Raw genomic sequence first — 72089 nt, 5'->3', positions numbered from 1 at the left:
AGGAACCAATCCATGCAACAAACCTCGATGCCAACTCTGCCCACATATCTACACCAGCGACACCATCACAGGACCTAACCAGATCAGCCACACCATCACCGGTTCATTCACCTGCACGTCCACCAATGTAATATACGCCATCATATGCCAGCAATGCCCCTCTGCTATGTACATCGGCCAAACTGGACAGTCTCTATGGAAAAGGATAAATGGACACAAATCAGATATTAGGAATGGCAATATACAAAAACCTGTAGGAGAACACTTCAACCTCCCTGGCCACACAATAGCAGATCTTAAGGTGGCCATCCTGCAGCAAAAAAACTTCAGGACCAGACTTCAAAGAGAAACTGCTAAGCTTCAGTTCATCTGCAAATTTGACACCATCTGCTCAGAATTAAACAAAGACTGTGAATGGCTTGCCAACTACAGAACTAGTTTCTCCTCCCTTGGTTTTCACACCTCAACTGCTAGAAGAGGGCCTCATCCTCCCTGATTGAACTAACCTCGTTATCTCTAGCTTGCTTCTTGCTTGCATATATATACCTGCCCCTGGAAATTTCCACTACTTGCATCCGACGAAGTGGGTATTCACCACAAAAGCTCATGCTCTAAAACGTCTGTTAGTCTATAAGGTGCCACAGGATTCTTTGCTGCTTTTACAGATCCAGACTAACACGGCTACCCCTCTGATACTTGACACCATGCAAGGCACTGCATTTAGCCGTATGGAGTGGAAATCCATCAACCTCATGAAGAAACTTGCACAAATACAGACAGATATCATCTTCCTTTCCAAATGCAAACCGATGGACATCATACCAAATGGACTAAAGGTAAAAAATCCACTGCTATCTACATACTACACAGACCACAGTGAGAGATTATGCCATACTCTATCAAAGAAACTGAGGAACCACCTGATCAGCATCCTATACAGCAAACAGGAAAACATCAAAAAAGAGCTCTCCAACCTGGAGACTCATTAATAACCAAACTTCCATACAAATGAACTTCAGTAAAATAAGACAGGAGATCTACATTACTCACTTCACCTCTCTACAAAGGAAAAAGGACTGTAAGTTGTCTAAACTCCTACCTGCCACATGGGGCCACAACCGTGGTACCCCTAACCCACCCAGCAATATTGTCAATCTATCCAACCACACACTCAGCCCAGAAGAAAAGTCTGTCCTATCTCGGGGACTCTCTTTCTGCCCTGCCACCCCCACCAACATGATACAGTTCTGCGGCGATCTGGAAGCCTACTTTCGCCGTCTCCGATTCATAGAATACTTTCAGGACAACACTGAACAGCGCACTGATACAGTTACCCTCCCACCAACAGCACAAGAAGAAGAACTCCACATGGACTCCTCCTGAGGGTCGAAATGACAGTCTGGACCTATACATTGAATGCTTCCGCCGACGTGCACAGGCAGAAATTGTGGAAAAACAACATCGCTTGCCTCATAATCTAAGTCGTGCAGAACGCAATGCCATCCTCAGCCTCAGAAACCATCCTGACATTATAATCAAAGAGGCTGATAAAGGAGGTGCTGTTGTCATCATGAACAGGTCTGACTACCAAAAGGAGGCCGCCAGACAACTCTCCAATACCAAATTCTACAGGCCACTTCCCTCAGATCCCACTGAGGAATACACTAAGAAACTGCACCATTTACTCAGGACACTCCCTACACTAACACCGGAACAAATCAACATCCCCTTAGAGCCCCGACCAGCGTTATTCTATCTACTACCCAAGATTCAACTCCACCAGAGAGGTCCTTTGGGGCCATCTGCCTGTCCCAAGTCAGGGTAAAGGAGGAGGGTTGGGCGTGGGGCTAGCAACTCCACCCTGTAAAAATCAGCTTGCTACAGAAACGCCAACAATAGAGTTAACAGAGACTTTTAGCCTGGAAAAAGAAGGGTCTTCAACTCGAAGACGCATGACGCTGGGTGGTGAAAGCCACGAGGAAGCCACTAAGCCGATCACCCTTCTTGCAGCCAGGAGGATTACCATCGGCACATGGAACGTGAGGACCATGTACGAGTCAGGAAAGACGGCGCAGGTTGCAGCAGAGATGAGGAGCAACAACCTGACCCTACTAGGCATTAGCGAGACAAGATGGACGCAAGCTGGACAGAGACGACTGTTGACAGGAGAGCTGTTGCTGTATTCAGGACATGAAGAGAGCGACGCACACCACACACAGGGAGTAGGCTTCATGTTGTCCAAGCAGGCACAGAGAGCACTGATTGGTTGGGAGGCACATGGTCCCAGGATCATCACAGCATCCTTCAGAACTAAAATGAAGAGGATTAAGATGAATGTTGTTCAGTGCTACGCTCCAACCAATGACAGTGAAGAGGAGGACAAAGACTACTTTTACAACAGACTCCAGAAAATATTAGAGACTCTCCCAGACAAAGACATTACCATCCTTATGGGAGACTTTAATGCCAAAATTGGACCTGATGACACAGGATACGAACAAGTCATGGGGACCCATGCTCTGGGAGAGATGAGTGAGAATGGAGAGAGATTTGTGGATCTGTGTGCACTTAACAATCTGGTCATAGGAGGCAGCATCTTTCCTCACAAGCGGATCCACAAGAGTACCTGGGTATCGCCAGCAGGCATGACAGAAAACCAGATCGACCATGTCTGCATTAGCAAGAAGTTCAGAAGATCCTTGCAGGACGTTAGAGTTAGAAGAGGAGCAGACGTGGCGTCCGACCATCACTTAGTGGTGGCCAGATTGAAGCTGAAGCTGAAGAAGAACTGGATAGATGCGTCAGACAGAAGAGCGAAGTACAACGTCAACCTTCTGAAGGACCATAAGACCAAGGAAGATTTTGGATTGACGCTGAAGAATAAGTTTTCAGTACTACAGGATCGGTCTGAGGAAGAGGAAGACAGTGTACTCAACAGATGGCAGAAAGTGAGAGACACACTTAGGTCAGCATGCCAGGAAGTGCTTGGAATTAAGAAACACCAGCAGAAAGAGTGGATCACAGCAGAGTCCTTGACAAAGATAGAAGACAGAAAGAAGAAGAAGGCAGCAGTCAACAACAGCAGGACTAGAGCAGCAAAGGCCAAAGCTCAAAAAGCGTATGCTGAAGCCCACAGAGCAGTGAAGAGGAATATTAGGAAGGACAAGAGAGATTATGTGGATGGACTGGCAGCAGAAGCAGAGCAGGCAGCATACAGCGGTAACATGAAAAAGCTGTACGATACTACCAAGCGACTGTCTGGAAAGTTCAGCAAGCCAGAACGTCCCGTTAAAGACAAGCAGGGAAAGTCTATAACAGGAATAGAACTACAGATGAACAGATGGGCGGAGCACTTTGAGGAACTCCTGAACAGACCAGCACCACCAAATCCACCAGACATCGACCCAGCCAACGAGGACCTCCCAATCAATTGCGATAAACCAACCAGAGACGAGATCAGAAAAGCCATCACCATGATGAAGAACAGGAAGGCGGCTGGACCTGACGATATCCCAGCAGAGGCCCTGAAAGCAGACCTGGATGCCTCAGTGGAAATGCTGTACCCCCTCTTTGAGAAAATATGGGAAGAAGAAGTGATTCCGGCTGACTGGAAAGAGGGATATCTCATCAAAATCCCCAAGAAAGGAGACCTCAGCAACTGTGCCAACTATAGAGGAATCACACTCCTGTCAGTGCCAGGGAAGGTCTTCAACCGAGTCCTCTTAGAGAGAATAAAGGATGCCGTCGATCCACAGCTACGAGATGAACAGGCAGGTTTCCGGCAGAACAGATCATGCACGGACCAGATAGCAACGCTCCGCATCATAGTCGAGCAGTCTATGGAGTGGAACTCCTCGTTGTACATCAACTTTGTTGACTATGAGAAAGCATTCGATAGCGTGGATCGAGAGACCCTCTGGAAGCTCCTTCGGCACTATGGCATCCCAGCAAAGGTGGTCAACCTGATCAAGAATTCATACGACGGCATACACTGTAGAGTGATCCATGGAGGGCAGCTCACAAACAGCTTCCAGGTGCGAACCGGAGTCAGACAAGGATGCTTGTTGTCACCACTTCTCTTTCTTCTCGTCATCGATTGGATTATGAAGACATCCACTTACAAGCGTAGGAATGGAATCCAATGGTCATTGTGGACCCAGCTTGATGACCTGGACTTTGCCGACGACCTTGCACTCCTTTCGCACAGTAAACAGCAGATGCAAGAGAAGACCAGCGTAGTGGCAGCCACGTCATCACAGGTTGGCCTCAACATCCACAAGGACAAGACCAAGATCCTTAGGATCAATTCCATCAGCAACGACCCAGTCACACTGAATGGAAGCCCCCTGGAAGAAGTGCAGTCCTTCACCTACCTAGGTAGCATCATCGACCAGCAGGGTGGCACAGACGCAGACATCAAAGTAAGGATTGGTAAGGCAAGAGCAGCCTTCTTACAGCTCAAGAACATCTGGAGCTCCAGAGAGCTGTCTTTGGCAATAAAGATTCGACTGTTCAACTCCAACGTGAAATCAGTCTTACTGTATGGAGCTGAAACCTGGAGGACAACCAAAACAACCACCAGAAAGATCCAGACCTTCATTAATAGCTGCCTCAGAAGGATTCTCCAGATCCGCTGGCCAGACACCATCAGTAACATCCACCTCTTGGAGAGGACCCATCAACTCCCAGCAGAGGAAGAAATTAGAAGGAGAAGGTGGGGCTGGATAGGACATACACTACGCAAGCAGCCAACCAACATCACCAGACAGGCACTGCAGTGGAACCCCCAAGGCAAGCGGAAAAGAGGCCGCCCAAGAAATACCTGGCGACGCGACCTTCAGGTTGATAGCAAAAAAATGGGCTATACCTCCCTGGCCACACAATAGCAGATCTTAAGGTGGCCATCCTGCAGCAAAAAAACTTCAGGACCAGACTTCAAAGAGAAACTGCTGAGCTTCAGTTCATCTGCAAATTTGACACCATTTGCTCAGGATTAAACAAAGACTGTGACTGGCTTGCCAACTACAAAACCAGTTACTCCTCTCTTGGTTTTCACACCTCAGCTGCTAGAACAGGGCCTCATCCTCCCTGATTGAACTAACCTTGTTATCTCTAGCCTGCTTCTTGCTTGCATATATATACCTGCCCCTGGAAATTTCCACTACTTGCATCCGACGAAGTGGGTATTCACCCACGAAAGCTCATGCTCCAAAATGTCTGTTAGTCTATAAGGTGCCACAGGATTCTTTGCTGCTTTTACAGATCCAGACTAACACGGCTACCCCTCTGATACTTGGTTCATTAGCTTTGACATAAATGGGGTTCCTTGGTCTGTTAATATCTCCTTTGGTAACCCCACTAGGGCAAAGATCCCCACCAGCTCTTTGGCTATCGTTTTAGAGGCTGTGTTCCGCAGGGGGACGGCTTCTGGGTAGCGAGTAGCATAGTCCAAAACAACAAGTATATATTGGTTGCCCCGAGCCGTCTTCTCCAGAGGTCCCACTAGGTCCATGACTATTCACTCAAAGGGGACCTCTATGATGGGAAGGGGTACTAAAGGTGCCTTCAGGTTGGGACAGGGACTGTGCAGCTGACACTCTGGGCAGGACGCACTGTACCTCCGCACTTCTTCATGTACTCTGGCCCAGAAGAACCATCGTAGGACTCATGCCAGGGTCTTCTCTTCCCCAAAATGCCCCCCAAACAGATGACTATGAGCAAGACTTAATACAGCGTTCTGGTGTTTCTGAGGTACTAGGATCTGCTGTACCTTCTGCCCCTGTACTGGTGCAACCCGGTATAAGATATTCATCATTATGAAGTAGGGTCCTGGTCCCTGGGTTTTCCCTTCCACGGGGACCCCATCTATTTCAGTCACCTCCTTCCTAATGTTGTTGTACCTTGGGTCTTCGGCCTGGTCCCGTCCAAAATTTCCTCTCCCGGGGCTAATCTGCCCAAGATCTAGGGGGCCAGTCTCTGTTGCCTCTACTGGTTCAGAAGCATTAGGGTGGGGGTCAGACTTGGGTGCTTCTCCCTCCTGGGTGGCCTCCTTTTCAGCTGCTTGGGTCCGCCTACCTACGAGAGCGACCCTCTGGCTTTGAGTCAGTATTCGGGTTCCCAAGGCTTTAGCTGCCCTCCTTTCCCTTTTCAACTTTCTACCCTGTCTGGGAATGGAAAATAAATCTGGGGATATTTCAGAGAAGACTGACAGTCTACTGTGGAATTGACAGTCTACTGTGGAGGCCTCACTAACTTCAGGGTTCCCCTTTTCCTCCAATCCTCCTACTGGGAGTAAGTTTCCAAACCCTGGGAAGTCTCTCCCTATGAGCACCAGGTATGGGAGTTTAGGGACTACACCTGCTGCTACCTCAGTAGTGTTCCCCTGAATCTCGAGTTTTACTGGGATGATGGGGTAATAACCAACTGTCCCATGGACGCATGTTATCCCCGTATGCTTAGCCCACAGCAGCTGACTACACTTCACAAGCTTTCTCGAGACAAGCGTGATGGTACTCCACGAATCAACCAGTGCCGTGGTCTCTACCCCATTTAGCTTTACTGGTCTGGTGTACATATGTGGGGTTAGTGAGACTCCCACAAGGTGGATTAGGGAGCATGGGTCTGCCCAGTTCCCCAGGTTAAACTGCATCGGCTCCTCAGCATTGGGACACTGTGCAGCTATATGTCCCCATTCCCCGCAGGCATAACATCTGTATGGAGCCCTAGGCATTCCCCAGTCTCTTGGTTTGGGCAATCTAACATCATGATCCTCTTCTCCCTCAGTGCTCCGACTCTTTGTGGCTTCTGGTGAGTCTTCAGCCCCTCTCTTTTTCCACATGGGCCCTCCTGGTGGCCCAGTCACCCAAGCTCTAGGGCTTGGTGCTGCTAGTTTAACCCGGGGTGCCTCTTCCTTAACTGGTCAGTTCAGCTCCCTCGCTGTCCTTTTCCTCTCTACCAGTGCAGCAACCTCATCATAGGTGGAGGGTTTGTTCTGGCTTATCCAGGCACGAAGGTCTGGTGGTAGTCCCCTCATGTATCGGTCGATGACCAGAACCTCTAGTATCTCTTCCGGACTCCGGGACTCCGTTCGCAACCACTTTTGTGCGAGATGGATGAGGTCATACAATTGGGACCACGGGGTTTTGTTTTCCTGGTACCTCCACTCGTGATACCGCTGGGCCCGCACTGCGGTCGTTACCCCAGATCTGCTTTCAGCTGGGGGTAGTCTGCTGCAGCCTCTTCAGGCAGATCATAGTAAGCCTTCTGGGCCTCCCCACACAGGAATGGGGCAAGGATGCCAGACCACTGATCTCAAGGCCAGCCTTCCCGTAGGGCTGTCCTCTCAAAGGCCAGAAGGTATGCCTCTACATCATCCTTTCACGTCATTTTCTGCAGCCAATGGCTGGCCCGTATGATCTGCGTCCCATCATGGCCGCGGTTCAGCTCTGTAAGGGTCTTTACCTGGTTTACCAGTTCCCGCAACATAGCTCAGTCTTGAGAAGCCTGGTCCATCAGCAGGCGATTAGTCTCTTGCTGCAGCCGCACTGCCTCCTGCTGGGCAGCTGCCTGGACCCGGGTAGCCTCCTGCTGGGCCGCCGTAGCTTGTATCAATGCCCGTACTAAATCATCCATTGTGGTGAAAAAAAAAAGAAACCCACTACCTTTTTTTTTTAAAAATCATCTTCCTTCTTCTGCCACGCTGTGCACACCAAATCCCACTGCTAACACCAGTTATGACAAACTTCCTCCTCTACCTTGGTGGGTCCTGCGCTTATTGGCAGATTTGCTCACCTCAGTGATCTTCCCCACAGTCTGGATCAACTCCTCCTGTGTCTGATCAGGAGTTGGGAGGTTTGGGGGGAACCCAGGGCCCACCCTCTACTCCGGGTTCCAGCCCCGGGCGTTCTGTGTATTGCAGCTGTCTATAGTGCCTCCTGTAACAGCTGCATGACAGCTACAGCTCCCTGGGTTATTTCCCCATGGCCTCCTCCAAACACCTTCTTTATCCTCACCACAGGATCTTCCTCCTGGTGTCTGATAACGCTTGTACTCCTTAGTCCTCCAGCAGCCCACCCTCTCACTCTCAGCTCCTTGTGCCTCTTGCTCCCAGCTCCTCATACACACTTCCTCTCCTCTGGCTCCCCCTTGCCTGACTGGAGTGAGCTCCTTTTTAAACCCAGGTGCCCTGATTAGCCTGCCTTGATTGGCTGCAGGTGTTCTAACCAGCCTGTCTGCCTTAATTGGTTCTAGCAGGTTCCTGATTACTCTAGTGCAACCCCTGCTCTGGTCACTCAGGGAACAGAAAACTACTCATCCAGTGACCAGTATATTTGCCCTCTACCAGACTCCTGTACCCCACTCGTTTGGGTCTGTCACATGAGTTATAAATTATAGGCAGGTCCCTATCAAATATATAAAAATAGGTTATTCTTTACCTCTCCCCAAACTCTGTGCCAAGAATTGAAGATGCTATTCCTCTATCGCTTCAACAGTAAAAATCCACAGCTGTGGATGAAGGATGACTGAATCTTCAAGCTAAGCACTCATCCTTTTAGTATGTTCACCAGATGAGCCTGAGACTCTGCTTCCACTACAAGCAAAGATTCCTCCTATACCACCCAATTGTCTTTCCTTTTCCCTGGTGTGTTCTGTCTCCTCTTTTGTTTATGGTAGTCATCCACTATATATGGCCTATAATGGAACAATTCAAGGCTATTTGTTCTAGACTTTGCTGATGAGATCGCTCTTATCAATGAAGATGCCAACGGACTACAAAAATGCACAAACCAAGTAAAAGAGGTAATGGAGAAGATAGGTTTGAGATACAATGCAAAGAAATGTAAAGTCATGTTAATGGGGACTACAGGGACAGAAATCAAAATTGAAGAAGAGAAACTGGAGAAGTTGGACAATTTTATGTATCTTGGAAATACCATCATCCAAGATGGTACTAGTTCCAAGGAAATAAGAAGAATCGGGAAGGCAAATGCTGCGTTTGGAAGACTCAAAAACACCTGCATCTCAAAAACATCTCCCTCAAGACAAAACAGAATGCATACAACATATAGTAGTGAGACATGGCAAAGATACGCAAAAGCTGGATGTCTGAGAAGAATATTGGCAATAACATATATAGATAGGAAGATGAATGAAGAAATCAGAAAAATGACTGCACAAGGCACTCTCTCACAAATAATCTACAAAAGAAGACATCAGTGGCTGGGACATGTGCTGAGAATGGAAAAAGAAGATTTACCAAATACTGCCCTTGAATGGAAGCCAGAAAATACAAGAAGAAAGAGAGGAAGACCATGAATAACATGGAAACACACAGTTCTGAATGACATCAAGCGCCTCAACATTAAATGGGAAGATCTAGAGAGAAGGGCAGTTGACAGGCAAGGATGGCAAATGTGGGTAGCACAATGTGCAGCAAAACATGGGATGAACTAAGATCTAAGGTAAAGTCAGGAAAACTTCTAGAATGTGAATCTTGTGGGTTTTCTTGGCAACAAGCATGTGGACAGCATAACATTTTTGACACATTCCTCTAAAACTCATCATAAGCCTTACATATTTTTCTATCACTCAAAACCAAACCAAACCAAAACATAAACACTGGGCACCCAAAGTATGTGAGCATTAGCCATATGTTTATGAGTGGCCCAAAACTGGAACTTCCCTTCAAATTTCAAGTTTGGAGAACAGGAGGAGGGCCAGATGCAGTTCCTCAAATCTGAAATGTCTTTATCATTTTGTTTTTAATTTAGGTCAAAAATTGGCAGAAATCTATTTTGATTCTGGCACATAAGTGTAAGAAATTTTGTGCAACCTGCTTATTCTGTGAGATTTTTTTTATTATTTTCAGCCAAAATCTCATAACTGCTTTCTTGAAATGTGGCTTTTTTCTGGTAGATAATGCAGAAATTTAAAAATGATGTGAAGTCTGAAGAATGTATAAATTATTCTGTAGCAAAGGATGTGTTTATTGATAGGTATTTGTATAACACTCATCACATTGGCATCTGAAATAAATATGAGGAATTCCAAAATGTATTGTATACAGCAGGTATTGGCAACCTTTGACACACGGCCCGTCAGGGAAGCGACGTGGGCTGAGAGATGTGCTGGCCACTGCTTCCCGCAGCCCCCATTGACCAGGAACGGTGAACTGCAGCCAGTGGGAGCTGCCATTGGCCGAACCTGCGGATGCTGCAGGTAAACAAACCGTCCTGGCCCACCAGCGGATTTCCCTGACGGGCCGCATGCCAAAGGTTGCCGATCCCTGGTATACAGCATCATAGTAATAATAGTCCATAATGATGGAAAGAGGAAACATATTTTACACCAGAAGCATAAGGAGGCAGAGTTAAGGATGAGTTTCCAACTTTAATTCTACTTCTGAGCTGTAAATTCCATATGGAAATTAGATTAATCTTATACTTAGTGTTAAATTTCCACACTAAAGTTTGTAATTGACTATGAAATCATTTAAATGATGAAACTGGGTTAGACTATTACATTATATCTAATTAAAATATGACTGCTGCTATTCTAATTTATTTTACTAAATAGTACAAGTTTCAAGATTTATTTCATTGTCTTACATTTATAGTATGCTGGTAATACATGTGATATTTTTAGGAAGCTATCTGCTTTTTGTAAAAATCATCAACTGCCTAGACTACATATAGACCAGTGGTTTAACAGAACAGATGCTCAACGAGATGATAACAGCTTCTTAATTTCATATATTTCCAAGCATACAAAAATGACATAATAGCCTTGCGATCTCCTGTAACTGCAGAAATAATTGAGAAGTACAGTGAGCTGTTCGCCAAAGATTTGGACACTGACAAATAAGCCCTTCATGAGTTTGTGAGTTCATTGCCATTCACCCATTAAGTTGAACCACTGGGAAATTCAAACTGCTCATAAGCACAGGAGGCAGTGGAACTGCGAGGCTTATTTGGTCACGTTCAGAATGAGATCATGCCGCATGATCTCACTCTGAACGTGATTATTTTTGGTTTGGGTGTGACTTAAGGCTTGAATGTCAGGAAGACAGAAAAAAGAAAGGGTTGAGAAGCATGAACTGGGAATTTGAAAGTAGAAACATAACAAGACAAAATGCTCAACCTGACTGGCTGTATATTGGTATCCCCTGAATGCCTTTCTGATCCAGAAGAGAGTCTAACAAGACTTCCAAAGAGTCTTGCACTATAACATCACAATACATGACACTGATAAGAAATGCACCACAGAAAGGTTTGGAATCATGTTGATAATAGGCCCCGCATCTAATGGCTTGTCTATACATGGACTTGTTCCTGTTTAACTCCATGTGTGGACACTCTTATTCTGGTTCATATGGTTTAACAAATACACTTCAAATTCTGGAATACAAGTGCCATGTTCTCATTTAGCTTACCCCATGAGAGCAGACAAAAAGAAGCTAGGGGCTTGCTACATTTTTGGGGGTGGGGTGGGGGTGGGGGGATAATCCTTGCAAAAATGGGATCACCTCAATGTACTGGACACTGTGACTGAGTCTGATCACCACAAAGTGAGCTACCGGTATGTTTGGCTGGCCTGACAGTCGGTAGATAGGCAGGTAGGGGTGGGTGGAGGGCGTGCGAGTGTGTGTGTGTGTGTGTGAGAGAGAGAGAGAGAGAGAGAGAGTGTGCAATTGTCATAGGGCTGAGTAAGATGGAATTTGTTGCTGTTATAATTAAGCCATAATGGATAAACCCATGTGTAACAAGACTAATATTGAACAGATGTAAGCTGATGGTTGAACACTGCACCCCCTGAAGTAATAAGATTTGCTGACTTGCGCTGTCTAGCATTAGGAAATTGTCCTGGCAAGGCCAGCCTGATCAGATACATTAGATTTCATTAAGACTGAACGTGTGGAGATTTTTTGGTATTTTCCCTTCCAAAAAGCACCGTTGAGACCGGGTTCTGATACACAAAGGAAATTACAGCACATTATGGTCTCTGTTATGGCTACCTTGTTTGGGAGTGCTGCTGAGGAAGAATGCCCAAGTGTCCCATTTGTCACATGCCCCATTAGTGGCTGGTTCACAAAAAGGATATTTATCTGTTTAGAAACCTATAAGGCTCCCATCACCATAATATCTGGCATCTCATAACCTTTAACATATTTATGCTCAAAGCACCCCTCCGAGGTAGGAAAGTACTATCATCCCCATTACAGATGGGGAATTGAGGCTCAGAGGCCCAGATCCACAAAGGTCTTTAGGCTCCTAACTTCCCATAAAATCAATGGGAGTTAGAAGTTAAGAGCCTAAAGACCTTTGCGGATCTGGGCTGGAGAGACTGAGTTCCAGAGCCTCAAACATATTTAGGTTTATCCTAGTTCACTTCCAAAGTGAATTAAGATAAACTGAATGAAGGCCACTTTAATTTTGAATAAGTGTGACACAGGGTTTTAATGTGATTTAACTATTCCACTTCAAATTAGCACTGGTAGTTAATTCAAATGAATTTTCCTGCATATCCCCTTATAGACAAGCCCTTGAGGAAGGAAATGGCATTGGCACTAGCTCTGTACACCTCAGAGGATTTGACCATAGTAGGCATGTAACCCCTCCTTTCCCCATGTACCAGTTCTGTGGGCAAAACAGAAATTATATAGGTATAGCTAGTGCCACACCTCAGTGCACTCTCCCCAGTGCTCAGTAAGAATTGTACCTTTCATAGACAAAAAGTCTTCTTCCCTCAACATGGATCAGGTGCTGGAGGGGTTTTCCCTTCTTGCACACCACTTCTTGGCAGAATCCACAATTTGGCCCTGTGTAGTTTTTACCTGCTCTGGTTGTAGTGGAGATGAGCTATGCAATGTTAATGTTTTGTAGCCTTGAGCATTATGGAAACCCTGCACATTTGTGAATAATAAAGAAAAGCAATTCTCCTTTGCTAGTGGCTTTCATAATTGCCTATTGAGACTCCTGTAGGGGAATGAAGGGAACCTAGGGCAAGAGCTACACAGAGCTCTCTGTTCTCTGCTGCGAACCAGACAGAAATCTTTCATTTCAGACATCAGTCACCACAGACTGCTGTGATTCCTCCAAAGCCACATAACCTCATAATGTACGGACATTAACACAGATCAGTTCAATTAATACAGATAGGTTTGCTTCTGTTGGCAAACTACCATCCAAAGAGAGATTTCATTGACTTACTTTGTGATGATGCTTAGCCCTTTTTTCCTGAGAAGTTATAACTTGTCACTTAGGGATGATGTTATGGTTACACCAAACATTAATTAATTTAATTCCATTAGCTTAATAATAGCATGCAACAGGTGTGGCAGCATAGCCTTTTAACTTTCTTCCTTGTTTTTACATTGGTGTTTCAATTGGTTTGGGTTATTTTTAAGTACAGTACAAGTGGGATTTCTTAGTGTCTTGGGCCTCAATCCTGAAAATACCTAAGCTCCTGCATAAATTTGGTCACATGAGTAGTCCCATTTACATCAATGGGACGCCTTCAATGAATAAGTATATGAGGATGGGGGTGGTGTGTTTGTCCCTTTTTGAATGGCTAAGGAGGTGGGCAGTTGACTTCTGCAGGTGCTGGAGTTTTGAGAACCAGAGCAAAATCAGGAGGGAAGGGTTAGGAGTTAACCCACGGTTAGGATCTAGAGCAGTAGGAGAAATACAGGCAGAACAATAATGCTGGCCAAGCAGTGGGATGAATCTATGTTCTGGGATGAACTGAAAGCTAGTGAAATGAGCCTAAGACTTGAAGCCCAGAAGATTTTTCTGCTCCCTAGAAGTAAGACCTCACCAAAGGCTCTTAAGCAAACTAAGCAGTCATGGGATAATAGGGAAGGCCATCTCATTGATCAGCAACTGGTTAAAGACAGGAAACAAAGGGTAGGAATAAATAGTCAGGTTTCAAAATGGAGAAAGGTAAAAAGTGGTGTCCCCCAGGGTCCTGCACTAGGACCAGTGCTGTTCAACATATTCATAAATGATCTGGAAAAGTGGGTAGACAGTGAGGTGACAAAGTTTGCAGATGATACAAAATTACTCAAGCTACTTAAGTCCAAAGTAGATTGCAAAGAGTTACAAAGGGATCTCACAAAAGAGGGTGATTGGGCAAGAAAATCAGACGAAATTCAGTGTTGATAAATGCAAAGTCATGAACATTGGAAAATGTAATTCCAACTACACATACAAAATGATCGAGTCTAAATTCACTGTTACCACTCAAGAAAGAGAGCTTGAAGTAGTTCAAGGATAGTTCTCTGAAAACATCCGCTCAAAGTGTAGTGACAGTCAAAAAAGCTAATGATGTTAGGAATCATTAGGAAAGGGATAGATAATAAGATAGTAAATATCAAAATGCCACTATATAAATCCATGGTACATCCACACATTGAATATTGCATTCAGTTCTGGTGGTCCCATCTCAAAAATATATGTTAGAAATGGAAAAGGTACACAGAAGGGCAACAAAAATTGTTATGGTTATGGAACAACTTCTGTATGAGAAAAGATTAAAAAGACGGGGACATTTCAGCTTGGAAAAGAGACGACTAAAGGGGAATATGATAGAGGTTTATTAAATCATGAATGGTATGGAGAAAGTGAATAAGGAAGTGTTATTTATCCTTTCACATAACACAAGCATGAGGGGCCACTTGACATTAAGAGGCAGCAGGTTTAAAATAAACCAAAGGAAGTACTTCTTCACACAATGCACAGTTAACCTGTGGAACTCACTGCCAGGAAATTTTGTCATTCCCTTTGAAGCATCTGGCATTGGCCACAGTCAGAAGACAGGTTACTGGGCTAGATGGATCTTTGGCTTGACCCAGTATGGCCATTCTTAAGTTCTTACATTGACACTAGGGCTGTCAAGTGATTAAAAAAAAGAATCGTGATTAATCGTACTGTTAAACAATAATAGAATACCATTTCTTTAAATATTTTGGATGTTTTCTACATTTTCAAATATACTGATTTCAATTATAACAGAATATGAAGTGTACAGTGCTCACTTTATATTTATTTTTATTACAAATATTTGCACTGTGAAAAACAAAAGACATAGTATTTTTCACTTCACCTAATAAAAGTACTCTAGTGCAATCTCTTTATCGTGAAAGTTGAACTTTAAGTTGGCCTTAAAGTATTTCTACGAACTGCTTAGCCAGCCCTGATTTGCAATCATTATTTTGTTTCCAGAATTGACATAATGAACCCTCTGGCACTTGCATAATAGCTAATTAAAATAAAAATATAAATGAGAGGGTTTCTTAAATTTTTAATTAAAAAGCTACAAATATAATTATTTTTGCAGCCATGACAAAATATGGCAAAACACTTTGTATTTTACATTTCACAGTCTTGCTGGAATAATTAATTTTGAAAATAAAACTTCCATTAGGGGAAAGGGGATACACTGCATTATTAGTCTTGTAATATAAACAGAGCACTCGGTTGTTATAGCGATGAAATAATGTTTTGGGGGGAGATATTCAGGGAAGTGAATTAATAATTTGATTCTGTCAGGAACTGGACCAGGCAGGATTTAGATTTTTTTTAAAAAAAACACCAGTTCAAATTTACTACTCTTGGCAATGAAAATGTAAAGGTTACTCTGTATCTCCTTTGGGGTACGTCTACTCTGTATTTCCTTTGGGATACCCGGATCGGCGGGTAGTGATCGATCGATCGGGGATCGATTTATCACGTGTAGTGTAGACGTGATAAATCAATCCCCAATCGCTTTCCCGTCGACTGCTGAACTCCAGCTCGGCGAGAGGTGGAAGCAAAGTCGACGGGGGAGCAGCGGCCATCGATCCCTCACCATGAGGACGTGAAGTAAGTGATTCTAAGTCAATCTAAGATACGTCAACTTCAGCTATGCTATTCTTATAGCTGAAGTTGCGTATCTTAGATTGATTCCTTCCCCCTCCCCCCAGTTTAGACCAGGCCTTGCAATTTAAAAGTTGATCAAATTAGAGCTCAAAAGACATTAAAATCACATTGAATTATTTTCTGCTACTTCCTGGTATAGCCAAAATTTTTACACGATGGCCATTTATTTTTAGAAGAAACAGATAATTTTATATCATTCCCATTCTTTATATGGGCCGTGGTTCCAGTTTACAGAGGCACAGAATGGGTTGAAAGTTGTTGATTGTTTCACAGAGTGATTTTTAAAATGCTTGTGTTCTGTTTTGAAAATTTTGGCTGGATTTAGTCAGTTGGCAAATACACATAGTTCCTTGTTGGGAGTGGTGCAGAACCATATACTCACAGGATGGGTAATAATCCTTCAGGCACAATCCCTCATCCAGCCCCCCCATACACAAGGTTGGGTTGTTCATGTTGCGTCATCCATTTTGAGCACCCAGCCAGCTCTGCAGGCCAATGGAAAGGTAAAATCTGGCCTCTTTCCACTCTTTTGGGGTAGGTTGCTCCTCTTGGGAACAAGAAGAGAACCATCTCTGGGCTTCATAAACACAGGGATTACTTTTCTGTGTCTAGTCTTTGTGCAGGAAGAACAATGAGAGCAAGACTATCTGTAACCTCCCCTTTGTCCCCCATACCTGTACTATGTCTGGCCCTATAACATTCTGATTTCCCCTTTTATGTCCTGCTCAGGTGTCTGACTTAATAACTTGTCTGCCAAGACAATAGGCAGAGCAATTAATTCTCCACAGTGGCTTTTTTGTGGCTAATCAACATTCAAAATGACTGGAATTTTATAATCTACTAAAATTAAATTTGTTTATTTAATACCTGCTCCACATTCAAAGTGGAAAGGAATCCCCTTTAGGCTTGATGCAGCTAGCATATTGTTAATTTGTTTTTAAAAGCCATCAAAATGACTAAAGAAGACCTTTCTCAGGGAAGGAAGTCTATGTTGCCCTATTGGGCCCTAAAAGCTCTGTCTTGGTAAACACAAGATGACCATGCAATTAAGGAATAACTTACTTTTACGGTGTGAATGTGTAACAGCAAGTTAAACATTAGATTATATTTAAATTAGAACATAAATATAGCTATGCATAATTCAACAGGAAGTTGCTCTTGTAGTCAGATTAGAAGAGGGTGATTGCCCCTTGATGATAGTCTTTCCAAGTGCTAATATTACGTCGTTGTAATGAAGTCAGTCTTTGCATAGGATTTATTTTGCATCCTGGTGACCAGATGTCCCGATTTTATAGGGACAGTCCCGATTTATGGGTCTCTTTCTTATATAGGCTCCTATTACCCCCCACTCCCATCCTGATTTTTTACATTTGCTGTCTGGTCACCCTAATCCTGGACAGGGAAAAGGTATTTATCATCCTTTTTAGGCACATGTGTAGTGGATAGGGTTTGAATCCCTCCCATGTATTGTTAACCTTATTGGCTCATCACATACATATTCAGAGCCTGCCATCAGCAAGGCAATGACAAAATTATATCACACATTGCTTCCATACCACAACAATCCCATCCCCCCTTCACACACACAAACACCAACAAGGTAGATCTAAATGTCCTTTATCTTAGGTATTTCTAATGTACTTTTTTTAGTGTCAGATCTAGATGCTTTCTTTGCATGAGCGTATCCACCCAATAGGCATTTTTATTGCCTCATTTGCTCTATATAAATAACCTGCCCTAAAGCTGGACACATTTAACTCTATCCGTGGCAGAAGTATATAGCAAAGGTCTGTCTTTTTATGGCTCAGCACTCAAACAGCTGAGAAGCAGATAAAACATACTCCATTTGTTCAGTAATTCATTTCAGTCCTTGCCAGATTGATTTCCATGGGTTTGTTTGCTTCTTTCTACACCCTCCTTCATAATAATTCTAACTAGAATGATTTATTAACTTGATGTCAAATTATTTGTTACCTTAATAGATTAACTTCAGGAGATTTTTTCCCCAGGTGGGGTGTTGCTTTTCAGTAATGAATGAATAGGGTCAGAACTGTTGGGCACTTTTCTGATTCCCTGTGCTAAATTTTTGCTTTCCTAGAGGCATTCTGAGTAGACATAAATAAGCTGGCAAATAACTGTTACACAGAATAGCCCCAGAATACTTTCTCTCCCAGTAGGCACTCTGAACAGGATAACTAGATTTAAAACCTGCCTCATTACACCGACTCTGGGGTTTCTCACTATCTAGAACAGGGGTCGGCAACTTTTCAGAAGCGGTGCGCCGAGTCTTCATTTATTCACTCTCTTTTAAGGTTTCGCGTGCCAGTAATACATTTTAACGCTTTAGAAGGTCTCTTTCTATAAGTCTATAATATATAACTAAACTATTGTTGTATGTAAAGTAAATAAGGTTTTTAAAATGTTTAAGAAGCTTCATTTAAAATTAAATTAAAATTAAATTAAAATCCAGGACCCGGGCAGTGTGAGTGCCACTGAAAATCAGCTCGCGTGCTGCCTTTGGCACCCGTGCCATAAGTTGCCTACCCCTGATCTAAAACAGGATAAAGTGGCCACAGAGCTGAAATTTCCAAGAAATTAGCATCGGCTAGATGTCTGCTGACTACAAGTGGAGAATAACATTGGTAACACTATAATATATGCTACTTTCTGAGAATAATAAACTGTCTTGTACAAGATCCCAGTGGTGCCCGGGCAATAGTGTTGACTCGGCACTTCAGTGCAAATGTCAGTTGTGCACCGTCACCTAAATCAGGATATTAACATGCTGGGCACATATTGAGACAAGTCTTTAGGTGACACGCTTCTGTTACACTGTTAATATGATTTACCCAGATGCCTTTGGCACAATTCCTAGACCCTCTAAGTGGTGGTTTTTGACAGAGAGTGGAGCAAGAGAAACTTAGGGTCACTGCTTAGTGAAGCATGTAAATCAAAATCATTAGACCTACCAAGCCTGTTGGTAACATTTAGCATTGTGGCAGATACTGACACTGTCTGAGCTGCGCTCTTCCTAACAGTGACAGTGAGAAACCAAGGTAGGCAGTCAGATACGACAGTCAGTGAGATGGCATCAAAAATACATAGAGAAACAAAGTGCTTTTGGGTGTGCGATGGAAATAATGTGTTAAGTAAGCCTGGATAGCTCAGTCAGATGAGTATCATATGCTTAATCTGAAAACCTGGAGGTCTAAACCCAAACAAGGGGGTAAACACCAGGGAAAGAGAAAAGCTTTTTAAGCTAAACTTAAAGCACAATGTTAGCACAAGCTCAACAGGGTGTAAACTGTCCATGAATAAATTTCGGCTGGAAATTAGAAAGTTTCCAACTGTCAGAAGTGTGAAGTTCTTCCCATAGGAGTAACGGAGACAAATGAAGGAACTAGTTACAAGATGGAGCTTGTCTGCTAGCAAGGAATTGAAATAGTGTAAGTTGAAATAGTGGTATCTGGTGTAACTGTGTGTTTGTTGGAGCTGGTTTAAGTGTATATCATTCGAATTTTCAGTGACATTTTTCATTTTTTCAACAAAACCTGTCAATACGGACTTTTTCAAAATATATTAAATTGTTTTGAAATATTTAGTTTAAGTGGGGAAATAACTTTATTTTTTCCCTTTTGTACTTTCTCCCCTCTTTTCTCCCCACACACCAAAAAAGGGGTATGGGAGGAGAGAGAGTCAAAAAGGTGGGGGGGGGTCTTTTTTTTTTAACACACACCTTTTTTTACCAATGGTAAAAAAGTTTAAAAGTGAGAGTAGATTCCCTCACCCCAACCACAAAAACAAACACCACCACCTGCTGGAAATTTGTTTTTAAATGTTTTATCAAAATGCAGAAAATTTTGATCAAACTGAATTTTTTCATTAGTGTTTTCCTTTTGTTCCGAATGGAATTCTCCATTAAAAAACAACTTCAACTAGCTCTAGTGTTCAGTAGGAGCTAGAGTGAGACCACAACTTATTTCACTTTAGCCACCAGATGACAATGATTCTGGCTAATATTGACCGGGGCTGTGTTTGAACTGGTGATCTAGAAGTAAAGCCTTTCTCTGACCAATCCAGTCCCCGCACAGGTCTTAAGTGTCTAATTCCCACCAGCAAAGACTGCTGTGTGGAAGTGTTGTGAATCAGTGCTTCCTCCATCAGTTCTGGAAACACGCTGTGAGAAGCACAAGCCATTTTTAGGGGCTGTGCTGGCTGCTTTCCATTCCATTCCGTCACACTCCACACACACAGAGGCACTCACACACACATGCAGAGGGGGAGGTTGTGAGTACTCTGCTCTCCAAAACAACCCAGCATACTTGTCTCCACTGGGGGCTACTGCCCCAGTCTCTGCCAGCTTCTCCAGGTCTAGATCCTAGTATGAATATACTTCTTGGAATAAATGATGTAGAGGACAGATACCTTAGTACCTAAGATGATGAACTCTGATCCGTTCCACTTAATGAAACCCTTGTCCTCTGCTGACAGAACACACTGTGTTTTTGATACCTTGTATTTAGCCAAGCCTTTGAATATGTAAACACCATCTTAGTTCTCAATGGAAAGAAGTCAGTTTATCTCTGGGAGTGGCGGTTTGCAGAGCTTTGGCTCTGACAATATTTTTTTGTAAATATTTGGTTGCTGTGTGCAGGCTCCAAATGGCAGATCTTCTCATCAGCCAGGACTGAACTGCTTCCCCTTTTCTGTGGTTAAATTGGCTACAAAGCCTCTCACTCCAGGTATTAACAATCAGAGCTTGGATGTATTTGGGATGGAGTGAGGGAATGTTATAAATGAATTAGTATGTTCAGATGACCTGATTTATTTATTTTTTTCTAAACTGATTTGGAAAATCAATCCCCACCCTGGCACTGTAAATAGATATAGCTAATAGACATAGCCTCATTAGCAGACCTAGCATAAGTAGTTTGCTTACTGCGTAGTCAGGGTATAATGTTAGTAACTCAGATTTCTTTTGGGTAGGAAAGACGTTGTATGTGCAGAAGTTTCCCTTCCCAATGTTTCTAGCCCTTGCCTGGGTGTGCAGTTGGTGTCAGTGTTTTTTGAGCTGTTTAAATTTAACTATATGCCTGCAGTTAATAAGTAGGATCACACTTGATAAACTGGGGAGTTGATCTCCCTGTGGGCTGGGTGAATAAATGGATGCTAAACCATATATTCTCCATATTTCAGCGGGTCCTTTATTCCATGATCTGCATTGTTCTGAGTATATTTGCGGCCACCATAAACCTTCCACTTGTCTGAAATGGCTCTGGATAGGGAAAGAGGAGGATGGGGTGAGTTTTCTGAACCTTCAGTTGTGCTGTTTGGTTTTGATATTTTGGGAGATATGCTTTCTAAGGATGCAATTTTCAGACGTGACCACTGATTTTGGGTGCCTCATTTTCTGGAGACCCATCTTGAGACTGGTTAGGCCTGATTTTCAGAGGCGCAGAGCACCCAAAGGTTCCGTTGACATCACTTGGTATTTTGGGTGCTCTGTACTTTTTCTGAAAATCCAGCTCAAAGTGTTTCAGGTTGGGCACCCAAAGACTGAGGCATCCGTAATCAATGGTCACTTCTGAAAATTTTCTCCAGAGTAGTTTGAGCTGGGGACTGTAGCACCTCATGCAGTGGCGAGTTTAGAAGCAAGTGTGTATGATTTGCCCCCATTCTGTAGGTTAGGTGTGAGCACACTAATTGAACCCATTCCATAAAATCTTATCAATCTCAGTTAGATTTCCATGTTCAGAGCAGCGACAGAATAGATCCTATGTGTATTTAATTAATTGTTAGTTAGCTTTGTCGGAAAAGTGCCCATCCATTGCTCTGGGTGCTTTCACAGTAATTAATATAACGTACTGGAGCTTTGTGCTCCCCTTTTTCATTCAGTCCTCAGCTATTAATGGCATCCCAGACTTGCTCACTCTGGAGAGAACATAGTGTGGATATAAAACACAAACCTGTCTGAAAGATCTGGTGTGGGGTTTTTATTTCATTATGAAAAAAACAAGGCAGATCTCAGGAACCAGAATAAAAATTGTCTGGGAGTTTTTGTTTTGTTTTTAAAGAGGTTAAAGTTTGGTAGCTTGGATTCCCCCCCGGGTTATTTCATTCACATTTGTTGTTTATAAAAGCGGTATGATCAAATGAGCCTTCAGTCTATTCTTACCCTCATTTTGTCAGTCTAGTTTGTCTTGTGAGTTCATATTTCTGCCCAGGCCAGAATCTCCTGCGCCACATGAAGAGAGGAAAAATAAATGCCACAGGGCTGAAAAGGTCTTGGCAGCATTTTAGTCTGTTGATATATTTTTGTTTTCTTATAGCTGTTTTGACCGTAGTTTGAGGATTTCCTGTTTGCGAGCTATTTTATCTGATCCATGCACCTGATTGAAGCATTCCAGTTCAGTCAGTGCTCTCACATTAAACAAAAATGCTTTGAAGAGTTTCCATGTAAAATCAATGTCAACGGTACGTTGGCCATCCTGAACTGGGATCTTCTTATCTGTATTAGAGGGAGTGTATGTATGTTTTGGCATGAGCCTCTTTAAAAGAACATTCCTTAATGAAGCAGCCAGATTTTCTCTCTCTCTCTCTCTCTTTCTCTTCTCTTCCTTCCTTGTTTAGGTAAACACAGCATTTATGATTTAGGAAGCAAAAGTACTACATACTGAAGCCCTTTATATGTCCACAAGGTGTGAGCAGCTTCACATTAATAAGAAAGCTGCCTTGGAGAAGCTGCTTTGAATTCATTCTGCACTTGTCATTATTCCCAATCCCCACTGAACAGAGATTATTTATTAAATTATGAGTGAGTATAGTGAATCCCCAGATTCACAATTCTGGAGTGTCCAATGCTCTGTGTATCTGTAGAGAAGATGTAATAGTAGTGCAAGTTTCTCTACCACTGTGTTGTCACAGAGGCTCAACAGTGATCTGCAGGGACCACCTTAGAGTTGAGCAGAGGTAGTTCGTTTTCCATGGGCACAGACAATCTTTGGTCTCTACACAGAAACTGCCAACAAGAGTGTCATTGAGTACAAAGTGCGATCCCATATTATACTGATAACATAATGTCTGAGGGCTGTCGGATTATAATGACTTTCAGCCACTTCCATTTGGCTGAATTGAAATTGGTGGCCTGGAGGTGAACATTGGTACTGCACAAAACAGGCCAGTGAATAAATACCCTGTTACCAATCCCATTAGCTATCCAGGGTTTATAAATATTATTTTATATCCCAACTAATAATTTATGCATTAAGGAAAAAGGTGAGTCCCTTTCTCTTTTTCCTAAGCTTGGAGCAGTCCCCAAGTGCCAGAAGGGGAAGAAGAACTCCAGTGCTTAATTATACTTGTATGACATTGATTATATAACTTGGATTGTGTGTGCCGCAACATTTTGTTCTGCAGTCATTAAATGGGTGCTCTATTAAGAATTGCCTGATGTGACAACAGGTTTTCTCTTTAGGTGTGTACATGTTACACGGCGAAATGAGAAAGGACTTTGATTACTTAGCAAGTTTTTCTAACTGGGATCATCCAGCTCTGCTGTAAGAGCATAAGTGTTAAATTTAAAACGGTCCTTTTAAAAGTTTCTAATGGCCATACTTTGGTGCTATAGCTAAGCCTCTGAGGTTTGAAAACAAGGGACTGCCATAAGGGCATCATGTTATCATCAACATGTCAGAAATCATTATGACTGGATTGCAGCAGTGTCTAGAGGCCCCAGCTTGGGAGGAGGGGCAGGGGCGGGGGGCATTGCGCTAGGCGCTATTGCGGTCCTGCCCCAAACAGCTTATGGTCGTATGCCAAGATATAACAGCGAGGATGGAATGAATAGGCAGGAGAGGGTGAAGAGGAAACTGTGAAACAAGCAAGTGGTGTTCAGTAAGTAGTAGTGATTGCTTCCATCAGTCTCACCACAATCAACTGGCAGGGTTCCATAGCCATCAAAATAGAGGGGAACTTTGAGGAGCGATTTGGAGTGACCTTATCACCTGCCATAAGTGTTCTGTGAAAAATTGCTGATAGCTAAAGGAAGGACAACTTCAGCCTAGCTCACAAGTGTCCTGCACGTGCATCCCACAGAGGAACGTAGGCTACTCTTTGACTGGCGATTTGGTACGTACATGACTTATTGCCAGGCTTACAATGTACATTACCACCTCCTCCCGCAAAGGCTGGAACTCTCATAAAAACTCTATGCTTTGCAAACTATCTAGGTAGGCCAATGTGCCAGTCTGCAGAGGGAGAAAGAGGCAGAAAACTCTGTGATTTATAATATTGAAAAATAGTACGTGCTTCAGAAGCTGCTGTTAGTGATCATGGGGAAGGGGGGACAATAATTTTGCAAAGCATGGCAAATGAAGAATGACATGTTTTCCTTTAAAAGAGGAGCTTCCATACACAAAACGCTTCCATACACAATCATGTTTGCAGATGTTTTTACTGTTACCTGTCTCAGGGCAGATTTTGTTCTCTCAGAGAAAATTTTAAGACTTCAAAATCCTAATTACAGGTGAATCACTTAGGACTTGTGCTAACTTATGCCGTATTCCTTCACCATGAAGACCTGCACAGAAATACTTTTGCTCAAAAAGGCACCCAATTAGGGTGACATCCTGTTCCAGAAGAACTCTGACTGGCAAAGGCAACAAAATAATATGTCTGCTGCCAGGCCCTTCGCAGTAACTAACTTTAAGCACTTAAAAGTAAAGTTAAATAATTCATTGTGCATCCATCCAGTCTGTGGCATATTAATTTCTACTGCAGTTCAATAGCGCCTCATCTCACAGGCAATAAGACACTTGTCTGGGTTTTTTATGTTTTCAAATAGAAGGACAAAATACAGCGTTTCATGTTTTTCTTTATTGTTTGCACAGTACAGGGTTCCCTTGTTGGCACAGGCTTTCTTGGGAGATTTCCAATATTTTCTGATTTTGGCCGGGTTGGAAACACCACAAAAATAGCCTCCCTCGTGGTATCTCTGCTGTACAATGAAACCAGGAAATGCAGAAGTTTGCAAAATAATCCTTAAAGAAATTAACTGAGCTTTTAGAAAGCCTATTTTATTTTAAATAAAAATCCTTGTTTTTGACAAAGGTTTAGCATGCTTCTAATTTATTCAAATCAGCTCACCTATTCATAAATTCAATTTATCTTTACATTGGATCATAGGTGCTTGAACAATTTTTATAGTGGGGGTGCTGAGAGCCTTTGAATCAAACTATGCACGCTGTATATAATGGAAACCACTTCAAGCCAGGGGATGGGGCAGTAACCTCAGCTTCAGCACCTATGCCTTGGATTAAAAAATCCACTTCACCTACACTTTCAAGCCAGTGGTATCTGAAACACTGCAGTTATTTCCAATTCTGTGTGTTAACTGTAAGTCAATAATGACTCTTCAATGGCACTCACTGTATTTACAAAAATGGATATAGTAATAATTAATAAAATAGGGAGGAGGCGTGGGGTAAGGGTGCTAAGAAAACAGTCCCTTTATTTTGAAATACAATGTTGGCAACCATAGGTCACATTGGCAAAACCAAATGCTACTCAATGCATGAAGTAAACTAGCAATAAAAGAGAGATTTTGTTTTCATGACTTCCAGTTATAGTGTCAGCCCAGATCCTGCAACACTTACACATATTCTTAACTTTACTGCTAAAAGTAGTCACATTGATTTCATTGGGGTTACTCGCCATGGTAAAGCAGGGTTCAGGTATAAGCATTTACAGGATCAGGGCCTTATCTGTTACATGTAAATATGATCACTACAAAATACCCAGACAGAAATGTAATTTTCAAGATGACTGGTACCTTTAAGGAAATATTAAAGTAAATGATCAGATTAGGTGGAAATTAAAAATGACCCCAGATCCAAAAAGTCTGAATTTTTGGGATTTTGGATTGGATTCAGACCCAAACTTTATAGCATAGGCACAAAGAACCCTGTCCAAACTGCTCTAGTGTTACCATTTATATTTTTCGGAGCTGGGTGAAACCTTGCTATAGGTTGAGTTGAAACCTTGTCAAACTGATGTGTGAACAAGCCCTTCATTTAAGATAGTTGTAAGTGAGGTTAAAGGGGCTGCACCTAAAACAGAGCCTAATAGAGTCTGTCCCAAAACTAGCACCATGTGGGTAGGTGGTTCCACTGGGTATCGTGATCTGGGGGTGAAGGGGAGGGAGAACACACAGAAACTGAGAGACACAGGAAAAAAGCAAGAAAGCCAAGCAGTAGCCAGTGACCACACACTGACCCTGCAAAAAGCTAGAGAGAGCTTTTGGATTGGGGCATTGACTAAAGAGGCTTGGGGCTACAAGCTAAGGAATTGCTTCTTTTGTTCCATTCGGAGGAGCAGGACTCTGTACATTCCTTGTGAATAAACAAGATTACATCAAAGGGAGAATCAGACTCCATCAATTTCTGCTTCCAACTGGAACATTCTCAGACCCTGAAATTTGACTAGCCACTTGGGTCAAAAAGGGGCAACAATATTTACTTATTTATTACATTGATTACATCTGACTCATCAAGCGTGGATATGTTGATGTCAGATTATTTGTATTTTTCCCTTGCTGTGACAGAGCAATGGCATATATCATTTAAAGTAGTACATTCACTAGCAGTGAATCCCCACTCCAGTGGTGAAACTCTTCTGGATTCACTGTATCACTTCCAAGGTGGTGTTGCTTCCAAGGAGTAATGATCTCCATGATGAGGAATAGACATGAAGCAGAGTAGGTACCCTAGTAAATGTCTGTCCTTATTAATGAGCAGGCAGCAAGCCCTTGTGGTACTCAAAATGTCACTCCAAACACAGGAGTAAAATACTACTTTTACTACTTTTACTACTAGTTAATTTTTATGAGGACATGTACACTGTTTCTTTAAACCTATAACAGAAAGTCAAGTAGTAAGGGGCTTGGGAAATATTCTAGGCAGAACCTCTGCAGTGAAACAGGGAGAAAGATGCTTTAGGGATAATGCTGTGTACCTTATTCTAATATGGCGTCTTGTTCTATGTTAGAAGAAATCTCCTCTTTAAGTGATATTTTTATATTTTTACCATGACAATCTAGACTTCCACTTTCTTAGATTAAATACTTTGTTCACTAAAAATAATTTCAAATTAAAATAAAATAAAAATTGGTGTTGTAATTTCTCTGACATTCTGGTTATCCATGCACTTGTATGGAAAAAAGAATATTAGTCATGTGAAAATACTGTTGTCTGGTAGCTAGCAGGGGCGGCTCTTGACATTTCGCCGCCCCAAGCACAGCATCATGCCGCGGGGGGCGCTCTGCCGCTCGCCGATCCCGCGGCTCCGGTGGACCTCCTGCAGGCATGTCTGTGGAGGGTCCGCTGGTCCCGTGGCTCCAGCGAAGCCGCGGGACCAGCGGACCCTCCACAGGCATGCCGCCGAAGGCACCCTGCCTGCTGCCCTCCCGGCGACCGGCAGAGCACCCCCTGCGGCATGCCGCCCCAAGCACACGCTTGGCGTGCTGGGGCCTGGAGCCGCCCCTGGTAGCTAGGAATATTCTCCCAAATAATCTGCCTCTGGCTCAAATTCAAAAGACAATACTTGCACAGTTTATTGTGTAGTCACATTTTTAACTCCAGAGCTTGGTTTTCACTGACCAAGTTGAGATCTTAAACTGACTTTCAGTGAAGATAAGAGGAGAGAAATACAGCCCTTTTAGCTGATCTTTTCTCTGCTGTTTGGGAAAAGGCCAAGGCAAAGGCCTTTAACATAAATTCCAGGAAATGGTTAGGAAGTTTAAGTGCACAATTGTTTAAGGGTACATTAATAATCACAGAATGGTACATATGCCAGGTCTAGGACTGATGAGGCAGAATAAACCTAGAAATACTGTGAGATTGAGTGGCTGTTATTAATGTAGTAAGCTAGGTAGCTATCTACCTAGCTGCTCTGCTAGTTGAGACCTCATATATGGATACAGTAAATTGTGCAACATAGAACATGCACCAAAATGTCTGTTATCTTCACGGTGTCTCATGAAATGGCCATTGGTGGTTTTATGGATTCTAATAACTGTTCCTGAATTTTGGCCAGAGACTATTTAGGACCAAACTCATAAAAGTTCATTAATATTTCAGCTGAGTAGGCACTAGAATATTTGGCAGGTGGGAAGGGGGGCATTTGTGCTTGGACAGGATCTCCATGAGATATTAAATGGGAGGTGTTCTGTGGTTATTTTATTGCAGCCAGTGGCCAGTACGTGTTTTGCTCAGTGTAAAAAAAAAATATTCCATAGTATAGATCATTTTTATTCATTTCAGTCTTGCTCCAGCCAATGGCAGCCGAATGAGTCCAAGCAAAGCTTTCTCACAGCATTGCAATGGCAGCTAGGCTGTCTGCAGATTGAGATACAGTAGGTTAACAGCGATGAGACAGTCTTTCATCCTTCCCTCCATGTGGCTTTCCCCACTTGTATGTTTGTCTCTGTGTATGTTGGCAATCTCCTGGAATAGTGACTCTCCTGACTGGTATGTAAAACCTTAAAGAAAGTCATTGTTTCTTCTGTAATTCTGAATCCCAACTGGGGGTGCTGGAAATTAAACTTGCAGTTTCTAAAATTGTGGTAAGATCTAGGAGCCTAGCAACTGAGACTTTTCAAATGGGTTTACCAGATTTGTATGTTATTTAATAGCTTGTGTCTTGAAAGCCATTACATTTACATCATACTTTATCAAATTACAAACAGTAATGGTCCAAAGTTACTGTTTTGCAAGAGGCCACAGACTTCATTTTGGATACAATTTATCTATACATTCTTTTGTTAGTTTTGATTAAAAATCCTATTCAGAATACTACACTCAGTCTGGTGATTTAGCACTACAACTTTTCTTCTTCTTCAAAAGAGTTATCTCAGCAGCTGAGTAATGCTTTCTTTGTAGGAAGTTCTTTTGCATTATTTTGTTCGTTATACCCCATCTCATTTTCTGCAGTCCTTGGAAACTTATTGAAGCAGCAATATGATATTAGACCCTTAAACAATGTCACCAAGAACATTGTATTTCTAGTAGTGCTGTCCGATGTGCAAAAGCATGACCATGAAAATGATTCATGCTGCCTATTAAAGGCTAATTTAAATACTAGAATAGTGTTTTACCACTCAGTTGCTATAAATTATTGCATCTACTGTAGTTTGGGTCTAAATCTAACCAGTGTTTCCAATGTCCCAACAAAATCCATCCCCAAATAATTTATATAGAGAGAGAGAGAAAAAGAGAAAGAGAGAGTCATAATAGACAGATCTTTTTTTTATTTTACCTATATGAGTAATAATCTTTCATACATTTTAATATAATCCTAATGAAATCTAAAAAGTAAATTTCATAGTTCATCTGCTGTTTTACTGCAGAGACTGTGGAGTAGTATATTAAAATGTATTTCTTTCTCTCGCTGTTACTCCTTTTATCTTCTCAATCAAGTAAATCAAACTTAGACTTCTAATTTATTAACAGAAACTCTCACCCAGACATAATCTGCTTGATGAGCAGACTTCTCTCTCTGTGTGTTATGGGGACATAAATTACACTATCACTAGGGGAAAAAGGCAAATCCTTTACTTAATGCTTTTGACAAAATGTTACAACAGGTTATGATTGTTCAAAAATATCATGTTTCATTTGGAAAACAGAGATATAAAATGATTAGTTTATTAATTATAATCAGCATTATTCATAGTACCCTGCTTAAATGTTTTGTGATACAAAACAATTGAACATTACCTGATGTACTTTTGATTTGTATGCCACAAAAACCTGTTGCTTAGAGGGTTTTTTTAGTTAAAATGCATATATATTTATAATATATGCATATTATATATATATACACACACATATGCACTAATCATATGAATATTGCACATTTTAAATAGATTAGAACCATTTAAGAAACGTTCTTTCCTTTGGGCCCAATCCTGCACTGTGGAAGACAAGGGGATTTTTGCCATTGACTTATTTGTTTGTGCATGGGAATAAACTTTGGCTGATGTTAGACTAGTTTAGGGCCCTATCCTCTAGGTGCTGAACATCTCCTGTAAAGTTTGGAGACCTCTCCACTCCAACTCCAATGACAGCGGATGATACTCAGCATCTTAAGAACAAGGCCTCAAGATATTTTGGTTGATTATCTAACAAGAATGTCACTGAGTATAATTTCTGATAGGGATTCTTGAATTGGCCTTTCCACGGAATTTTCAACATCTCACTTGTAATCCTCAGGAACCTTATCTAAGTATCTGTCAACAGAGAAACTTTATTCCCATGCCCTCCATCCCACTGGATGTCTCCTTTTCTGCAGTTTGACCACAATATCCTAGTTCGTAACATAATATCCTAACAATGTCCTAGTTAGTAACACAAGAACATAAGAACAATGTAAGAACTGATGTGGGGTTGTTGTTGGTTTTTGGGGTTTTTTGTACCTTGTGGTCTCCACACTGGAATGAATATTACCATACAACAAGAATAATGTTGAAATGTACATTTTATTGGTGCAGAAATCCATCCTGTCTTTATCTTATGTCATTTCTCTACTATGCCTGGCATTATTTAACCAATCACATGATACAGTTTTTAACCAGTACTTTAAAACATCAAGGACCCTATTTTCAAGAACTCAGCAGCAACAGTCAAGACCAGATTTCCAAAAGAGCTCAGATGAGCTATGTCCTGATCTCTTGAAAATCTGGCTACACCTTTTACAATGGGAACTGTTCGGTTCTGAGCACTTCTGAAAGATCTCACCTTTATTAAAGTGCCTAAATGGGAGCAGAGCTCTCTTGAAAATCTGGCCCTGACTGTGAGTGCTGACAACTTGAACATTTGGTTCTTGAGGTCTTTTGAAAAATCTGGCCCCACCGGGCCATTTTCTCATCTGTTTGTTACATTAATTTGTAGGCTTGGAAGGATTTGATCTTTATCAGTAAGTGCTGATAAATGTCAATTTCACTGTAGAAACAAACAGATTAAAGTATTTTCATCTGTAATAATCAAAATTTGCAGATAGGCAAAGTAAGAAAAATGCTACTTGAAAACTTATTAGAGTTTGATTTAGGATCTTGACTCTGTATATTTTGACATGGGATGCTGACAGTTTGTGTTTTAACCGTTATACAGCTTTATTTTTTTAATCTCAACATCTATTGTCATCAAACAATTATCTGATTCCCTCCAATGACTAACTCCCCTCTATAATTTCCTGCAACTGTGAAAATTTAAATCGATTAAAAACCAAAACCCCACAATACTTAAAACCCATAATTCTGCACAACTGTGAAAAATTAAAGCAATAAAAATAAAAAATGCTGAAAAATAAACCTATATTATTTGTCAAAATTATTACAAAATGAAATTTGAATTGTGCCAAGCCTAATTATTTGTAACATATAAAATGGGAATGTCACCAATGACTTTGTCAGCAGCGGCATTGGGCCCACGCTATTTGAACAGTTATGTTTTTCAGTGTTTCTATTGTCTTTTCTGTAGCTTTTGAAAAACCACTCTGCCATAATCAGGATAACTGCCGTCTAGTGCTTCATACGGATATGGTAACCTTCACCTGCCTGCAGAATGTAACAGATACCAGTGTATGCCTTTCTTATTCTTGGTGTTGGTGTAAAGTGCTCTTCATGAGCTGTCAAACTGAGATTACACTGCGATGAGAAACTCAAGTGAAAAACATGCTATCTGCTGTCAATACCTCCAAAGGAAGTTTCTGTTCCTCTCTCCCATATATGGAAGAGACTCATACTATATCTCAGATGGTTGTCAGATTGTCAATGACCGTGATAAGGTTTTCAGTTATCCCAGCTGGAGAGGCTTAAAAGTGAGTAGGAATTGCAGTGGGAAGCAGCTGCTCATATTTCTGTGATAAGCAGCCCCATAGGAAGATTTTTGCTCAATTTCTGTGCCTTGCATTATTTAACTTACCACCTGATGTTCCTGTCATGCAGTAAATCCAAAAAATTACTATTTGCTGAGGTTTTCACTGTTCCAATTTATGCAGAGACATAAGACAGTTTCCCACGTCTCTTAAGCATTTAAGATTACATGAGGGAACCTTATTGTGATATTTTTGATGGTTTCTCTTCCATTCAGTGGAGTTCCAGCTGAGTTTTTAACTTTTACTTAAGACTTTGTTGCTACAATCTGGTTAGGATCAAAGGTATATCAGCAAAATATCTCCACAGACAAGTCCCTGCAGGTTGATAATAATCAGGTTCACATGAAACAATAACAATGACAAAATCAGTGTAACAACAAATAATTTACCTAATGGTCACAGGTGGTATTAATTGATTATTAGCATGATACATTTACATCACACTTATAAAAATAACAAGTTAAAAGACAAGGAAGTTTCTCACAAAGAGAAGCCAACTTAGATAAAAACAATTCAGACAAATATCATTTGCAGAATCACTGTGCAGGTGCAGCTAACGAATTTATAGGGTTCACAGCCATATCATTTTACAGTATTACTGCAATTCTACATACCCTAGATTAAAAAGAGAGAAAATACAGTTCTGTGTATTTTATAAGATCAGATTTTAAGTTATGATTTGATCAGTTACATATTTTTCAGGAATAATTAAAATTAACCAATCCAGAATTTCAGTTTGTGAGGCAATGTAAATGAATGAGGATTGGACAGTGTCCCAGTGACTGTTCTGAGTCAAACTGTGATACGTTTACTCCTGCTGAATAGTGACTTACTCCACAAGTAGCCTCATTAATATTCCTGGTGTAAGGTGCTATTCCCAGTGGCTCAGAGTATCACAATCTGACTCTTTGTACCTCAGTTTCCAATCTGTAAAATGGGGATGGTAATGCCTTCCTAACTAATGGGGGGGGGGAGGTTTGAAGATTAATTACTATGAAAGTTCCCTTCCAAACTAAGACCTGTTCTGTGACTCCCCAAGAATCCTGCCCCTAAACATAAGTATGTGAAATGTTGCAGCTGAAACCATAATTAATCATGAAGTTTCAAAAATCAAATGATAATTCTAAATGAAGTATACACATTTTAAAACACCCGCAGTTTAATGTGATGGATGAACCTGTCTTGCTGACAATTGGTTTTCTACACAAGGCTGTATTGGAGATATACATAGTCTAAAGTTCCCTGTAAATGATGTATGATTGCAATGCCTCATTTTATCACCACCACCAGCATCAAAAAGAAACCTGGCTTGCAGAGAAATGAGGACATCTGCAACTCATATTGGATGCTTCTTCTTCAGAGACAACTCAAACCTACTGAGTTCTTGGCTAGCAAAAGTCAGTTGCAGACTCTAGGCACAGGAAAGTTCACCTCTTTTTCTTGCAATGATCCAATAAGTGCTACATAGTCAACAGATCTTGGAGAAAGGAGTTAGTGATCCACCACTTTTCCCTCCTGTGAGTCATCAGGGAAATATGTCCTCCAACTGGGTCTGAAGTTCCCCCTAGACTTGTGAGTTCTTGATGACTCCCAACCACTTCCTTAGTCTTATGAAATTATAGAAATAGCCAGAAACATGCCTGAATGCTGTCCATGTTGACATTGCTGTTGCCAATAGAGCTGGTTGAAAAATACCAAGTGTTTTTCATAGGACATTTTTTTTGTGGGGGAAATGTTTTCATTGACATTAAAATTGTCCCAACAAAAAAAAATTATGAAAAATTATTTTTGGTTTTAAAAAATGAGGTTTTGATTAAAAAAATTAGTTATCAACAATCATATATTTACACTGAAGAGTGTTCAGCTTTCAGTTTACAGTTTTTCAACAAACAAACTTGAAAATGAATTTTTTTGGTGTACATTTTCATTTGTGATAAAAGGCATTTTTTTTTGTTCAGATTACTTTTTGACTTTCCCTCATCCTCAGTTCTAGTAATCAAGTCTTGGTGATTTTTTTCAAGGTTTCAGTTTTCTCCAAAAAAGAACTCCCTCAGCTTCGTCTTTCAATAACCGATGTTTGGTTGGAGTAAGGATGGACTGAGGAGGAGCAGAGATCTATTAGCTAGGGTTTATTACTACAGTCTCAAGAGTTCCCTTCTGCACTGTGCTCCATCAGGAAACCCCAGTGAAGAATCTAGCCACTTAAACTGTGAACTGTGTTGCAGGATTTGGCCCCAAATGTTTATTGCAAGTGCATATGTTACAATACTTAAGCTAATATTAACATCAGAATAGGATGTTGTCATAAATATAAAGGGAAGGGTAATAACCTTTATGTATGCAGTAATATAAAATCCCTCTTGGCCAGAGGTACAGAATCACTTACCTGTAAGGGGTTAATCAGTTCAATTAACCTAGTTGGCACCTGGCCAGAAGGACCAATGGGGAAAGGAGATACTTTGAAATCGGGGGGTGAGGGTGGGAAGAAGGTTTTGTTTGTGCTGTCTTGCGTGTGCCCTCTTGGACAGAGAGGGGAACCAGCACAGGAAAAAAAAATCTCCTAAAAAGATCCTGAAATGATACATCTAAAATTACAGAAATTGTAAGTAATAGCAAGGAAATGCATTAGACTATCTTTTGTTTTAGCTTGTGAATTTTCCCTATGCTAAGAGGTAATTTTATTCCTGTTTTGTAACTGGGAAGCAGAATCAGAGGGGAATCCTCTGGGTTTAAAATCTTTTTATTTACCCTGTAAAGTTATCTTCCATCCTGATTTTGCAGGTGTGATTCTTTTACTTTTTTAAAATAAAATTCTTCTTTTTAAGAACCTGATTGATTTTAAATGCCCTAAAAAGCAGGGATTTGGTCTGTGCTCATTCTGTTAACCTATTGGTTGGTATATTATTCTCAAGCCCCACACCAGAAAAGGGAGTGAAGGGGCTTTGGGGATATTTCGGGAGGATAGGGCTCCAAGTGGCCCCTCCCTGAATGTTTGTTTAAATCACTTGGTGGTGGTGGCAATACCGTCCAAGGACAAGGAAAGGAATTTGTGCCTTGGGGAAAATTTTAACCTAAGATTGTGGAATATAAGCTTAGGGGGTCTTTCATGCGGATCCCCACATCTGTACCCCACAGTTCAGAGTGGGGAGGGAACCCTGACAGATGTGTTTGAAAAATAGTCAGAAGACATGCTCTCCATTAATGCTGCACACCAATCTTTAGCCGGCTGTCTGCTGTGTTCCTAATGCCAGTGCATATCCTAGATCATTCCCTGATTTATCTGAATTTCCTAAGGAAGGTTCTCTTAGTAGACTGATTCTTTGAGAAATGTTGTGACAATAACCTGATTGCTCTGTGTCACTCTTTAAAATAATCTTTGCTTTTGTTATGCAAGAGATTCCTGACTTGAACATAGTTCTTCGCATTGTTTAAATTTAATCCACTGTTGCTCATTGGAGATATAGATAAAAGAAGGTGAAGATTGTTATCTCCTATATTTTAGTAACAGCCTTTCTCTCTGCATATAACAATTCTGTCTTCTTGGTTACAAAACTGTACATTCAGTGTATTAAAGATTGCTGCTGAGTGTTTGCAGTCATGTGGCGTCTGCTATAGTTGTTGTTAGTCTCTTCCTGGGCTTGTTGAATTGGTGACTATACCTGCTGAGTCTTTGCCTGGGCTTGTCATATCCCTTGTCCTTTTTGTCTGGGCTTGTTGCAAGTGCTGTTGTGTGTCTGGATTGGTGTCTTTAATCTTTTGCTGTGTATAAAGTAAAACAAGCGTCAGTGGCCCCAGGAAGAATTCAAGCCATGAACTAGGAAATGCTTTACGATTGCTTTTTAAAACTAAAGATTTATTCTAGTACATTAACATCCAAACTGGTTAGCAAAGGTAACAACCGGAACTGCAGAAATTGAGAAAATTTCCAAATTATGGGGAATAACACTGTTGAAAGGATAAAATGAGAACAGTTTTATTATTCTGTCCAGGAAAACAATATAGAAAATAAGAAGTATCTTGTATCTCTATCTACAACAGCAGTCCATAACATTAAATGGTTGACATCCCAGAAAGAATGGTAATGCAGAGCTAACAATGTAATAGGTTATTAATGTATTAGCATTCTCTCCCTCATTCTCAATGTTTGTGGTTACAGTTCTCGATACTCTACCTTAGGGCTCACATCTCATCAGGGTACTATGTCTCTTGATTAATAATTGTGTTGCCCTGTAACATAGTCTGGGATTTTTCAATGTGAGGTTTTGTACTGTGTTGTGTTAAAATGAGCTTAAGGAGCCCGGCTATTTAGTAATACCATAGTTCTTACAGTGTTCAGTGAAATGATTCCCAGCAACATATTCATTTTTGTGAGTGGTTATATTTTTGTAACCATTCTCTAGCTTGTTTTGGAGCTGTTCAAGGTCAGAGACAATAAGAAGGGAAAGTGGAGAAGAAAAAAAGTAAAGGTGGAGAAATACGAATAGAAAACTTGATACTTCTGTGAAATAGAGATCAGACACACTTTGCATTTTAGGGCTATATTTCCCACTCAGAATTCTGAAACTGACACAAAGCACTCAGTATTGCTCTGGTGGTTTATGATACCATCCAAAATCCTCGATGGAATACAGTCCATTATTCACAGTTACCTTTTATTCTCCATGTATGTCACCTTTCTCCAGTCTCAAGCTATTTTATGTACATTTTATTGCTTGAATTAATTGGCAACATATATCAGCACTACAACACTCCCTGTCCTAGCCAGCCTAAGAAGTTTGGGATCAAAATTCTGAGCTCTGTGAGTCAGCAATTTGCCCCGTCTAAAAATTGACTTTTTAACTTAATTTCTATTTCTACGTAAGCATAAAACAGTCACAAGTTTGTTACAGTACAGAGCCACAAGCTACAATTCAGGCACAACCTAGTGGTATCAAATGAATCAAGCAGTCTGCTGCTCTCTGTGCTCTTCAGAGTGTCATCATTAGGTGATAATAGTAGGGATAAAATCAACAAAATGTATGATTTTATTAGTGCATCCCAACAAAAGATCTACTCTAGGAATTATTTTGGGGAAGTTCTGTGGCTTGTGTGATACAAGAGGTCAGACTAGATGATCACAGTGGTCCCGTCTGGCCTTGGAATCTATGAACAAGGACCAAAGTTCTGTTGGTATCTAATATCAGTACCTGTTAGTGTAATGCCAACAGACCCTGGTCATCAGTGGGTAGGATTGAACCTGGGAACTCTGAAGCTTAGTCTATGAGCCTCTACTGCATGAGCTAAAAGCCACATGGCTCTCAGCCAAGGCTGTAGCAAACTCACCAACCTTCAGATGCCACTAGAGGGGGACAGAGCACCACACCAAGCAGGCATGGGTTACATTAGAACACAGAACTCCAGTTTAGTGGGAATCTCAGCAAAGCACAGTATAATTATTACCACTCAAAATAATAGGTATTGTTATTATGATGGGCTAATATTACTGTAATGGCGTATGAGCAATTCAGTATATATTGTGAGTTTTATTTTTGTATTGTACATTTTAACTACGTTCCATATCAAGAGGCTGGAAGATCAGAGGGAGATATAGTTCAACAGTTTATTATGGTGCAGCAGTAGCTGTGGCATAGTAAAAATTGTGTTACAGAGGTCAGTTTTAAGAGGCACTTTAAACTTTTATTTTGTAAAAATCTCATTGAAATGGCAAATATCAAAACACAGAACTCTGAGCATGATTTTCAAGGTGGTTTGATGAAAAATAAATTGATTCAAGAATAGTAATAAGAGTTCAAATACCATCTATTTTCATGTTCTTTTCACTGGGTTGTCTCTTTTCTTTGTACTTCTTTGCAGGAAATGTAAAATGTTGAGATCTGTCCTTTGGCCAGACAGTTACTCTTCATGTGCTGATTCCTAGAATATCAGTTATACTAATATTTATTATATGTATTACCATAGTGCCTAGCATCCCGACTCATGAACCCAGGCTGCCATTGTGCTATGTGTTGTACAAACACAGAACAAAAAGATAGCCCCGGCAATAAAGAGCTTGCAATCAAGCAAAAGACAAGAGACAACAGACAGGCAAGTACAAAGAAACAATGAGATAATATTGGTCAATACACCACCAGCCTCACCGTTGTCAATTTTTTGTAGGCACCACGGCAAATGAAAGTTTTTAAGGAGGAATTTGAGTCAGAATTGACATCAGCATTTTTTGTCTATATAGAACATTTTAGAACTTTATATCTGTAACAGAAAATATGTGGCCTCAACAGTGTTAGGGCAGAATAACTTCCCAAATACATGTATGCAGTGTTGTTGTAGCCGTGTTGGTCCCAGGATTTTAGAGAGACAAGGTGGATGAGGTAATGTCTTTTATTGCACCAACTTCTGTTGGTGAGAGACACACCAACAGAAGTTGGTCTGATAAAAGATATTACCTCACCCACTATGTCTTCCCAAATACATGGAACATGGGACTGTCAGATGTGCTGATCCATTGGTATAATTGATATTAAAGCATATGAGCTCACTGTTAAGATTTTGCATTAGACTGCAAGTTTGATGAAGTTGAGGTATAGTATTCCTTTCTGGTATCTGTTGGAGATGGAGGTGAAAGCCATATGAAGGGCTGGAGTGTGTTATTAATAGTGTTGTAAGAAATATGAAGATGGAATGGAATGCACAATTATTTCCCTTAAGTTCCTATTTCATTCTCTTAACACTTGAACTGTGCAAGGCACAGCATAGACATAGGAAGATAGTCCCTGCCCTGGAAGAGCTCACAGCCTAAAAGGCAAAAGAAGATGAATTTGCAAATTTGACACCATCAAATTAGGCCTGAATAAAGACTGGGAGTGGCTGGGTCACTACAAAAAATAATTTCCCCTCTGTTGATACTCACACCTTCTTGTCAACTGTTGGGAATGGGCCACATCCACCCTGATTGAATTTGCCTCATTAGCACTGACCCCCACACTTGGTAAGGCAACTCCCATCTTTTCATGTGCTGTATATTTATACCTACCTACTGTATTTTTCACTCCATGCATCTGATGAAGTGGGTTATAGTGCACAAAAGCTCATGCCCAAATAAATGTGTTAGTCTCTAAGGTGCCACAAGGACTCCTCATTGTTTTTTCTGAGCTAAGTGATCAGGGTGGCACATACCATATTAGTCCCACTTTCTGGGTGGCAACTCCCCGCCACCATTTGAAGAATGGCAGCACTGCCTGGTGTGCATTTCCAGAGCTCAGTGGGGGATTCTATGCCCCTGTTGTAGTATGGCCCCCTCACAGATCCCTTAAAGGCAAAAATTAGCCAATAAAGTGTAAGACTTACTTCCTGTATCACACTAACAATGGAACTGCTTGAGCAAGTGAAATGAATGACTTGTTTTTCAGGCATTAACAGATCGTAACATTTATAATAAGATTACTTATGCTTATTGCATACCAGAACCAGTACTGCTTCAGCCATCCTGGCTTCTATTGTTTTTCAAATTGAACACACTCTTTTACTGTGTATGTAAGAAAATATCTGTTCTGGTCAACAGTTCGGTTTATCTTTCATTAAAAGAATAGCTAAGGCAAGGTGCCAGGCACTCCTGTGACAGCCTGAGTGCCTTCAATGCCTGTCGGAGCCAGGGGGAGTCAAGGGCATTCAGCACCTTCCAGGATGGTGTCCCAAGTCACTGAAACAAATGCAAAGGGTAACATTCAGGGTCAGCGTGTGAGTTTGCAACGCTCTGCCTTTAGCACGTTTAGGTCTATAAACCCAGGAATGGATTGCACTCCTCTCTAGAGAGGTTTTTTTCATCTGTGGCAGAGACTGTACTATGTCTAATATTCTGCAGTTTAATATTTAATGATGATCTTCATTTAATAATTAATCCAAGTATAATTGAAGACAAGTTACTTGCAAGTTAAAAAATATTCATCACCATTGGCTTAACTGTTTCACACCACCTCGTGTGAGGGACCCAAAAAAGAAAGGAACAGTTTGTTACCAAATGCTGCCCTTGATTACATATGCACATTCCCAATGACCCCTGTGCAAAGTGAATCTGAAGGTAGAATTTTAGCCCTTAGACCAAGCTCTTCAGGGCAGGGACACTGGAGAAAGGTAAAGTGCCATGCATGTTTGTGGCATGGTAAAAACAAAAATATTGGTGGAACGTGAGGTGGCACTGAATGTTATCCTGATGTTAGTACAAAAACTAAAAAGAGGGTCTCTTCAGTCACTGGATTGTGGGTACTCACAAGCCCATAAGAGCTGCCATACTGGGTGAGACCATGGTGCAGCTTTCCAGTATCCTGTCTCCAGCAGTGGCTTGTCCCAGAGCTTCAAGGGGAATGTAAAGAACACGTCAATTTGGAGTGATCAGCTGCTGTCTTCTACACCCAGCTTCTAATAGTCAGGTTTAATGTTGTCCCAAGCATGGGGTTGTTTCCCTGACCATCTTGGCTAATAGCCATCGATGGACCTATCCTCTGTGAACTCATCCAGTCTTTTTTTGAACTCAGTTCTACTTTTGGCCAATACAGCACAGGTTAATTGTGTGTTCTGTGATAAAGTACTTCCTCTTGTTTGTAGTAAACCTGCTGCCCAGTGACCGCTAGCTTTTGCATTGTGTGAAAGGGAAAATAACACTTTTCTATTCATTCTTACACACCCTTCATGATTTTATAGACCTCTATTATGTCCCTCCTTAGTCATCTCTTTTGTAAACTCTACAGCACTAATTTTTTTAGTCTCTCCTAGCATGGTAGCCATTCTATACCCTTGATCATCTCTGTGGCCACTCTCTGAATTTTTTCCATTTCCATTGGATACTTTTTTTAAAAGAAGTGGTGACCAGAACTAGACACAATATTGAAGATGTGGGTGCACCAGGCATTTATATAGTGGCATTATGATATTTTCTGTCTTATTTTCTGTTGCTTTCCTAATAGTCCTTAACATACTGTTTGCCTTTTTGACTGCTACTGTGTATTGAGAGGAAGTTTTCAGAGAACTATCCGTGGTGACCCCAAGATCTCTTTCTTTAATGGTAACAGCTAATTTAGAACCCATCATTGTATATGTATAGTTTGGTTTATTTTTTTCTATATGAATTTCTTTGCACTTCTTTCATCTGCTATTTTGTTGCCCAGTCAGCCAAGTTTGTGAGTTCTCTAACTCCTCACAGACGGCCTTTGGCTTAACTATCTTGAATAATTTTGTATCATTTGCAAACTTTGCCACTTCACTGTTCACCTCCTTTTCCAGATCATTTATGAATATGAACAGCACAAGTCCTGGTACAGCTCCTTGGGAGACCCTGCTATTCACTTCTCCATTGTGAAAACTGACCACTTATTCTTACTCTTTGTTTTCTATCTTTTTAACTAGTTACAGATCCCTGACAGGGCCTTTCCCCTTATCCCATGGCTACCTAATTTCCTGAAGAGCTTTTGGTGAGGGATCTTGTCAAAGGCTTTCTGAAAATCCAACAATACTGTATCGACTGGATCATCCTTATCCACATGCTGGTTGATTCCCTCAAATAATTCTAATAGATCAGTGAGGCATCACTTCCCTTTATGAAAGCTGTGTTGACTCTTCCCCAACAAATCGTGTCTATTTATTTGTCTGATAATTTTGTTCTTTACTATAGTTTCTATCAATTTGCCCGGTACTGAAGTTAGGCTTACTGGCCTGTAATTGCCAGGATTTCCTCTGGAGCCCTTTTTAAAAACTGGTGTTACATTAGCTACCATCCTGTCACCTGATACAGAGGCTGATTTCATGAATAGGGTACATACCACAGTTAGTTCTCTAATTTCATATCTGAGTGACTTCAGAACTCTTGGGTGAATACCATCTGGTCCTGGTGACTTGTTACTGTACAGTTTATCTTTCTTAGTAGTGGTAAGTCTACCAGGAAAGTGGATGGAGAGATGGAAAGGGTGAGATTCACATGGGGGTGCATAGGTCAGTGTGAGATTCACCAGGGAGGTGTAGGTACATAACTGCTATTTTAGGCACCTAAGTCCAATATTTAGGCACCACTGGTATTTGCAAAAACCATGCTTGGTTGCCTCCTAACCATATATTACTCAAAGTCCCTTGGTGCCTATATTTCCACTGTTAAAGCCCCAAGGCCCATAAATCCATAAAACTATGCTCAGCACCACAGTTCTGACACCACCAAGGAGCTCAGCACCTAATTCACCCTAAGCCCCAGCAGAATTCACACCCTACGTGTTCTCCCACCTATTTTACCTTTTGGGGCCCAATCTGGGAGGTGTTCTCTGAGCATGCCTAAATCCACACAAAAAGGAGGAGGGGGAGAAAGTCATGGTTCTCCCTGTGTTACTTTTAGTCGCACGCTCCCAGGATGTGGGAGACTCTGGTTAACACAAGGCTAGCTTTAGGCATTTTATCACTTAGAGTGGAAAAAAAATTTGGTGCTGCCCCTTCCGTCCCAAATGACCAAGGGAGGAAAAGCAAAACCCTTCCTCCAAAAACCCAATTTGGCACCCCAAAGGGCATTGATTTGTTTCCCCCAGAAGTTGATGCCCAGGTCAGACCCCTGTCTGCCTGCCCCTGAGGCTGGCCCTGCAGACCCAGCTTCAATCTTCCTTCCTGCCTCATGTGGGGAAGGCATTTGAATTGGGCTCTCCCCCTCCCTGTGTATAAATACTTAAATAATCATTGGGCCAAAGAGAGTGAGAGAGATTCTGACTCTGTAGCCCAGTGGTTAGGCTGGGAGGTGGGATGCCCAGGTTCCAGTCCCTGCTCCAGTGACTATTTATACACAGTGGAACAGCTCTAACAGGTGAAAAAGAGAGAGAGAGAGAAACCTCCTGTCAAGTACCCCATAGCCCAGTGCTCTCCTCTGCGTTTCCTATTGGCTAGCTTAGGTGACTCCTTGTTCAGCATGTTTTTGTGAATCCCATTGTTAGATGCCTAACTCTCCCATATATGGTATAGGAAGCCTAATTTGGATTGTGAATTCCACTGGGTGCCAGGGCACCTAAAATCATAGATTATTAGGGTTGGAAGGGCCCTCAGGAGATCATCTAGTCCAACCCCCTGCTCAAAGGAAGACCTATCCCCAAATGGCCCCCTCAGGGTTGTGAGTTCAGCCCTTGGGTTTAGCGGGCCAATGCTCAAACCACTGAGCTATCCCTTCCCCTGAATTAGCTACTGCAATGCTGAGTGTTACAACACATAGGTCCCCCTTGTGAATTCCAGTGAAGATGGTCTACAACAGTCACACAGCCATTCCCAGAGGCTTCTCAAACTGGCTGGGAGATATGCTGGTTCAGTGCCAACCTCAAGCAGCCTGTGCCAGCGGGGTTCCTATGGAGTGGAGTCTAGATTTGTTGTCTTCTCACAGCACATTCCTGCCCCAGGGTGAACTCCCTCTCTCCTAGCATAGGTGCTGTTATGGATTATCAGAAATATCGGTAAGTGTCATTGAGTGGTACATTTGCCACCTTAGGTATATATTGCAGTATCCATGGTATCTTCCTGTGTTCAGGGTCTGTGGAAGTGTCAGGTGTTGAGTTTTAATGGCATCCACTGTATTTGAGTGAATCCTCCTAAAACAGGCTGGGAGATGTTATGTCAGTTGAAAATGCAGGGGATGTGTTTCATGAAAGGTTATTAAAATCTTTTGCAAATAGGGTCAGATTTTCAAATGCTCAGCAGCCAAAACTGTGGGCTCAATTTTCAAAAGTGCTCAGCACCCAACAGCTTCCATTGTAACATTTGTGGCCAGATGTTCACCCTTTTGAAAATCTGACCCTGACTGTGGATTCTGATGACCTCTCTTGAAAACACTGGCCTTGATGTTAACAGTGGAGTTATGGGGGCTTCATATGGTCAGCAAAGGCTACCTGCTGTTATGGACTAGGACATAAGTGGTCAGACTTAGAGGTTGCTCACAGGTAACCAGCCATCTACCTAGTCATTCAAACAACTTCATGTGCTGCCTTCTGGCTTAAATAATGAGTCTTACCAATCAGAGGGGCCGGATGGTCTTCTCCAATCAGGAGCTTCATGGGTGGTTCCTTTGGAGAGCTAAGGTCCATTCTAAGCCACACTCCCTGCTGATACCAGCGAGCTATTGAGTGATGGCTATGGTCTGCAGACTGCCTGGGGACTCTTGCAGAGCCAGCTTTGAGACCTGTGATTCCTTATCCTAATGGGGACACTGGCAGGATAAGGGCCCTGGGTTGTATTTTATTTGTGAAGTGCCATGCACACCTCTGGTGCTGCACAACTGGATTGTGCCACAGTTTGACTCAGTTGTATAAGACAAATAAATGTTATCAATTGATACATGTTTTTAAAGAAAGACTACAGTTGATCGTTAGTCAGTGCCAATTATTAGGTAACTTAACAAAACTTTAAAAGAATCAAAGCACCTGATTTCCTCCATAGCTGCTGAGTTAGTCCAATATCAGTGCTGGCCAGTCTTAAAACACAATGAGAATAAATACTTCAGGAATAAATTAAAGATCAGTGGGAATGGATGTTAAATGCTTCTCATTAATCTGCCAGGGAAGCAAGATTAAAATAATTACAGTTTAAAATCTTGCACAGGTTTTCATTAAACTCCATCTAGACTTTTCAATAAAGGTTTACTGCTCAATGACAATTGCTAGAGATGCCATCTATTGAAGCGGATGTATTATCCATATTTTATAGCAATGTAAAAGAAAATATAATACATTAGTTAATTGCAGCCAAAAGTTAATATCTGATATTCTGGGCCAGAGTATTGATTAGATGCCACACATGGCAGCCCTATGTGACTATGGAGAGATGGGTTCCTCTAACTCGAGCTGGACATGGGAAACAATGCATTGCTCTGGTATACTAAAGGTGTGACTGTTACTTGCTCTGTGTGGGCTACTGCTTCATCAGTCTGTATGAGGAGAGGAGGCTCTGTGAAGCTGCTGTTCCTTCCCTGTTCAGGTGGTGGAGAGAGGTGGGGAATGAGGGCAGCTATTGCTCTGTCCACCCGGAGTCCTGGCTAGTGGAGCAGAACTAATGTGGAGGGAGAAGTAATAAGCAGCTGGTATAGTTTAAGAACAGATGACTTTCCTTCTGGAGCAAAGGGGAGAGCAGGGAGGGAAATGTGTCTTTCAGAGTCTACTAAATTTCCACCAATGACAGCAGCCCTTGCAGAAGGCAGAGATAGTATTCCTAGTGGATATAAATCTTGACCTTTTGCATGAATGAAAAAGGACTAAAAAACAACAGTTCCACTTCCTGGAGAATAAAGCAGGATAGATGGGAAGTAAAGGGATTTGCATGCCTTGAACATTGCAAAGCACTGCTCCACACTCTCTGCACGTCACTATGGAGGAGGTAGGTGGGGGTCATGATTAATATGTTTGCAATGCGACCCATGTTGGCTAGAGCTTGTTGGAAATTTTGTCAGAAAATGTCAGTTTGTCAAACTGATAATGTCTCGTGCAAACAATATGGGTTCAATGAAATGTTGTCAAACCAGAGGCAGTTTTCCAATGGAACTCTGCCTGCCAAGCCGGCTTCTGTTGGAAACTTCTCTGGTTCCCTGCCAGGTCAACTGGCGGGCTGCTAGGTAACTCAGACTTCTAGGATCTGCTGCTCTGGGGCCGGGGCTTCCAGGGTTTCCAGGAATGTCAAAATTTCTCATGAACCAGAAACAAAGGTGCCGACTTTCTGAGTTAGAATCATAGAATCATAGAATATTAGGGTTGGAAGAGACCTCAGGAGGTCATCTAGTCCAACCCCCTGCTCAAAGTAGGACCAACACCAACTAAATCATCCCAGCCAGGGCTTTGTCAAGCCGGGCCTTAAAAACCTCTAAGGATGAAGATTCCACCACCTCCCTAGGTAACCCATTCCAGTGCTTCACCACCCTCCTAGTGAAACTGTGTTTCCTAATATGCAACCTAGACCTCCCTCACTGCAACTTGAGACCATTGCTTCTTGTTCTGTCATCTGCCACCACTGAGAACAGCCTAGATCCCAAGGGGGTGCTCAACCCCTGCTCTGCCCCAGACCACACACCCACTCCACCTCTTCTTCCAAGCCCTCACTCTGCCCCGCCTCTTCCTACCCCATTCTGGCCTGCCCCTGCCTCTTCTTGCCCCTACTCTGCACCCTCCCCCCAGCGCCTCCTGCACACCAGTGAACAGCTGATCACTGGTGGGCGGGCGAGAGGCACTGAGGGGGGGAGGCGGAGGAACTGATCTTCAGGGCCTGCCGGTGGGCAGGAGGTGCTGGGGGATAGGGAGCAAAACTGATTTGCGTGGCTGCCATTGGGTGCTGAGCACTCACTATTATTTTTCAATGGGTGCTCCAGCCACAGAGTCGGCGCCTATGACCAGAAATCCCATTTTGACCTACTCTAGTGTTGATCCAAACCTTCATGGAGCATACAGTAAGTAATAGTTGCTACTCAAACTGGTGGCTGTAAAATGGCTGCATGACTACTCCATACCCCAAGTTCTGGATCAAAGCGTAGGATTCTACTCAGTATGCAGGTCCTCCATGCAAAGTCCATTTACTTCTGCCTTGCACAGGGATTAAAGGCATGCAATGCTTTATTAAAATCTGTAGTAGCAAACCCCACAGGAGAAGTCTGAGGAAGACTCTAGCAGTGAAGCAGGGAGAGAGTAGCTTAAGAGATTCTGATCCTGATTCTGACAAATAACTTTATTTAGTGCTAGAATAGAGCAGCTCTGTGAGTCTTTTCCATTGTCACACGACCCAAGAGATGAGCACTTGTGTATAATTTTATTGCTTATGAACCCAACAGATTTACCATGTGTTTTCTCAGGCTGATGAAAATGGAAGGGGTTGGTAAGTCTTGTGAAGATCTTCTCAGATCTCTTCTGTATTGTTTAGATAATTTGTTTCTCATTTAATTTTCCTTTATTCATGTTGAGATGATTTCCTTGATGTAATATCTTTTTTATAAAATGTGACATTTAAAAGTAATTTGAAATTCAGAGTTACTAAAAACAAGAATTTAAATCTCTCAGAAGTTTGACACCAATAATTATTGTACTGAACTAACTAAGTAGACTCAGAAATACATTAAGATCCTTGTACTGGACTATTGTTTTCATTTAAAACCAATATTTTTTATAAGGACAGTACTGTGTTCACATAGAACATTAAATCACACATATACTGGCATACTGCTGTCATTCTTAATTATAACCTGTCGGAGAGTCTCTATTGTCTTTTCCCATTTTAAATGTGATATGTGTTATATTTCTGTAATGTTGTACTTGATTGTTACAATAAAATATAATTTAAAAATAAGGATCACAGAAGTTATAGTTGGGAAATCCCTATTAGATGGTCTAATTCATCCCCGCTGCCAGCTTTGGATTATATCCCCCGGCACATGCATATAAATTAACATTTTTCCAGAAACCAGCCACAACAGAGATCCACCAAAACTTTCAAGTTTAGCGCTTTTATCTTTAAAAGCACAGGATTTGTCTTTAATGTCTCTTTATTTTTAAATAAAATTAAAAAATCATTATGTAGTGAGAAAAGACATTGTTGGTGCAATTATTTTTTTAAATAGAAGAGTTATAATTATTTCTATAGCACATCTTTGTGCGTGAGCTTTACCCATAAATAAAAAGAGCAGGTCATATAAGTTGTTTGTTGCATATTTTAACAACTAAGTATTGTGTATAACAATTTTTTTAGTCCTGTATGTTAGACCAGAGTTGACATTCAGGGCCAGATTCTAATCTCAAGTATCAGAGGGGTAGCCGTGTTAGTCTGGATCTGTAAAAGAAGCAAAGAATCCTGTGGCACCTTATAGACTACCAGACGTTTTGGAGCATAAGCTTTCGTGGGTGAATACCCACTTGGTCGGATGCAAGACAGCCTCAGAAACCATCCTGACATTATAATCAAAGAGTCTGATAAAGGAGGTGCTGTTGTCATCATGAACAGGTCTGACTACCAAAAGGAAGCCGCCAGACAACTCTCCAATACCAAATTCTACAGGCCACTTCCCTCAGATCCCACTGAGGAATACACTAAGAAACTGCATCATCTACTCAGGACACTCCCTACAGTAACACCGGAACAAATCAACATACCCTTAGAGCCCCAACCAGGGTTATTCTATCTACTACCCAAGATCCACAAACCCGGAAATCCTGGACGCCCCATCATCTCGGGCATTGGCATTCTCACTGAAAGACTGTCTGGATATGTGGACTCTCTAATCAGACCCTATGCCACCAGCACTCCCAGCTATCTCCATGACACCACTGATTTCCTGAGGAAACTACAATGCATTGGTGACCTTCCCGAAAACACCATCCTAGCCACTATGGGTGTAGAGGCTCTCTACACAAACATCCCACACACAGATGGAATACAAGCAGTCAGGAACAGTATCCCTGATGATGCCACTTGCATCCGACGAAGTGGGTATTCACCCACGAAAGCTCATGCTCCAAAACGTCTGTTAGTCTATAAGGTGCCACAGGATTCTTTGCTGATTCTAATCTCAGTTACTCTGGTGTACATCTGCCATAATTTTGCTGAAGTCATCAGAATTACACTGGATTTACTCCAGTATATTTGGGATCAAAATCTAGCCCTAATTTCTTTGTCTCAAATAAAACAACCAAAAACATAGAGGATATAAAAGGGAAATATGGTATTTGATACATGGATGGTGCCAGAAGCCATCGTGGAATTAGAATCTACATAAAGAATATTTACACACACGCATGTTTTAATCCCAGCGACAAAATTTTATATAAAAATCAGTGGGTTGGGGTTTTTTTTCCCTTTGTGAATGTGGAAAGCAACATGTGTCACAAGATGGAGTAAGAAAGAACATCCTATTCCACAGACTTTAAGTCATTTTTTGTATACTGTGGATCATCGAAATCAAGTTTATGATCTATCCCTACTAAATCCAAACAGCTGAACTCAATTTCACCATGTTATGGGGACTGGAATTCTCTGTCAGCATCTACCACATTTCAAGCCCCTTAATCGTAGACTTATATGATGGCTACTCCCACAGTAAAAGTTCTAATACTCTTTCAGAGCCTCAAGCTAATTGTTACTATATGTCAAACATATGTAACCTCAATCCTTATTTACTAGTTTTATTTGATTGCACTAAGTATACTTAATCCCTTGTTTGCTACTCCGTTTTATTGTAAGTGGATCTTTCTTGTTAACAAAATACTCCTTAAAACATTTTTTGGAGGTAAAACTTGTATTAAAGCATGTTTTCAAACAGCACAGCTTTGAAAATCAAGTCTCTGTTGAATTGGATCATTCATACAATGAATAGGGATAATGCAACAACAAAAGATAATTTGTTTAAAGTTCTTTTCCAAATATCCATATCTATTTATTTCCAAGGTATAGTATGTAAGACTTAGCGTAGTCAGTTTCCGGATGCTGCTTCCTTGAGGTTCACTAGGTATTCCAAAGGAAAGTTTGGGATTTGTCTTGGAGGCCTACATCAAGGAGAAGCATATACCACTTTCTGTTGGAATAGATGCTGGGCATGCAAGGTGAAAGATGGAGTCTGAGTACTCCCTTACCCGAAGTATTCAAAAGGTGGGTGAATGAGGTGGAGTGGAACTGTGGCATGGATCATTTCCATACTCAGTAGTCCACTGAGATCTGGATCTGAAATCCAAAAGATGGAACTTGTTCTAAAGATCTATACCCAACCAAACTCTTGAGTTGCACCCCTCAGGTGTGAGGATGTTCAGCTTTGGAATCTAGATTCATGGACATTTCTGCTTTGATTCACGTTTACTACTTGTGTACCTGTTGCCAATAGTGAATAGATAATGCTACAGACTTCATACAACAGGCATGTCAAACAATAACTATCTCCATTGGAGGTGGGGTTGTAATATTAAAACAGACTTAAAAAAAATTACATTGGAGTCAAATAAAGATTAAAACATTTCATAACAAAGGCTTCAAATGCAGAAGTTAAATAACTACATCTTTTCACAACTCAACCTTTGTGGGAGCTACAAAACGATAAGATACACATCAACATTTTCTTGTCCTGGTGAACATTCACAGCATATTGGAATTCAAAATTCATCCCAAAGATGCAGAGTTTACAAAACAAACATATACAATATGGTCTTGGTGCTAATGAATGACCTGCCCCAAACATGATAAAAACATATCATATTTTGTTTCCTGAAGTTACCACACCTCTTTCATTCTACTCTTTTGCTGTTAGATTAATAGGTTTTAAGGCAAGAAGGAACCATTGTGATCATCGAGTTTGACTTCATGCATGGACCAAAGAATCTCACCCAATAATTTTGCATGAAGTTCTGTTTGACCTATAGCATTTCTTTTAACAAAGATATCCTGTCTTGATTTAAAGATTTCAAGTGATTGAGAATCCACCACATCGTTAGGTACATGACTGTACTACAGGCATGATCACTGTGTAATATTCAGACATTCTACATTCTAGCTATGTAGTATACTTGTATAGCCCTCAGCACAGTAGTGTTGGAGCATCTGTAACCCATATACCCGGAACTATGCTAGTTTGACAAGATGGAGTCACTTCAGGAGACTAGGCTTTGAAGCTTGGTCTATACTTTAAACTTATATCAGCATAGCTATGTCAGGCAGGAGTGTGAACAATCCCACACCTTGGACTGATACCGCTGTACTTATCTAGATAATTGGGCTTGATGGCCGTGGAGGCCAGTCTCAAGCAGAAAGTATATACATTTCCAACAAAACCCTGGATGCAGATGCAGCTACACCAACAGAAGAGTGCTTCTGCCAACATCACTAACATCACTCAGGGAGATAGTGTTGCTACCTAGGCATAAGAACTCCTCTAGTCAATGTAGGCTGCACCTGTGGTAGGGGACTATGCTCGCATAGTTATGCAAATGTGGGTTCTGTAGTGTAGGTTTAGCCTTTGTTTCTATAAACAGAGTAAAACATACTTTCAGTCTAAAATGACACTTTTAAACTTGAGTAAAGCAAGAAAGAACAAAAGTAATCTCACCATGAAAGCAGAGAAGGTGGATGGCTCCTATGTTATAGGTTGCAACAACTGTCTATAAGTGGCTCCTGAACTCTACGCAGAGGGAGAGGTCTAGGAAATATAAAGCTTGAATGAATAGAAAAAGATGTCAAAATTTCCCAGCTGTATGCACCACAGCAATCCTGATGTTTGCATCATTGCTATCTTGCAGTTTTGCTGCACAATGAAAGGTAAAGGCCAAGACTTTCAAAAGTACTAAGCACCCAACATCTTGGCTCTCCTCTCACCAGAAATAATATCTGGTATAATGACATACACTCTACCAATGGCCATTCGAATTACTTTGCAAAGGATGTATGATGACCAATGGGAGCACTAGTTTCAAATTCTACTTACAGCTGTTCTGTACATGGCAAGATATGGCCTATAGCAATGCCATAATATCACATCCCTGCTTCTCAGATTGCATTATTTAAGGGCCTGATTCTGGGAATAGCCTCACAAAGAAGATTATTTATGCAAGTTAGGGCTGTAGGGTGGGGCTCTAACTCTGCAAACATGGAGGGATACGGTTTGTATGAGAGACACTACACAAAATAAAATTGCACTAAATCTATAATTTTGTTTAAAGAAGTGAAGTGTCCATCGGTTCTGGAATTAACTCTCTGGAAAGCAGCAGCTGGCTGTCACAGTCAGAAGAGTGAGAGGAGGGATGAGAGAGGCACTGAAGTGGTGGGCAAGTCACAGCAAAGGGAGTCATCTAACAGTCAGCGTGTCTGCAAGAATGAGTTTTATGCCACTGAGCCTCCAATTTTGATTAAAAGTCAGAGATGCATATACTTCCTGCTTAGGAGGGGTCTCCACAGCCATCAAACTCTGTTCTCTGCACAAGTACAGTGGTTCCATTAACTTACCTCTCAAAATGTTAAAGCTGATTTCTGCTTGAGTACATCTTCTGATGGTCCCTTGGCTAATCCCCTAGGTAAATTATTCCATTGCCTCATTGACCTCACTGGTAGGAATATTTTTTTCCTGATGTCTAGGCTTTTTATTATTATCATTCTAGCTTTTGTTCGCCGATGATTGCCCTGAATAGCTCTCCTCCTTCCTTTTTTTTAATACACCTCAGTTAGTTTTGATTGACAGTTTCTCTGCCACTCTGCTGCTTCTCCTCTGTGCACCTGAATCTTTCAGTGGCTTCTTGTAGAGTGGAGGAAATCACAGGGTTTGAGGAATCTGAAATACATTGCTGTATGTATATATACATCGCTCCCAACCTCGCTGCCAGGAAGGCCATGGGATAGACCTTCCAATTTTCAGTGCAGCCACTCACATGCTCTAATCCAGTAGTGACGCCCCCAACATCCTCCTCTACGCCAGCCTATTCTTGACCCCTCCACAGTGACTGAGGCTGAGGGGCCCCCTTGCATGGGTGTTCCACTTATTCCATCACAAAGGGACACCATAGATCTTAAGTGCCATGGAGAGCTTTGTGTGAGCCCTTCACACGAGTGCCTTTCACCCACAGAGCACGCACTGCAATCCTTTCATCATTTATGTAGCTAGCCAGTTTAATGTTCCCTTCTACAGATGAGTCCTTGTACCAAACACAGTATTCTCATTTTGGGCTTACGGATGTTGTAAAGAGGACACCTTATCTCCATTGTCTACAAGGAAGAACACAGTAACGTTTGCTTTGTAGCATCTGCAACCACTTTACAATGCCTGTGTTTTCCACAATACTCCTCTTGAGACACTTTTCTTCCTTATATGTTTCAGGTAAGTATGATTTTTTTTCAAGAGGTCTCATCCTCCTTCCACTGAGCTCAATGACAAACTCCCTGGTTTATCCATGGGACTACACTACTGAATACTGTTCAAGCTGAATATTAGATCCTCTAATGAGGGTCTATTAGAATGGGAATTAGTCTCCATGGGGAGTAATAGAAATTCTCCTTCAGTAGTGTCATTTAAAATTAGAATGGTTAAAGTACTTAGCATATAATAATCATACTGAGCAGTTATATTTCGGTTGTGCTTCGATATGGTTTACAAACATTAATCCCGCCCTGAGATGTAGATAATTGTTGTGGTCTATTCAGGCAAATCTAAAGCCCCCTGCAAAGTGTTTTTTTGGGGGGGAGAGGCACTAAGCTGCAAGACAGTGTGATCCTCCTTCTTCTGTTACCCCAAATTCAGATTCTGTGCCAGCTGGGGTAGTGGCGGTTCAGTTCAAGGGCAAGGAGAATTCTTTATGAAGAAATATACTGGACTAGAGTATGGAGTTTCTGTTAAATAAGAGCAGGTGGACCCCAGCCACGGTCACAATGTAGGAGAAGATTTTCTGATTCCCCAAAGTTTCTGTCAGCCCAGCAGCTTAAACTCCGCACCATTCTAACATTTCAACCTGGCCTTGTTAGAATGGAAACTCCTGCAACTGTGGATTTAGCAACATCTCTTTCATTATTCCAACCAGCCTGGTAAATAATATTATCCCCATTTTACATATGTGGAAATGGGGAGACAGAGAAGTGAATTGATTACATCTGCACATCAAGTCAATGACAGGACTGGACTCAAACTTTATCAGTGTACTGCTTATTCCACATTGCTATAGAGATAGCTGGCCTGGAGAGAGCCAGTCTTTCATAGACCGAGATGATCAGTCCATCGATAGCTAGGTAGAGTGGGGACAGTAGTGTAAAAAAAAGTCAAGTAAACCAAAAGTGCCCTGAACCAGGTAAGAGAGTGGAATAAAATCTGGTATAAAATTTCCCCAAAGCCAAGGAGTGCAAATAACTAATAAAACCTGAAAGAAAGTAATTTTCAACTAGAAGATCCTGTGGGCAGAGAGAATTCTCAGGGGCACCTTGCAGGATAATAGAAGTGAAATGGACCTTTATTTTACTTTGGCTTCTGACCTAAGACTTGGGTTCTTTTTGGTCTCTCTCTTCCTCAAAGTACAGAAGAGAGAGAGAGAAAAGATAGAAGCATATTTTTGCACAGACAAGCAAATGGATTAGATATAAGGTATGTAAGGATGTAAGAATGTATTTGATCTGCAGGGCTGGCCCTAGACCAAATGGCAGCCCAGGCGAGGAGCATCTTCAGTGCCTCCCTCCATTTGTTAATTTTTTAATACCTTATTTTTATTGCATTTGTAGCCCATTTCACAACTTTGATGCACAATTTGCATGCATGATTTAGCCCTGTCATGCAAGACGATAAATTTGCTCACTAGGATCTGTAAATCTGTATTTATTCATACCATGTATAAGCAAATAAAAAAAATTGTTTCCTCTAAGAAACTTTTCAATTTTAAGACTAACTGAAATGTACTAACATCAAGAAACTGAACTGTGCACTAACATTGGGTGGACCATTATTAAGTAGTGTTACAGTAGGTGACAGCCTTTATGCCGGCAGGAAATCTAGATGATTCTCTATCACTTTCCTCACATTTCCATTCCTCATCTTCAGGTAAATCTGCTCATTTCTTAGTACTAGGACTTCCATCATTTACCTTTTGCGCCTCAATTTCTTCTGCACTTGGACGATCATTACTGCCTAAAGCCCGGTCTATGTTGGTCTGTTTCAGCTATTTTCCCAACAAATTTGGCCCTTGCTACAAATTAGATTGGAATTAAGCTTTTTGCTTTCTATACTGAGATCCTAAAGCTTCTTCCGAACCATCTTTTATTTTCTACGTGGGAAAACAGACAGTATTAGGGAGAGTAAAAGTCTATGTTCCTCAGTCTTAGAAAGTCATCAAACATTACGTGTTAAGCATGGCAAAAGAAGTAACAGTGTTTCTTTGATACTGTTGCATAGATGGGGTTTGATAGATATCTTTGGAGTCTCATTAAAGATGTCCTCTATTAGTCACCACTTACACTCTTCAAGTCTTAAAACACAAGTACACTTTCACAATTACACAATAAAACAAGGTTTATAATATTGCAGCTGGGTCTCACTTCACTTCAGTTCATTCTTATATCTCACTGACTGACTGTCGACACCCCACCCCTTATATACCCGCGATGGCATGGCTGACAACATTCTAGGAGGTTCAAAGATAATGTAGTTCTCAGAAAGTCTGGAAGGTTCCACAAGATCCAGAACATTGTAGGAGGTTAGTGAAAAATGAATCCACATATAGAATACCTGAAATATTTTACTTCAAACATTCTATTTTCCCTTTTGTAGCTAACAACAAAACCTGCACCCCAAGCCCAACACCCACCAAGTCTGGCACCCCAGGCAGTCGCCTGGGTTGCCTGCCTCTAAATCCGGCCCTGTCCATCTGTGTATGCTCCTGGATGTACTGTGTGTAAATACATACATATATATATATATCTTGGGTGGGGGGGAAATCATGTCTTTATCCTTCTTAAATAAACAGCGCTCTTTGCTCCTGCAATCAAAGGTAATATGTTTTTGTAAAGCGAGGAATAAAGTCACATTATTTTCACATGTGGGACCTAGGGTTGCCAACTGCCTAATCACACAAACCCAAACATTCTTGTCCTCCCCATACCCCACCCCTTCTCCGAGGCCCTGCATCTGCTCACTCCATCCCCTGTCCCTCTGTCACTCACTCTCCCCCCACTCTCACTTTCACTGAGCTGGGGCAGGGAGTTGGGGTTTGGGAAAGGATGCAGGCTCTGGGGTGGGGCCAAGGGGTTCAGAGTGTGGGAGCGGACTCTGGAGTAGGGGTTGGGGTGCAGGAGGGGGTGCGGGCTCTGGGAGAGAGTTTGGGTGTGGGAGGAGGATCAGGGCTGGGGCATGGGGTTTGGTGCAGGAGGGGGGTGGGCTCTGGGAGAGAGTTTGGGTGTGGGAGGAGGATCAGGGCTGGGGCATGGGGTTTGGGTGCAGGAGGTGGGTGGGCTCTGGGAGAGAGTTTGGGTGTGGGAGGGGGATCAGGGCTGGGGCATGGGGTTTGGGTGCAGGAGATGGGTGGGCTCTGGGAGGGAGTTTGGGTGTGGGAGGGGGATCAGGGCTGCAGCATGGGGTTTGGGTGCAGGAGGGGGGTGGGCTCTGGGAGAGAGTTTGGGTGTGGGAAGGGGATCAGGGCTGCGGCATGGGGTTTGGGTGCAGGAGAGAGTGCAGGGTGAGGGCTCTGGAAGGGAGTTTGGATGCGGGAAGGGGCTCAGGGCTGGGGCAGGGGGTTGGAGTGTGGGACAGGGTGCAGGCTCTGGGAGGGAGTTTGGGTGTGAGAGGGGGATCAGGGCAGGGGCAGAGGGTTGGGGTATGGGAGGGGATGAGGGGTGTGGGCTCTGGCTGGGTGGCACTTACTTTGGGCAGCTCCCAGAAGCAACTGGCATGTCCGGCTCCTAGGCTCAGGGGTGGGTAGGTGGCTCTACGTGCAGCCCCTGCCTGCAGGCCCCCTTTCCCCCCCTCCCCCGCAGCTCCGGCAGAAGTTCCCAGCCGATAGGCGCTGTAGAGTTGGTGCTTGGGGCAGGGGCAGTGCACAGAGACCCCCTGGCTGCCCCTGTGCCTAGGAACCAGAGGGACATGCTGGTCTCTTCCATGAATTGCGTGGAGCCAAAGCAGGTAGGGAGCCCGCCTTAGCCCAGCCTATTAAAATCTCCTGGATTGGTTTCAGTAGCTACCAGGAGATGGATTCTGATTCCAGGAGACTTCTGGCCAATCCATGAGAGGTGGCAACCCTATCTGGGAACTCACACCATGACCCAGCACTTACAGTTACCAAGTGGTACGTATCCATATCTCATGATTTGCAGGGGCATCTTGATAAAAGTCCTGTGCTTGAGTCAATGTGCTGCAAAGAGGACCATAGCAATGAACACAATCCTTGCTGATACCACACACAAATCTTCCATCATGCAGAGAAGATCAGCCAGGAAGGCTGGACTGGAGGATGACGAATCCCTTCCAGCCATATGTGCTAGGATGGATTACTCCTCCAGCTTGCCAGTTATGCTGAAAAGTGAATCATTACAGAGGGGAAGGAAAGTCCTGTTTATAGGAAAATTAGTGGCTTTCTTTTGGGTGTGAACATAACCGCCAATCACCTGATATCGTTTGAAGAGAAAAATGACAGCTCTCATGCAAAATAATGAAGGAGATGAAGGGGATCCATGGATTGAGGGAAGAAACCATGGCACTACATTGAAGGAGGGAGACATGATCACTTATGTGTGAATGAAAGAGGAAAGGAGGAGAAACTGACTGAGGTAAGAGCTTCTGTCAGGAAAATAATTACAGAAGAAGTACCTGACAACAGAATGGGATTTTGTTACATTTTATATAGTTTCAAAGTCATCTGGAGTGTGATTTTTTTCCCCTTTACAATATGGAAACCTGGCTTAGTTAGATACAGGTCATAGTCAGGTCATAGTGTCTATACAACTAAATCTGAGCTAAATGAAGAAATTTACATTCATATGGGTTATGGCAGTTTGACAAAGTTCATGTCTAGATTAGAAAAAATGGTCATGTTTTAAAACATGCTAGCTAATAAGTTTTAGCTCACTTGATTTTAATAGGACTTTGAACTTAATGTAGTCATGTTTAAAAATGTATTCGCTGTTCATGTTCAACTCTTGGAGTGCCTTAGGGTTGACCACATCCAACCACTGTGATTTAAAACATGAACATTTTTCCGAAACTAGGCATGATCTAATAGAGGAGGACAAATCAGTCCAAACTAATGGATGTGAGATGCAAAGCTCAAATTAATGAGTAGGAAATTATTGTTTTCTAAGAACAATAGAATGTATATTGAACAAGATGGCATAATCCATGGCAGATGGGAACAGTAGTGGATGGAGTAGCAATACTTGGTCTGAACTACAACCATGTATTTGATCACAGACCCAAAATTCTCGGAGACAGCTGACTGACCTCTCCTTAGCAATGAATTTACTTGTGTGAGTTTTATCTGTACATAGTGAGGGGTGAGGTGCATGAGAGCTTGTTAGCAGTAACAAGTCATGCTAATTTTGATGTGAACTGTTAATCAGTCCATTTCACCCAGTGTGCCAGAGTTCTTAGAAAGAGCCTTTATCCTCTGAGACCTTTGTGACATACAGTAAAAACTACATTTGCCTCTTGGAAATGAGCACATAATTTTTAAGAAAGCAAACTGCAGGATTAAAAAGAACACAATAGCAAAGCCATGCTCTGCCAGGATCATCTCAGCCACTTAATCACTTCTTTGCAATGAGCAGCTGCCAGTATGCTAAAGTAGACTCTATACTTTACGATGAATTTGTCTGACATCCTGTCAGGTAAATCACTGGATTTAACTTGTTTTATCCTGTATGTTGTTTCTTCCCATGAGGTCTGGATGGCTCCAGGGATTGTTAATGGAATAGACTTTCAGCCCTGTAAATCTTTGGTCTGTATCCATTTTTAAGGATGAGCAAAATCCTGTTCAGCTACCTGTACATTTCCAATGCACATATTGTTAAGAACAGCCAAAAGAAGTCATTTGCAGTGCACGACAAAACATTTCACTAGTCCTACAATTCTGCAAGCTATTCAGGGCTTTAGCTGTCTTAATTCAGTACCTAGTGGACACACATGTTCATATCACAAGTCCATCAAAACTAATTGGAGCTCTTGTGGTAGCCTCACCCTTCCTATCTGTGACCTCAGACTGGGCCAGCATTTCACCGAAAGAGTTAATGCCTCTAGATTAGGTTCAAAGCAAATTAGTAGAGCAGTGTGGAGAAGCTGCCATTGCTTCTGTTAGATGTACTGTACCTGTTTAGTGCATAAATAGTTGACTTTGTTCTCCAGGGCTGCCAAGGCAGACCATTTAAAAAGCAGCAAATTCACTTAACATTAAAAAAAATCCCACAATATTTTTCTTTGCCAAAAAGCTAATGTTTAAAGCTGCTTCTTATGTGAGGGGTTTATGGTGTTTGGCAAAAGTCCTGATTATTGAAATTAAACACTTTTTAGCATCCTGGTAACTATGGCAAATGCATTTTACCCCTATGCAATACCTAGCACCAATTATAGAATTATGATTAACAAGAATGGGAAAAATATGAAATTAACTGGAATGTCTTCCTGCTTCTGTGAAATTAACAACTGCACGTTTGAAGGAAGATGGACCAAATAGGATGACCAATAATTTTTCTATCAGTTCTATAACAATAGTATTTGTATTTATTATAAACAACAAGTTAGGTTGATGCAGATACCAAAGGGATGAATATGGTATAAATAATAAAAATCTAGATAAACTAAACTAATTTAGCTTAAGTTGATAAATACCTTTATGAAACAATAACATAGAATTTAGTAGCAATTAAAGCAGTGAACCAATAATTAAACTCATAATTTTGATCACTTATTTTCGATAGACAATTTTAAAAAGAGTTGTGTTAAGATTTCTCCTAAAATCTATATAATTCAATAGAAAATGATCTCCTTGCAATAGGAAATTTTAAACAATTCTATAGAATTTAGTGGAACGTTATTTCTCTACTCTAAAACTCTATAGGTTTGCTTTAAAAATGTTTAGAAAATATTGTTCTATAGGACTTTTCCATAGGGGCAGGTAGGTAGCTAGATACTGTCTTATTTAAGTGGAATACCTTAATCTTGTATAGAGTATCAACTATTTTCTCTTTTAGGGCTGGATACAAAGCCCAGCAAAGACACTGACTTTGGATCAATCCCTTCCAGTTAATAGGCCAAATCTAGCAGTCTTTCCTCTGTCAATAATCTCACTGAAGCCATTAGATGTTTTACTCGACTAACAGCGGCAGGATATGTCTCTCTGTAAGTAAATGATTTGTGCTATCTACAATTCTATCTTTAAAAGATTAAATCAGTTACGAACAGCCTCAGCATCTTACCGTTGACCTCAACAGCAGTAGTAGTGTTCAATACCTCTCAGCACCAAGCCATAAATAGTTAAAGGCAGGCAGTGTTGGATAAAATAGAGTTTTGCTCCTAATATAAAGCTGTGTTTTGTTTTGTTTTGTTTTTTAATGTTAGTTATCTGGGCAGTCAAACTGCAAGAAATAAAAATAGCTCCGTATGCAATATTTATTGATAGGGACATCAGAGCATGTGTTGTTGAGTTTAAATTAGCCTTTAAGAAATTACTACTTCACTTATAAGGGAGCATGCTGCAGGATTAGAAAGAACACAATACCAAAGCCAGGCTCTGCCTCAGGACCATCTCAGCCACTCCTCTTTGTATAAGTGGCTGCCTATATCCTAAAGGAGGCTCTGCTCTTTATGATAAAAGACCCAACCGCTCTGTCAGTAAGTAAATCACACAAGCAGAAGAACTTGTTTTCTGGTAAATATTTAATTTCTCATTCTCAAAAAGATAATCCATGTAAGATTTTCCACAGCTTGCTGGGAAGAAAGTTCTGTGCTATTAATAATGCAAATGGTACCTTGTAATATACAGCACCTGGGGACATCCTGGCGTCTGAAGCATTTGTTTAAATATATAGCCAGCTCCGATATAGCAGGGTTCCCAGTCTCTCTGAAATGAATAATCTTTGCCCATTTCACTGAGCTAAGAGAAGTGCATAGTCGCAGTTACACAAACTGGTAATATTGTTCATATTGAATCAGATCTTGCAGGATTTGTCTCGCAAAAAACTCCCATTGACTTCAATTGAAACTTTATCTAAGTACTGCAGGATTGGGTGCTTATTTGGCATGGAGATTATGTTTGGCAGAGAGAAAAGGGGTGTCTAAATGACCTGAAATGCAAAATGTAACAGTAGTAGCAACCACGTGCATTTTGCATTGGAGGGATTTTTACACATTGATTTTTGAATTAAAGGATGGTAATATAATCAATGCCAGTCAACATGGGTTTAGGGAGAATAGATCCTGTCTAACTTGATATCTTTTTTCAATGAGATTACCAGTGTGGCTGATAAAAATATTAGTGTTTATATAATAGACTTCTGTAAGGAATTTGACATGGTACCTCATGACATTTTGATTTTAAAAATACTATATATATAAGATTAACCTGGCACATGTTAAATGGATTAAAAGCTGACTAACTGATAGGTCTCAAAATGTAGTGTAAATGGAGAATCATCATCAAATGGATGTGTTTTTAGTGGGGTCCTGCAGAGATAGGTTCTTGGCCTTACGCTATTTAACAGTTTTATTAACAATCTGGAAGAAAACATAAAATCATCACTGATAAAGTTTGCAGATGACACATAAATTGGGGGAGTGATAAATAATGAAGAGGACTGCTCACCGCTAAAGAGCCATCTGCATTGTTTGGTAAACTGGGCTCAAGCAATCAATATGTGTTTTAATATGGCCAAAATGTATACCTCTGGGAATAAAGGGTGTAGCCCATACTTACAAGATAGGGTCTCCACCTTGGGAAGCAGTGACTCTGAAAAAGCACTGGGAATCGTGGTGGATAATCAGCTGAGCTCCCAGTGTGATGCTATGGCCAAAAGGGCTAATGTAATGCTTGGATGCATCAACAGAAGTGTTTATTAGCATTAGAAAGGTTATTTTACCTCTGTATTTGGCACTGGTGCAACCATTGCTGGTGTCCACAGTTCAAGAAGGATGTTGATCAATTGGAGAGGTTTTGGAGAAGAGCTACAGAAATGACTGAAGGATTAAAAACCTGCTTTATAGTGATAGATTCAAAGAGATCAGTCTATTTGACTTAACAAAGAGCAGGTTAAGAGAGGACTTGATTACAGTCTGTAAGAATCTACCTGTAGGCTCTTCTATCTAGCATACAAAGGTATTACATGATCTAATAGCTGGAAGGTAAAGACTGGAAATAAGGTGTGATTTTTTTGACAGTGAGGGTAATTAACCAATCGAACAACTTACCAAGGGTCATAGACAGTGCTCCATCATCATGAGCAATTTCTAAATCAAGACAGAGTTTTTCTAAAAGATAGACCCTAGGAATTATTTTGGGGAAGTTCTATGGTTGGTGTTATAGAGAAAATCAAACTAGATTATCACAATGGTCCCTTCTTGCCTTGGGATCTATGAATCTTGGCAGTCTAGCAAATTAGTTGGGAAGTGTCTGACGAGCCAAACAAGTGGCCCAGAGAGAAAGGAGGGAATGAGGGATGGGATCGGGGAACTCTGTGCTACTTCTTCATTTTAATAATTCTTAAGTGAAAACTAATCTTTCCTCTGGCTTTTTAGTTGAGAGGAGTTTCCAGTTTCATTGTGGATGTGGTGATGATGGGAGATATTTTCAAAAGTTTATGTTTCTAAACCAGGCACTTCCACACACAACAACAGGGGCAAATGATGTTTGTGCCCACTGGACCATTTTCAGAAGAAGGCATAACTGAGGATCCAGGGAGTTATACCTGCCAGGAAGAGCATGTCAGAAGTTGGCTTGGCATATGTATTCACCTATCTGACGCATACAGGTGCCCAATTTTGTGGCACAGAAAATGTATCTCCTAGTCAAATCCATGCTTGGACCATAGATTCCATCTGCTAATGTCTCTACTGAATAGAGCCGGTAATTTTTCCCCTAAATAAATGGTTTTTCAACAGAAAATACCTTTTGGACTTTTAATGAAAATTTTCACAGAAAGCAGTAGCCCCAGAAAGAAAAATAGTAACAGTTGTCAGTTTGCTTGCATTTTCTCCCAGCTGCTGGGCGATAAGCTGCATTTTCATGTGATTGCAACTTCTCATGTCTAAGCATCTTTGACACCCCTCCCTTTGGGGCTTAAGAGCATACACAGATGATGGCATTTGCACATATTACTGTAACATAGTCATATGTTCCCATTCAACAAGGGCCTGATCCCTATGAGGCACTGAGTAATCCTTAAGTTCCCTGTAAATTCAGTGGAAGTTGAGGGTTAGTAATATTAACTGTTGTGCTTTGTTCTAATTTTTTTTACTTAATTTTAATTTTTTCCTTTTTGGAGTCTTTCATTTTCAAGTCATCTCTGAAGCCTCAGTCTGGCTGTGAGAAATGGTTGAACTCCAATTTAATCTTTCATTATTTATTAACAGAATCAAACCCAGGACAATTAGATCCTCCTGATTTTGATTTGTTTTAATATTAAGAGAATGTTTGACATGACACAAGTAGCGGAGGAAATATTTCAAGCCTTGGTTGCAGCACCACTGGAGAAGAACATCAAAGTTAGTGGGAAAAGAAAATCTAAACCAATCGTTCTTTACATGCATGGGATTTATATATATAATTCCATTGTGTACAGTGAAAGAAAGAATGTGAAAAGAAAATCAAGGAATGACAACTTTTCAAAACCTGAGTATTTACATTGTCAGTTATATCAAGGAGTTTTTCTTGTTTTATTTTGATAGCAAGGGACACCACACAAATTGCTTTCATGCTTTAATAAAAAGGAAGGGTGGTTCAATGTTTAGGTTATCAAATCAGAACTTGGGAGACCTGGGTTTGATTCCTTGCTCTGTTACAGACTTCCTATGCACCTTGTGCAAGTCTGCTAGCCTCCCTGTCCCTCCTTAGTTGTTACCGGAGGATTTAAACCCAATTCTATCAAGTCAATGATATTACTTAAAATCACTGCTTTTAATTTAAACCTATATTCTGATATTAAAGGTTGTGGCCTGCCTTATGGATTTTCCAGAGAAAAGCCGCTGACCAAAGCCAACTAACTTTCCCCTTGAAGGACCTGGATACAGCCCTCCGATCAAGAATAGACAGCAAGCAGTAAATTCTTCAAAAACAAAAATAGAATGTATTTAGAATTGAAGGATTACAATAAAAAAGGAGAGAGAGAGGCAAGAATCAAATAAACCATAAAGGTTACAGATACAATGTAAAGGAAGCAGCGCAAGAAATAAAGACACAGTATTACAATTACAATTTTAATTAATTCTACACGTACAACAATATAACCATACAATTATTCACTTAACACTCTATACTTTATAACAATGTATCAGTTCAAATACATAGAACAGGGGTAGGCAACCTATGGCACGGGTGCCAAAGACAGCATGCAAGCTGATTCTCAGTGGCACTCACACTGCCCAGGTCCTGGCCACGGGTCTGGGGGGCTCTGCATTTTAATTTAATTTAAAATGAAGCTTCTTAAACATTTTAAAATTGTCTTATGTATTTTACATATAACAATAGTTTAGTTCTATATTATAGACTTATAGAAAGAGACCTTCTAAAACATTAAAATGTATTACTGGCACGCATAACCTTAAATTAGAGTGAATAAATGAAGACTCGGCACACCACTTCTGAAAGGTTGCCGACCCCTGACATAGAACAATATATTAATTAACACTTAATACTAAACATCCAATAAGTACTGATCAGGCAGTTATCAGATGGGTAGGGAGATCTCACTCAAACCACAGGCATTCAGCCATATACTCTAGGAGTAAAAAGGTGAAAAGGGAAGATTACATTTACAAAAACTTCCTCAGTTCCCTCTGAGATCGTCTATGGTCCTTCTGATCTGTCACAGCTCATGAGCGGTGTTCAGAGAGCGTTGTCTGGTGGTGATCTGTGTGCTGCTGCTTGCCGAGTTGCTCACTGCTGGCTCCTCCTGAGGTAAAGTGTCCCCTCAGGCAAGAGAGATGGAAGCCTGTTCACCATTGCTGCTGGGCTGCTGCGAAGGCCTGCTGGCAGGGTGCCAGGAGCTGCTGTTGCTACTGCTGTTGCAGTGGCTAGCTTCCAAGCAGTTCTTCAGCTTTTCAGGTGACATCTCTTGCGCAGGTATCTTCTCATAGGTGTTTGGCAGCATTCCGCTCTCTTGCTGATCCCTATCCCTACAGAGCTTTAGCCTGCCGATTACTGCCTTTATATAGTTTTAGCTCATTAGCTATTAATTTATTATCACAATTCAGCCAGTTTTAGGGATTTGCATATTCTGTTTTATGTCATGTGTACTGACATGTGACATTACAATTTAGCCAATCAGCTTCCAGAGATTAGCATATGTTAATTATTAATTAGCATATGCTAATTAGCAGGCCTGTCGATTAATCACAGTTATCTCACACAATAAACTCAAAAAGATTAATCGCAGTTTTACTTGTACTGTTAAATAATAGAATACCAATTGAAATTTATTAAATATTTTTGATATTTTTCTACATTTTCATATATACTGTATTCTGTGTTGTTACTGAAAGCAAAGTGTACATTATTTTTTATTACAAATATTTCCGCTTTAAAAATGATAAACAAAAGAAATAGTATTTTTCAATTTACCTCATTCAAGTACTGTAGTGCAATGTCTTTGACATGAAAGTGCAATTTACAAATGTAGATTTTTTTGTTATGTAACTGCACTCAAAAACAAAACAATGTAAAACTTCAGAGCCTACAAGTCCACTCAGTCCTACTTCTTGTTCAGCTTATAGCTAAGACAAACAAGTTTGTTTACATTTACAGGAGATAATGCTGCCTGCTTCTTATTTATAATATCATCAGAAAGTGAGAACAGGCATTTGCATGGCACTTTTGTAGCTGGCATTGCAAGGTATTTACATGCCAGATATGCTAAACATTCATATGCTCCTTCATGCTTCAGCCACCATTTCAGAGGACATGCTTCCATGCTGATGATGCTCGTTAAAAATAATGCGTTAATTAAATTTGTGACAGAACTCCTTGGGGGAGAATTTTATGTCCCCTGCTCTGTTTTGCCCGCATTCTGCCATATATTTCATGTTATAGCAGTCTCGGATGATGACCCAGCACATGTTTGTTTTAAGAACACTTTCACTGCAGATTTGACAAAACACAAAGAAGGTACCAATGTGAGTTTTCTAAAAATAGCTATAGCACTCAACCCAAGGATTAAGAATCTGAAGTGCCTTCCAAAATCTGAGAGGGATGAGGTGTGGAGCATGCTTTCAGAAGTCTTTAAAGAGCAACACTCCAATGCGGAAACTACAGAACCTGAACCACCAAAAAAGAAAATCAAGCCTCTGCTGGTGGATTCTGACTCTTATAATGAAAATGAACATGCATCGGTCTACACTGCTTTGGATTGTTATCGAGCAGAATCCATCATCAGTATGGAAGCATGTCCCCTGGAATGGTGGTTGAAGCATGAGGGGACGTATGTATCTTTAGCACATCTGGTATGTAAATATCTTGCCACGCCAGCTACCACAGTGCCATGAGAATGCCTGTTCTCCCTTTCAAGTGCCCAGACCTAAAGTGTGCACTGTGCTTAATAGATATAAGATAGGGACTGATCCTGCAAACCCTTACTCACGAAGTGGTCTTTACTCACCTAACTTTTATAGGATCACTTGGCTGGGTTTGCAGGGTTGGAGTCCAAGTAAAAATATAACAAAGTGGAAATGCAAAGAAAGGGAATGGATAACTGCATTAAGAAAATGACCTTGCTTGGGTCTTTAGTATACCTGTCATTGACAATAGCTTCAATGTCCCCTTCCCATCTTTTATCCTCTCCTATCTCTATGTCTTTTTCCATGTTTCCTCTATGAAGTACCCTCTGTTTTCCAGTCACCACCCTCTGCTCATTTGCATCCTTCCTGAACATAAATGCAACCACTTGGGGAATAAGAGGGATTTTTTCCCTCAGCTTTTTGCTTCCCAGTAATGATCCTTTCAGATGTTACCCAGGTGCCCTCACTAATTCCATAGTTGCTGCTCCTGTGCTCTTCTGCAATTGTGGCCACCAGTAATTAGGAGGTTAGGCAGCTGGATGGCATAAGAGTACAAGTAGTGGGGAACTGGCTATAGAGGTAGCTAAATTCCAAGACTACCTCCAGCCTTTCTTGGGGTTACAAGCCAACAGGAGCAGCCTGAGTTATTCCCCTCCATACATGTCAAAAGTGAGCAACAACATGATCTTATTATGGTAGTCTGTAATCATTTATTCCTCTCTATGCCTTTCTAAAATTAGTTTGTAAGCTCTTTGGAACAGAGACCAAATATTGACCCCATTAAATTCAATGGTAGCTTTGCAATTGACTTCAATGGAGTTTGGATTTCACTGTGCTCTTTGAAGCATCTAGCACTGTGACATTCTGTGGTTCAATTCAGACCAGTAAGGGGTTGTGTTACCACCTGCCCTGCAACCCTGGGTGTCTTAAATGCTATGGTGCTGTGGCTCACAGCCCTGACACCAACAGGCCACATAGAAGCATGCAGGTCACCACCGTCCAGTTTCTTTTTGCAGAGTGACCCCAATCCTGTCCCAGTCCTAAATTTTCCCTGAGGTATCCAGCCCTCACACTGAACACTCACAGAAGTTACTGAGTTTGCTGCTCTTTTAAAGAGTAAGTACACTACAGCTTATTATCTGGACTAAACACACCCTTCCCATCAAACACATCACTAAATTGGTTTATAGTAACAGTAAAACAAATTTATTAAACAAGAAGTCATAGGATTAAGTTATATCAAGGATAAGGAATAAAGATAGAGTCACATGCAAACAAAAGTAAAATATATTTCTAAGACTAAAACTTAATTTTAGCAAGTTACAGTCCTGGCTTAAAGCAGGTTTCTCACCTAAACTGAATTTTTCAGAGAGTTCAACCCCCTTGGTTGAAGGTTCCAACGTTCTGTGATTTCAGGAGCTCTGGCCCTTTGAATCCGCCAAGTGCAGTAAACCTTTGAAATTCTATGAAAAGTAAGCCCAGACAAAGCTTCTCTCTCCTGCTGGGGTATAGATGCAATGCTGTCTTTTCAAAGTTCAAGAGGCAGGGAGATTTCCTGGTAGTGCAATCTTATCCCCCAGCTGATTAGTAGGTAAAAGGGGCTTCCATTGTTTTGATTCCACACTTCTTAATTTACACTGAAGACAGGTAAATAGCTGCCTTCCCTCCTGTCTAATGTATCTCCCTGTGTTTGATCACAGACTTTAAAGCATCATATCAATGAGAATCCATAATACTTCATATAGTGTTAATGTGTATATTTCACAACGATATTAATCACCAGTGTGTCACAGGCTTTCATAAAAGACCACACTTTTATAAGTTGATCCAATTGCTTATCATTTGTGGTTCAGACCTGCTGTCTTTATAGATAACTCACTAGTTTGATGGTTTTGTTTACCTGTTATGTTAATATACATTCATTATCTCTGCCTGACAACCAGGCTGGTCAAACAAGCAAACAAAAATTCCTGTGTCAAAGGCAGACTGTGCTTATGCATTGCTTGCCAAACATATTTTCATAACGTAATTCTAGCACATATTTATAACTCTTTATGCACACACCATACATACCTCATGCAAAACGGGGACAAAATTAGAAAAGCCAAGGCACAAATAAGAGAAAACTAGCTAGGGACATAATGGATAACAAGAAAACACTTTACAAATGTATTAGAAGCAGGAAGAAGACCAAAGACAGGGTAGGACTATTTCTAAATGACAACAACAACAAACTGCAGCAATGCCCAAAGTTTTAAATGCTTTTTTTTTTTTGGTTTAGTTTTCAGCAAAAAAATATTAGCAGTAATCGGACAATTAACGTAGTGAAGATCAGTGTAAATGGGGTAGAACCTGAGGCTAAAATAGGGAAAGAACAAGTGAAGAATTACTTAGACAAGTTAAATGTCTTCAAGTCAGCAGGGCCTCATGAAATACATCCTAGAATACTTAAGGAACTAGCTGAAGAAATGTTGAGCCATTAACAAATATCTTCCAGAACTTGTGGAGGATATGAGTGATCCCAGAGGACTGGAGAAGACAAATATAGTATCTATCTATAAAAAGGAGACTAAAGACAACTCAGGGAATTATAGACCAGTCAGCTTAACCTCAGTACCCAGAAAAATAATGGAGCAAAAAATCAAACATGTTGTAAGCACCTAGAAAATAATAAGGTGATAAGTAACAGTGTTGTAAGCAAGACACAAGAAATAATTCTTCCACTTTACTTAGCACTGATAAGGCCTCAACTAGAGTAGTGTTTCCAGTTTTGGGCACAACTCTTTGAGAAAGATGTTGACAAATTGGAGAGAGTACAGAAGACAGCAACAAAAATGATTAAAGGTCTTGAAAACATGAGGAAAGATTGAAAAATCTGGGTTTGTTGAGTCTGGAGAAAAGACTGAGGAGGGACATAATAACAGTCTTCAAGTATGTGAAAGGTTGTTATAAAGAGGAGGATGATAAATTGTTCTCCATAACCACAGAGGACAGGACAAGAAGCAATAGGCTTAAATTGCAGCAAGGGAGATTTAGGTTAGACATTAAGAAAAGTTTTCTAACTGTCAGGGTAGTTAAGCAGTGGAACAAATTACTTAGGGAGGTTGTGGAAGATCCATCATTGGAGATTTTTAAGAACAGGTTAGACAAACACCTGTCAAGGATGATCTAGATTATGCGGCGTCCTGCCTCAGTGCAGGGGAATGAACAAAATGACCTACCAAAGTCCCTTCTAGTCCTACATTTCTGTGATTTCTCTGAAGTAGTATTAATAATCAGTGAGTTATTTGTTTTCCAGTGATATATTACATGCTATCTTTTGGGCATACATCATGACAACAGTGTGTTAGATGCAATGAGTATGTCAGGCCCGACAAGAGTTGCTGGCAAACAGAAGTGAAACACCAGTGAGCCTCTGAGTCATAAGCAGGTTTCTGGGTGCTGCATAAACAATGTTAAGGAAGGTTTTTCTTTTCTTTGTTTATCTACAGTTCTGTTTGTTTGTTTTGTTTTTAAAGGAAGACTAAGCTGTATAGGGTTCATGAAAGGAGTGTATTTTGCAGACCTGATCCAGCACCCACTGAAAATGAAATAGACACACCCACTGACTTTAATGGACATTAGGTTGGCCCCTGAATCTAAGCTGACCAGAAACAAAACATATGAGAGATCCACAGCTGATATGACAACGATAAATAAGCGAACAAAATACTCCTGAAACACAGTAGTAATAAATGGAAAGGAAAAATTTCATACATAACTACTCAGGTGTATCCGGGCTTGGTTACACTTACATCACTGCAGTGGCACAGCTGCACTGCTGTAGCACTTAGTGAAGATGCTACCTACGCTGACGGGAGAACTTCTTCCATTGGCGGAGATATCCCTCCTCTCTAAAAGCTGTCTTGATGGGAGAAGCCTTCCTGTTGACATAGTACATTATTGAAGCAAGTAGGTTCTTTCTTAGTTTCCATGAATCTGAATTGTTTTTTGCATTAATGGAAAGACCGTCTAAAGAACATATTCCACGCACTGCTGGTGGTCAATTATTTATCAGATGCAATTGCTCTTTCATCTGTTTTAATGTTACATGCAATTTGTTCATTCACTTCTCTGCAGGTGAAATTATACCCTGCTTCTTGAATTTTTCTAGTTGTTCGCAAAGCTTATGGCACTAGATAAGCCTCATAGAGAAATTTAGGTCTGATCTTTTTAACTACTCTTTAACTGTTTTATTGTAAAGGAGAGCTGGGGAAAAAAAATTTCAACCAAAACTTTTTTCAGCAAAAAATTTGTTGACACCAAAACATTTCAAGTATCAGAGGGTTAGCCGTGTTAGTCTGTATCTGTAAAAAGCAACAGAGAGTCCTGTGGCACCTTATAGACTAACAGATGTATTAGAGCATAACCTTTCATGGGTGAATACCCACTTGGTTCTGATGAAAGCTTATGCTCCAATACATCTGTTAGTCTATAAGGTGCCACAGGACTCTTTGTCGCTTTTTACAAAACATTTCATGAATTTATGCCAATTTCACTGAATTGCCTCACTCTGAAACAATCAAACAAACCCCGAAACTAAAACAAAAAAATCTGAAAAAAATGTAAAACATTTTTTGACATTTTGATTTTCTGATTTGAAATGACTTTTTGATTCAAAATTGTCTTTAATTTTATTTTAAAATATGAAAACACTTCAAAAAATGCACTACATCAAAATAAAATGTTTAGTTTCAGATCAAACAAAATTGTTCATTTGATCTGAAATTATTTTTATTTTTTACTTTTTGATTTGTCAAAAATTCTGGAAAAAATTATTTTCATTTTAACCCATATTCTCTTTTTGGAATTGCCAGAGAACCAAAAAAAACAATTGTTTGTCCAGTTCTATTGTTATGCCTTTCACTGGCCCCAGTCCACATCAAAAGCAGATGCAATTTTTTCTTTTATTTTCACCACCTGATGTAACATGTGGTGCATGGTACTCCAATACAACTTTCTCTCAAGCCATGTTTGCCAGTTAGTGAAGGACTATTTCCTTCCAAAACAATTAATGATAACAACAAACAGCAGACTTGACCTGCGGGTATCCTTAAACCTCTATTTCCTTCTTTTCAATATTACATCAGTTTCTTCTTATTTAACAGACACTATTTTTTGTTTGTAAATTTCTTCAGAAACTGAATACTGCAGCACCTGTAGCAATTTCCATCTCATTTCCACTATTTAAACTACTATGGAATATTTGAATCCCACTTATTCTGTGGTATAAACAATTCTGAAACATGGGATTAATTGCAAGCGATTCCATTATGGACAGGCTCAGATTCTGTAAAGGACCTTTCCATATCCACAGAGTTGCAGTGGTGCTCCACATAGTCTGGCAAAATACCCTCTTTTGCTGAATTCTTTTCTCTCTTGTGGTGCACAATGAGCACTAAACACCTTTCATACCTCAGCTTCTGCACTTCAGTTATTGTATAAATATTACTCTGGTTAATAAGATGTTTCCAAACAGTGGAAAAACAGTTTTCCCCTCTTCCCCCAATTTACTGTTATCTTCTTGGGCATAATGATTCCAGTCTTTCTTGCCTACGGACCAAGCCTCCCGTAGTCATATGATAGGAAGGCAGTGGTGCTCTCTTGACTTGCCAGATGTTTCTCTTGGTGGACTCAGTCACACAGTCCTTCCATAATAAGTTCCTTAGTCTGTGAACAATGTTTTCTTCTCTCTTAGTTCAGGATTTCTGATTCCAAATGCAAAATGGTTCCTGGGGGACTCCCTCAGACAGCTACTGAAATGGCAGATTGTGGGCAGCCAGAAAGTTTCCTTTATGAGAGTTATATCTTTCAGCAAGGACTTTGGGGTTGGGGTACATAGTGTTTTTTTAAACACGTCAGACAAATCCTCATATTCACCCTGTTTTTGAGGTTAAACAAACACAAGCCTTCCAAGACAACAAGGGTCTCACTTTGAACTAGTAAGGAAAATTACTCAATTAGTCAAAAAAAAATTACGTAAGCAAAAATTATTGGACTGAGTACAAGATTAACTGGGTGGAGTTCTATGGCCTGTGTTATAC

The 72089-nt window shown here is 41.0% G+C and overlaps 2 long non-coding RNA genes across 3 annotated transcripts; one reads left to right on the top strand and one right to left on the bottom strand.

The window, feature by feature from the left end:
• Nucleotides 1–35303: 35303 nt before the first annotated feature.
• On the bottom strand, nt 35304–52269 carry LOC120398756. The gene is made up of 3 exons (XR_005594679.1): nt 51798–52269; nt 50905–50994; nt 35304–35606 (listed from the first exon to the last, which is right to left on the bottom strand). It is a non-coding gene; the product is annotated as an uncharacterized LOC120398756 (long non-coding RNA).
• Nucleotides 52270–52411: 142 nt separating this feature from the next.
• On the top strand, nt 52412–62366 carry LOC120399627. 2 transcript variants are annotated; one of them, XR_005595259.1, is made up of 3 exons: nt 52412–52662; nt 59496–59643; nt 62112–62366. It is a non-coding gene; the product is annotated as an uncharacterized LOC120399627 (long non-coding RNA). The 2 variants fall into 2 exon arrangements; XR_005595260.1 differs by lacking the exon at nt 52412–52662 and adding an exon at nt 56923–57080.
• The last annotated feature ends 9723 nt before the right edge of the window (nt 62367–72089 follow it).

Source organism: Mauremys reevesii, linkage group 2 (assembly GCF_016161935.1).
Source record: "Mauremys reevesii isolate NIE-2019 linkage group 2, ASM1616193v1, whole genome shotgun sequence".
Classification (NCBI taxonomy): domain Eukaryota; kingdom Metazoa; phylum Chordata; order Testudines; family Geoemydidae; genus Mauremys; species Mauremys reevesii.
Note: the sequence above shows the minus strand (reverse complement) of the source record. Positions and strands in the feature narration are given on the sequence as shown.